Source organism: Prunus avium, chromosome 1, assembly GCF_965620075.1.
Source record: "Prunus avium chromosome 1, drPruAviu1.hap1.1, whole genome shotgun sequence".
Classification (NCBI taxonomy): Eukaryota; Viridiplantae; Streptophyta; class Magnoliopsida; order Rosales; family Rosaceae; genus Prunus; species Prunus avium.
Window position 1 is genome coordinate 15,711,898 of NC_142284.1, and position 69,373 is coordinate 15,781,270.

The 69,373-nt window shown below is 41.1% G+C and overlaps 9 protein-coding genes and 1 pseudogene across 10 annotated transcripts; 1 reads left to right on the plus strand and 9 right to left on the minus strand.

Moving 5' to 3' along the window:
- Positions 1 to 664: 664 nt before the first annotated feature.
- On the minus strand, positions 665 to 2,430 carry LOC110747078 (rho GDP-dissociation inhibitor 1-like). The gene is made up of 5 exons (XM_021947313.2): positions 1,734 to 2,430; positions 1,563 to 1,629; positions 1,269 to 1,487; positions 1,050 to 1,174; positions 665 to 976 (listed from the first exon to the last, which is right to left on the minus strand). The coding sequence occupies exons 1-5, from the start codon at positions 2,007 to 2,009 to the stop codon at positions 896 to 898; spliced, it is 768 nt and encodes a 255-aa protein (XP_021803005.1). The 5' UTR covers positions 2,010 to 2,430; the 3' UTR covers positions 665 to 895.
- Positions 2,431 to 3,410: 980 nt separating this feature from the next.
- LOC110749137 (rho GDP-dissociation inhibitor 1-like) lies at positions 3,411 to 5,107 on the minus strand. Its single transcript, XM_021949162.2, has 6 exons — positions 4,930 to 5,107; positions 4,472 to 4,741; positions 4,306 to 4,372; positions 4,012 to 4,230; positions 3,793 to 3,917; positions 3,411 to 3,687 (listed from the first exon to the last, which is right to left on the minus strand). The coding sequence occupies exons 1-6, from the start codon at positions 4,930 to 4,932 to the stop codon at positions 3,607 to 3,609; spliced, it is 765 nt and encodes a 254-aa protein (XP_021804854.2). The 5' UTR covers positions 4,933 to 5,107; the 3' UTR covers positions 3,411 to 3,606.
- A 2,244-nt stretch (positions 5,108 to 7,351) lies between these two features.
- On the minus strand, positions 7,352 to 20,412 carry LOC110749420 (chloroplastidic phosphoglucan, water dikinase (ATGWD3)). The gene is made up of 19 exons (XM_021949535.2): positions 19,976 to 20,412; positions 18,833 to 19,430; positions 17,979 to 18,065; positions 17,766 to 17,897; positions 16,556 to 16,681; positions 16,295 to 16,473; positions 15,206 to 15,290; positions 14,004 to 14,171; positions 13,825 to 13,877; positions 12,578 to 12,786; positions 12,340 to 12,458; positions 11,906 to 11,976; positions 11,669 to 11,786; positions 10,908 to 10,994; positions 10,723 to 10,809; positions 10,533 to 10,609; positions 10,214 to 10,376; positions 9,961 to 10,069; positions 7,352 to 8,688 (listed from the first exon to the last, which is right to left on the minus strand). The coding sequence occupies exons 1-19, from the start codon at positions 20,182 to 20,184 to the stop codon at positions 7,790 to 7,792; spliced, it is 3,576 nt and encodes a 1,191-aa protein (XP_021805227.2). The 5' UTR covers positions 20,185 to 20,412; the 3' UTR covers positions 7,352 to 7,789.
- Positions 20,413 to 25,804: 5,392 nt separating this feature from the next.
- Positions 25,805 to 26,935, plus strand: LOC110748862 (uncharacterized). Its single transcript, XM_088246922.1, has 2 exons — positions 25,805 to 25,912; positions 26,153 to 26,935. Exons 1-2 carry the CDS (start codon positions 25,805 to 25,807, stop codon positions 26,933 to 26,935), a joined length of 891 nt encoding a protein of 296 aa, XP_088103048.1.
- Positions 26,936 to 36,800: 9,865 nt separating this feature from the next.
- Positions 36,801 to 40,205, minus strand: LOC148297411 (IN2-2 protein-like; annotated as a pseudogene).
- Positions 40,055 to 43,035, minus strand: LOC110746313 (putative aldo-keto reductase 2). The gene is made up of 5 exons (XM_088244379.1): positions 42,605 to 43,035; positions 41,997 to 42,197; positions 41,361 to 41,533; positions 41,166 to 41,268; positions 40,055 to 40,581 (listed from the first exon to the last, which is right to left on the minus strand). The coding sequence occupies exons 1-5, from the start codon at positions 42,815 to 42,817 to the stop codon at positions 40,240 to 40,242; spliced, it is 1,032 nt and encodes a 343-aa protein (XP_088100505.1). The 5' UTR covers positions 42,818 to 43,035; the 3' UTR covers positions 40,055 to 40,239.
- A 605-nt stretch (positions 43,036 to 43,640) lies between these two features.
- LOC110748872 (inorganic pyrophosphatase 2-like) lies at positions 43,641 to 44,629 on the minus strand. Its single transcript, XM_088246925.1, is given in 5 exon segments — positions 43,641 to 43,925; positions 44,033 to 44,053; positions 44,055 to 44,236; positions 44,332 to 44,382; positions 44,536 to 44,629. Coding segments are annotated over 5 exon segments (633 nt in total).
- Positions 44,630 to 45,186: 557 nt separating this feature from the next.
- Positions 45,187 to 49,468, minus strand: LOC110745982 (putative aldo-keto reductase 2). The gene is made up of 5 exons (XM_021946203.2): positions 49,098 to 49,468; positions 48,473 to 48,673; positions 47,689 to 47,861; positions 47,494 to 47,596; positions 45,187 to 45,688 (listed from the first exon to the last, which is right to left on the minus strand). The coding sequence occupies exons 1-5, from the start codon at positions 49,311 to 49,313 to the stop codon at positions 45,347 to 45,349; spliced, it is 1,035 nt and encodes a 344-aa protein (XP_021801895.2). The 5' UTR covers positions 49,314 to 49,468; the 3' UTR covers positions 45,187 to 45,346.
- Positions 49,469 to 53,375: 3,907 nt separating this feature from the next.
- Positions 53,376 to 56,865, minus strand: LOC110746151 (putative aldo-keto reductase 2). 2 transcript variants are annotated; one of them, XM_021946397.2, is made up of 6 exons: positions 56,587 to 56,865; positions 55,912 to 56,169; positions 55,287 to 55,487; positions 54,714 to 54,886; positions 54,515 to 54,617; positions 53,376 to 53,920 (listed from the first exon to the last, which is right to left on the minus strand). In XM_021946397.2, exons 2-6 carry the CDS (start codon positions 56,125 to 56,127, stop codon positions 53,582 to 53,584), a joined length of 1,032 nt encoding a protein of 343 aa, XP_021802089.1. In that variant the 5' UTR covers positions 56,128 to 56,169; positions 56,587 to 56,865; the 3' UTR covers positions 53,376 to 53,581. The 2 variants fall into 2 exon arrangements, with proteins under 2 accessions (XP_021802089.1, XP_021802155.1); XM_021946463.2 differs by lacking the exon at positions 56,587 to 56,865 and adding an exon at positions 56,249 to 56,394.
- Positions 56,866 to 64,847: 7,982 nt separating this feature from the next.
- On the minus strand, positions 64,848 to 65,623 carry LOC148297412 (uncharacterized). Its single transcript, XM_088246512.1, has 2 exons — positions 65,438 to 65,623; positions 64,848 to 65,353 (listed from the first exon to the last, which is right to left on the minus strand). Coding segments are annotated over exons 1-2 (507 nt in total). The 5' UTR covers positions 65,439 to 65,623.
- Positions 65,624 to 69,373: the final 3,750 nt, after the last annotated feature.

The following is a 69,373-nucleotide window of genomic DNA, read 5'->3' on the forward strand; positions in this document are numbered from 1 at the left end:
ATGTATTCAAATAAAAAAAAAGTCTTTTAGCCCACCATTTTTATTTATTTTAGGAAAAGCACAATTTTAGCGAGGAAGAAAGAAGGAGACGAGAATATAGAGATTATAAGAAATTTGAACCTTTAATGTTCCATTATTAATTACTTTATTATCACACACCGGATTCGGGATTTTACTCTACTCCGGGTCAAGGGTGTGTGTGCGACAGAGCTAGTGTTGTAGCACCTGATCTCTGTTCTTCTTGTCCCTCCTGTTGGCAGAGCATGCATTCATGTTATCATATCATGACATGACAAAAGAAGGGTCTGCACTCTGGACCACCAAAAAAATAAAATTGAGATAGCTTTTGAGCGCAGCTTGCTTTGTGAAAGCAGAAGTAGTAGTTAGTTAGAGGTTAGATCTATTTATAATCACATGGGGTTCACTACTTTAATGTCATTCTCATCCCTTCAGGAATTAAGTTATCAATTAGATTTTGAGAGGCATCTTTGGTGGGGAATCATGCTCACTACCAGAACTTAATTATAATATCAAACAAATAAAGGAAAATCAGAAAGTTAGAGAAGAAATTAAAGGAAGTTTGCTTTTTTCGGCTATACAATTATAAAAATGAAAAAGGAGAAGAAATTAATGATAAAAAAAAAAAGAAAAAAAGAAAAGCATAAGCATATTCATGCCTTGAAATATGGCAGTGCTTTCTCATTGAATAAAAATATGGATTGCATTGTGCCAAGTATGATTACAAGATACAAACATTATTCACTGAAAGTGCTCATTTGAAGCATTTAGTACCAAACCCAAAGCTGACAAGAAAGTACAAATGGAGAGATACACTAATTAAACATGACCATTTGATTTTGATGACCAAGCCAATGCTCATAACAGATGGAAAGTTTCAGGAGGATTTTGGCCAGTTCTTCTGGATTTCAAAGTAGTAACTCATGTCCAAGTAGCATTTTCCATCATCATCCACAAACTGAAACAAGAAAATTAAGAAAATTATAAAAAAATTATATAAAAAAAACCAATGTTGATGAATTAAGCCTTACTTTTGTTCTCACACAGTACCAGCCCCTGGCAAACATGCTTGAAGGGACAGTTTCTTCTTCAGTCTCATATGTATAAGGATCTTGCTTAGGGCTGAAAGTTCCAAGCATTCTTTTTGAGTTGTCCACTGTCAAAAAATTTTGAACAATTAATCTCAGTAATTTTTGTGATTATATTATACAATTTTGATTTTAATTATGAATGTAAATTTATTTATTTACCTCTGACACCAGTCTTCCACACTGTATTGGTGTACTTGAGGCCTGAGACTATGTTTTTGGAGACAGTAAATGTAAACCTGATGCGGTAATGGCATCCGTCTTTGAGTGTGAAGAGGCTGCTCTTGGGTTTGTTTGTGAATGGAATTGGGAGGACAAGATCCGGCCGGCCCCGGCACATGATTGTGAGGCTTAAGACCTTCACTTCTGGTTCTTTGCTCTCTGAAATTTAGGAATTTCAAACAATAATTAATGTAAACCCAATTGAGAAAAAAAAGAGAAGAGAAAATTAAATACCTCCAGCAGTAGAGAGATCAACACTCCCAAGAAGTTGTTCCTTCCATTTCCTCAAACTCTCATCATCCTTAGAAGAATTATTATATATGTGAATGTGATGAATTGGACAACATTAATGAAAGACTTCAAAAAAGAAAGAAAAAAAAAAACAGAAGAAAAGTGGACACATACTTTATCTTTCTCAAGCTGCTCCTTGAGAGAAAACTGAGGGCCAAGGACCAATTCCTTTTCAGATTTCAATGCAGCAACCTCATCATCCTCTTCGTCTAGGTCACCCTCCTCCGCATTATGATCATCACCTTCGGGAAGCTGGCTTAGGCTTGGTTGATCATCACCAAGTGCAGCCTTGTTTTTCATGTCATCATTCTTAACTAACTCCTCTTCCTCCCTTTGAGAACTGAAAGTAACATCTTTGGTTGCAGAGATAGCTCCCACCGCGGCCGACATTTTTATCAAAAGAAAGTAAGAAAAATACCCCAAAGACAAATGTTTATGCTTGAGCTAGCGTTGAAGAAAAAAAAACTAACAAAAAAAAAAGAGATGAAGAAGAAGAGTATATAGAAAAGACAAGGTTTTGGTCTGGTTATGTGTCCCTTCCAAATTACTTGTACCAAATTCAGAGGCTGTTAACCATATTGGGATGCTTTCACTCGTTTTCAAAGTGCGCTGGCAAGAGATGGAGGATGACTGGTTGAGCAGGGAATTATGGGGCTTCGTCGGATATGAAGAGGATTTGGAGCGAATTTTAGGCAGTTGAATATGAGTGTATATATAATGTTTGGAGGACAAAATGCTTAGTTTTGGGCTGGTTATAAATACTAGGTAAGTGAGTGTTGGAATTGACCTTTCTACCCCTTATGTTTTCGTTTATAATAACCTCCCTGAGTGTAAGTTCAACCATTTATGTAAGTGTACGTATACGCACACTCTGGTTGATTAAGAATTCTTCCGTAGTACAATTTGTTTCCCTTAAAAAGGAAAAAGAAAGTTCTTTGACGGTACAGAGCAGCATGCAGTCATGATGGCATGATCAAAAAGCAGCATGGAGTCATGATGACTTGATCAAAAAGCAAACATGGAGAGAATAACTTGAAAATAAAAGAGAAAAATACAATTACAATTTGGTCTAGTGACACTCAGTCTTCACTTGTTAGATAAAAGAATAAAGGTCAAAACACACATCGAATTATATGTTTTCATGATGTATTGGCGGTCTTTAGCCAGACTCGCTACTTGAAATGGGTACTGAAATGCTTTAAAAATATAATAAAAAATAAAAATTGGGTATTGAAATGATTTCAAATCTTGACTCTCATTGCATTCACTAACAACTTCCCCTTGCGTTACAATCTGTAACCAATACCAATAAATAAGGAATTAGATTAATTAAGGGGTAGTCGATCCCATACACATTCACGACTTCCTTGATTCATTGATTAGGAATTAGATTGATTAGGGGTAGTTGTTAATCAATGAAAGTATGATATAATTTACATAATATTCTTCACCTCTAATCCGGGGGTGCCCATTTCATAATTTTGGGATGATGTGAATTTTCATTCAGTTGAGGAACTATATCTGCCAACAACTAAACATGATTGCCAATCTACAGAAATGCTCATTCCATTCCAAGGATCATTGTGATAAAACCCAACACCAACTTAAAAAGAGGTTATTAGCTTGCCATCCACTTCTACATAAGAAAGTTGAATTGTTTATGGAGAGCTCTAAATAGTATCCTTCCATGTAAGTTGGACCTTTATCGCATGAAAATTGTGCAGTTTCCGTGGTTACAAAAATCAGGTTGAAAAGCGTATACATGCCTTGTCATATGGCAGTGCTTTCTCATTGAATACAAATATGGATTGCATTATTGTGCCAAGTATGATTACAAGACACAAACATTATTCACTGAAAGTGCTCATTTGAAGCATTTAGTAGCAAACCCAAAGCTGACAAGAAAGTACAAATGGAGAGATACACTAATTAAACATGACCATTTGATTTTGATGACCAAGCCAATGCTCATAACAGATGGAAAGTTTCAAGAGGATTTTGGCCAGTTCTTCTGGATTTCAGTGTAGTAACTCATGTCCAAGTAGCATTTTCCATCATCATCCACAAACTGAAACAAGAAAATTAAACAAAAAATAAGAACCAATGTTAATGAAAATTGAAAAGCCTTTGGTAATAGAAAAAAAACTGTCAAATTGGTTGAATTAAGCCTTACTTTTGTTCTCACACAATACCTGCCCCTGACAAACGTGCTTGAAGGGACAGTTTCTTCTTCAGTCTCATATGTATAAGGATCTTGCCTAGGGCTAAAAGTTCCAAGTATTCTTTTTGAGTTGTCCACTGTCAAAATTTTTTGAACAATTAATCTCAGTAATTTTTGTGATTATATTATACAAATTTGATTTTAATTATGAATGTAAATTTATTTATTTACCTCTGACACCAGTCTTCCACACTGTATTGGTGTACTTGAGGCCTGAGACTATGTTTTTGGAGACAGTAAATGTAAACCTGATGTGGTAATGGCATCCGTCTTTGAGTGTGAAGAGGCTGCTCTTGGATTTTTCTGTGAATGGAATTGGGAAGACAAGATCCGGCCGGCCCCGGCACATGATTGTGAGGCTTAAGACCTTCACTTCTGGTTCTTTGCTCTCTGTTATTTAGGAATTCCAAACAATAATTAATGTAAACCCAATTGAGAAAAAAAAGAGCGGAGAAAATTAAATACCTCCAGCAGTAGAGAGATCAACACTCCCAAGAAGTTGTTCCTTCCGTTTCCTCAAACTCTCATCATCCTTAGAAGAATTATTATATATGTGAATGTGATGAATTGGACAACATTAATGAAAGACTTAAAAAAAGAAAAAAAAAACAGAAGAAAAGTGGACACATACTTTATCTTTCTCAAGCTGCTCCTTGGGAGAAAACTGAGGGCCAAGGACCAATTCCTTTTCAGATTTCAATGCGGCAACCTCATCATCCTCTTCATCTAGGTCACCCTCCTCCGCATTATGATCATCACCTTCGGGAAGCTGGCTTAGGCTTGGTTGATCATCACCAAGTGCAGCCTTGTTTTTCATGTCATCATTCTTAACTAACTCCTCTTCCTCCCTTTGAGAACTGAAAGTAACATCTTTGGTTGCAGAGATAGCTCTCACCGCGGCCTACATTTTTATCAAAAGAAAGTAAGAAAAATACCCCAAAGGCAAATGTATGCTTGAGCTAGCGTTGAAGGAAGAAAAAAACTAACAAAAAAAAGAGATGAAGAAGAAGAGTATATAGACAAGAGAAGGTTTTGTTCTGGTTATGTGTCCCTTCCAAATTACTTATACCAAATTCAGAGGCTGTTTACCATATTGGGATGCTTTCACTCGTTTTCAAAGTGCGCTGGCAAGAGATGGAGGATGACTGGTTGAGCAGGGAATTATGGGGCTTCGTCGGATATGAAGAGGATTTGGAGCGAATTTTAGGCAGTTGAATATGAGTGTATATATAATGTTTGGAGGACAAAATGCTTAGTTTTGGGCTGGTTACTAATACTAGGTAAATGAGTGTTGGAATTGACCCTTCTACCAGGGACGGACTCAGGATTTTAAAGTAGGGTGGGCTAAATTTATGTACTAAGTAGATAGAAAACTCAGCAATGCCATGTGATTTCATTGATAACAAAAAAAATATATATATATATATAGCAAGAACAATAAAATCAATTACAAATCCTATTTGATAATTCATAACTCATAAACTGAAATTGATGCCCCAATTGCAAATTCTAATTGATACTTCATAAACTCCAAAAAAATCCTCAAATTAAAGCATCAAGAAATTAAGAGAAGCTTACATGACGAATATAGGAACTTGGTTCACTTGAATTAAGTCTTGAAGGTGACGCATCAGCAACAAGAGCGTTTTTTTTTCTCTACATGCGAGGGTAGGGTGGGCCTTCCTGTTTTTTTATTTTTTTATTTTCCCTACGTGCTATGCGTGAGTTATTTTATTTTTTCTCTTTTTTTCTTTTTCTGTGCTTTGTGTGAGTACCCCCCACCCCAACTAGATGAGGTTAAGTTATTTAAATTGGGTGAGCTAGGATTTTATTCTTTTGGCTGGAAAAAAGAAGCCACCTGGGCTATAGCCCAGGCCCTCTCCTCTCCTTTTTATTGACTAGGAGAACTAGATAAGGTTAGGTTACTTAAATTGGGTGAGCTACCCCATCGCCCCCCTCCCCCCCCTCCCCCCCTCCCCCCCTCTCTCCTCTAGATGAGGTTAGGTTATTTAAATTCCTCCTTCTTTTTGTTGACTAGGAGAACTAGATGAGGTTAGGTAAATTCCTCCTTTTTATTGACTAGGAGAACTAGATGAGATTAGGTTATTTAAATTGGGTGAGCTAGGATTTATTTATTTTGGCTGGAAAAAAGAAGCCACCTGGGTTATAGCCTAGGTTTGCCAAACTAAAGCTCCATCCCTGCTTTCTACCCTTTATGTTTCCTTTATAATAACCTCCCTAAGTGTAAGTTCAACCATTTATGTAAGTGTACGTATATGCACACTCTGGTTGATTAAGAATTCTTCCATAGTACAATTTGTTTCCTTTAAAGAGGAAAAAGAAAGTTCTTTGATGGTACAGAGCAGCATGCAGTCATGATGGCGTGATCAAAAAGCAGCGGAGTCATGATGACTTGATCAAAAAGCAAACATGGAGAATAACTTGAAAATAAAAGAGAAAAAAACAATGACAATTTGGTGTAGTGGCACTCAGTCTTCACTTGTTAGATAAATGAACAAAGGTCCAAACACACATCGAATTATATGTTTTCAAAATATATTGGCGGTCTTTAGCTAGACTACTGCTACTTGAAACGGGTACTGAAATGCTATAAAAATAAAAATAAAAAAAATAAATAATAGGTATTGAAATGATTTCAAATCTTGACTATCATTGCATTCATTAACAACTTCCCCTTGCGTTACAATCCGTAACCAATACCAATAAATAAGGAATTAGATTAATTAGGGCGTCGATCCCATACACATTCACGACTTCCTTGATTCATTGATTAGGAATTAGATTGATTAGGGGGTAGTTGTTAATCAATGAAAGTATGATATAATTTACATAATATTCTCCACCTCGGGGGTGCCCATTTCATAATTTTGGGATGATGTGAATTTTCATTCAGTTGAGGAACTATTTCTGCCAACAACTAAACATGATGGCGAATCTACAGAAATGCTCATTCCATACCAAGGATCATTGTGATAAAACCCAACACCAACTTAAAAAGCGGTTATTAGCTTGCCATCCACTTCTACATAAGGAAGTTGAATTGTTTATGGAGAGCTCTAAATAGTATCCTTCCATGTAAAGTTGGACCGTTATCGCTGGAAAATTGTGCATTTTCCGTGGTTACAAAAACAGGTTGAAAAGATATGATCTGAACACAAAGCTTTTACTCTTTTATAGATCTGTCTACGCAGTTGGTAGATAAAACCTGGGTTAATAGTTGGTTGGTGCCTCTGCCTCTGGGCTCAAGTATATACTTACCTACACCGAAGATGCCACTGTTACGGTATCCCAAGCCAATGCATTACCATGTGGAAAAGTTAAAACGCATCCCGGGTGTGTAGCTAAGTTTCTCTCCTCTATTATGGCCACTGTAACAGAACTTTACGTTGTCATTGAAGGGCTATCAGTACCCATTGGATATGGGAGTTTACAAAGAAAGAAAAATACCTGTCAGCATGTCTGCTTTAGTGAAGAATTGAAGATCGATATATTAGACATGACTGATCCAAATTATTATTTATATAAAGCACGGACCATTATTTTGCTTGGGTTTGATAATGATGTTATTATATGATTACAGAAACCCTATAAGTGATCAAACATACAACAATACAACAGAACTATGAATTATTCAGATTATATCCTTTCAACCTTCCTCAACCTACTGAAAGTTGTCTACTTATCATATCTATAAGCATACAGAAGCCATACACTGACGTACCGTTCAGCAAACAAGCATACGAATGCAATACTTTCTATATACTGGTACATTCAGCAACTGCAAGATGGTCGTTCCATTAAGTTTCCTGAAGATCATGCATACAGCAGCTGCCTACAATGAGTACCCAAACATGGCACAGTTTTTGGAACCACGGGTAATACTACCCAGATCAATGCTACCTGGCTCATAAGGTTACAAACAGAGATTTTATAGGGGCTGCGGTCGTGTCTGGACTATATAGATATCTTTGCCAACAACACATCCTTCTATGTCCTGTGGGCAGCCAAACTTCTGCTCAAGGAAAAATCCCACTGTACTGAGGCGCTGACCAAGCTGCTGACGGAAAATTGGATCAACAGTTAATGGTTTCTTGCTGTAGTCTACAGTCAAATGGATAACCTCCCCATCAGCAGGGCCTGTACCAAGTAGCTCCTCACTGAAATTCGCAAATGCCAGTGTTCGCACATTCCCATCAAATTTCCCAGATGACAGACGCCAAGGTGTGCCTCTAGTGCCTGAAGCCAAAGTTTCACCAAGGCCAGAAGCAATTTCAGCCTCAACAGAATTATGATCTTGGTCCGTTGGGCTGACGGTATGAAGCACAAATGATAAGTCTGGTGAAAGCATTTCTTGCACCAGAATTGCCATTGTAGCTTCCTTCTGAGGTACACCTGCAGATCGACGGCTCAAAACTGCCCTCCGAGTGTAAAGTGAAGCCCACACTCTGCTAATAGCATTTGCAAAAACTGTTGGATTTGAAACACTAACATTGGGTATCGAGTCATATAATCCAGCTGCCGACATTCCAGCTAAGTCCTCGACATTAGCACTTGAACGAACAATTAGGCGTGCATTGCCTGGAAATATTCTCCCAATGTCATTAATGATGTCTTTCGGGGGCTGTAGGGAAGAGACTAGTTCCTGGAGCTGACTGCAAAGTTGGTCAAGTTCCCCACCTTCCGGCTTCAGTGTTTCTATCTTATCTAGAAAGGACAAGAATAAATCGGTGGATTTGCTTTGCTCTAATGCCAATTCCATAGATCCAAATGGTATCACTGCCCCTACAGGGACATTAAATGAAGCTGGTACCCCTTGGTCACTATAAACTGCCAATGAAAAACCAGTCCTCAAGTCAATGTGATGGAATAACAATATATGCAGGAAAATGGCTGATATCTATTGCGCAATCCACAATCCCATGTTTATTGTATGCAACAATTGTCTACAGGACATCCTAATGCACGCCTAAGATAATTTTGTTTTTAGTGAAATTTAAATGGCTTCATTTTATCATAAATCACATGGATGGACAAATCCATCATTCATCATGAATCAATTGTTAAAAGTAGAAGCAAAATTCATATCACGGTTATCTTTAAGTTTTTTCTTTTCTCCTTTCAAATAAATATCACTATTTACTTGATGGATATGGACATTTGATAAATTCCCCGCAAGATGAATAAGTTCATTAAAATTCAAGGGATGTCAAAAGCTGCACAAGTAGACAAGGATAATAAGAAAACATTTATCTTATCAAATGCATTAAACTCATAACCCAGCAGTCCCATAAGGCAAAAGATACATTATTTCTGTAAAAATTTGAGAACATCCACTTTTCAATCAAGGGTCATTTACCTTTCCAGCCAAAATGGTAATTGTTCTTTGCTTTTAAAAACATTTCTTATAAATTTTAAAGAATAGATGCACACTTTATAAGTTCACAAGTTAATGTTTTCTCTGTGCCAAACTCAAATTGAAAGCAGAATTCAAAGTAAAGACGAATTGAGGCCCAAGAAGTGGTAAAGTGAACTTAAAGGCCTGTATGTTGTAACCGGAAAAGAAGGCCTGTATGTTCGTCCCATCAAATTTCAACAGCTCTATTCATCTGGAGGCAATATGTAATGTATAAAGAATAAAAATAGGGATTTGTGACTGAACATGTCTTGTCCATGTCTTTTCCTATGGTTCAGTACAAATGAATAGTAGGTATGTGGAGTGAGTGAGTTTGGATCCAGTTTGGTGCTAAGGGTGAGAGGATAATTCTATATAGGCTACACAAGAAGTTAGACTCATGGTGTGCTCTAATTTGATTTATTGCCATTTTTACTGTATGGAAGATGGCTTTGATTTGAAATTTTCAGGAGTCTATGGTCCTAATGGTGTCAGTATGAGGAGGTAGTTGTGGGAGCAGTGGGGAAAGGTGAGTGGGAGATCTGGAGAACCTTGGGTGGTGACGGGAGATTTTAATGTCATAAGGTTTGAATTACCATAGCAGATTTGAAACATAAACCATGACTTGTTACAGAGAAAAAGTCCAAAAGAGGATGAATAAGGTTTTGTTTGGAAGAAAATGCGGTCGTAACCACCATAAAAATTACCTTTGTCAGATACTGCTGCCAAAGAAGCTAAACGACCACAAGCTGCAGCCTTTGCGCCTGAAGTCTGTGCTTCTGCATCAGCAAGTAGTAAAATTCCACCAGAAACACCCTAGATGAGGAAACAACTATTAACATATTCACAGGCAACATAATTTCTGATGATGAAAATCAACATCAATGACCAAAAGAAAAAGTTGGTTAACATTTTGGGATTGAGGAAAAAGATTAAAAATAAAACAAAACTCTACATTACCTTCTGGAAGTATGGGGCTTTAGTAGGAGACTGGGAAGGATCATGGGTGCCAAGGGCTTCAATCTTGGGTGCAGCATCACCTGAAAGATTTTTCACTGCAAAACTGCCATTGCTGTTTTCTGATGAAGGATGTATATCAACACTTGTAGGGGATGCTTCTAACCTGAAAATTTCAAAAATTTGAGGCATAAAAGTAAATAACAAAAATACTGCTACAGATGCAAGTCTCGAAGCATCAATTACTTGATGCATGCCAATAATAGGAGATGAATTTTTTAAGCATGTTTCAAAGAGACTTCAAAAGTTCAGAAAAATTAACCTAACATATTTTCCCTTATGTTTTTGTATATCGGAAACTTTGTCATCATCTTCACATGTCACGAACACAACCTTCTCCTGCAGATCACCATCACAGTTTATTGATTAGAAATATATATCATATGTATATGTATACACATATTCATTTCAAAAGCATATAATGACTTGAAAATTGGACAGAAAAGACATACTTGTCGAGCTCTGACACCAAGATGAGATAAGTGGGGAAGCTCTTGCAGAAGTACGACTCCCACAATGTTACTCCCAGCAGCTGTAACCTGCCAGATATATGAACTGTCAGAAAAGAATGGTAATTTGATTGTGTTACATTGCTACTGTCAGGACTAAAAATATAAGAATAAGCGAAATGGAAAACCTCTTCATCTCCATCTGCTCTGTTGACCACGAGAACGATTGGTCCTTCCACAGTAGATGGTATTGACCCAGGGACAATCCTCTCAACCTGAAGTTATAGTAGTATATATGGGTAACTGCGAACTAAATAATTGTGACAATGCAATCATTACTAGGTACTTAATTCTTTTTCTGTATGCATAAACACATCATATGTACATTTTATTTAGTTCATATGACTTTAAAAGTTCTTTCACCTAATTTAATACCTAAGAATATTCTAAGTTTCCAAATAAATTTATTTATGTCTATCACTTTTATTATTCCTTTTTTTCTTTTTCAAAATATGTCGATATTTGATCTCTGTAAATCTGTACTTTTTGAACTTTGACATGGTGTTCAACTTCAACATTCCAATCCTTGTTTTGTACTAAGCCCTTATAAATAAGTTTAAATTCCATGAAGACATATAAGCTGAATCTTAAACCTTTTATTTTAGGGATGTATTCAGCTAGAAAGATATTTTTGGATAGAAAAACACAAACTTTAAATATTATATATATAACGAACGGGACATTCTCCAATAAGTATTTAAGGATTTGTTACATACTTCTAATCTCTACCAACACATTTAATGAATGCACTCCAATGGCCAAGATTAGAATTATGTAACCAATCCTTAACATTAAATACTTATTGGAGAATCTCCCTATAACTAACTTGAAAGATGATACTCGATGTTGATGCTATTTTGCACTTAAGGCGATCAATCATGGAGGTTACCTGAACTAATGTTCCCAGAGCAGCTCCCGGCACAATAACATCCCAACCTTGAGAACCAATGACAGTTCTAACAGCTTTTAAAAGAAGGGTGCAGAGTTTTGAAACCTGGAATATTACACTGGACATGGCATTTGCAGGTAGAAAGTCAGACAATAATAGTTCCCATATAGCACCACTATATACATGCCTAAAAAATTATGCTAAATGAACAAAGATATATTTAACAGATAAACATACCCAGCGCGAATCTCAGCTTCAGCATATGTCCTTACACTGTTCTCAGGGATTCCAAAAGCTTTTCCTAATATCTGCAAGAATTGTTGTAATTCCAGTTGAAATTTGTTCTAGATTTTAGCAATTTTCATATGCTGATGAATTAAGTCAACTGGTAGAAATAATATTGAACAGCTAAGAGAGAATGAAAAGGCTCAAAGAAGATTTATCAAAGAAATACACATCATTGGACCACAAAATAAATGTAGTATATACGCCCAGAACATTTGGCATGTATTTTCAAGAATTGCTTCAAATCAAAACATATTGTGGTTCAATTGTTTATAAACAAGGATTTGATGCGTTAATCATCATCCAAAGAGATTCCATACAAGCTTTGTTGTACAGGACGCCTTATTTGGCCTCATCAACCAAATTTTATTTTTCTCAAAAGATACCTGGACGTTTTGGGGAAATATTTGAAGAAATGCTTCAGAATATTCTTCAGTTAGCCTCCTGGCTCTATCAAGAGTAGCTTTATGCCTTAGTCCCCAGATTATTTTGCCATCTTCACTTCCTTCATGAACAGAACAAGAGGAAAATTGAAACAAAAGGTTGGGCTGTTTGAACACTATCAAAAGTATGCCAGCTATATGATGCAAGAGTTAATGCATGACAAAATGATAAGAAAGTTACCTTCCCTTTCAGAAAGACCTCTTGCTTTCCATGCAAGGAGTTCATTTTCAATAGCAGCACATTCTTCAGGCTTCCAACCAGATAATCTTAGCTGATGAATACCGACAATAAGTGCACCAAGTGGATCATTCCAAGGGCTTACATCCTTTGATTTCACGTTTTCTGCCAGCCAATGAGCCCCTCCCAAAGCATCAAGCTCATTAAGGAATCTAACCAAATCAATGATTGTCAATAATGTAATTAACACCCAGAACATTTTTCTGTAAACTAGACTAATTGACTAGAACATCTTTCACTTTTTATTGTGATCCTGAAACAGTTATGGTTTTCTGAAACAAAAGTTTATGATAGTACTATAGCTAAATGCTAACTCATACTGAACGGAGGTTGGATCAGTCTTCCATTGACAAGTGCCAAATATGCCAATGATTCATGAAAAGAAGAATGTTTAGGTTTGGGGGAAATTACATGAGAACTTTTGATTCGAGCAATGTTTCCCCTAAAGTAAGGTAAAATTTTGAATTTCTCAAATTGCCACAGGAACGTGACACCACTCAAAGCTAAAGTAACATACTAATGAATAAATTTTTAAAAAAATGAGACAATTAAGAAAACACAGGACATTCTTCTTTGCAATATTAACAGTGACTAACGCAAAGACAGGCATCCTTATCTCTGAGCAAACAACGTACCCACCATTACTCAATAACTTATGATAAGTTCCTGTGAGCACAAAGGTATTATAATAACCAAAGAAACCAAATTGTAACGAAAATTTTCCTGCACAGTTTCTGTGCGTATGATGAACTCAAGTTATGTGAGTCAGGTTCGACCAACAATAAGCAACTCTATGGCCACTTACTGGTGGTTCCACTGTAGAGAAGAACCAGTTCTGAAGGTACTGAGTCTTCAATTCTCAATGTGGTGAAATTTGTGGAGATAATGAATTAATATTTATTTTAAAATTATTAAATATTTTTCCTATATATCATTTCAGCCTTGAATATCACATGCAAGTCACACAGTTGGTAGCATTTGACAGGTTGTGATGAAGGGGCTACAAGGCATTTTCCATTTTCAAGGGGGTGGGGGGGCATTGCTCAAATAGAAACTTCGAACACTACTTAGACATAGGGGTGCAAGTTCAGGAGGGATTAAATTTCCCTAGTATTTATCATGTGAAATGAAAGAAACTTAAATAATACTAATCCAGAATCTGGTTTTAGAGCAAAGAATTATGTTCCTACCTGCTTAAAAGAATAAATGAATAGTCCTCAAGTCCAATCTCGCAAAGACGCCACTGTATTTGTTCACAGAGAGATGAAGAAAGAAATAGATAAACATTGGGAGCAAAATCATGAAATTCTGAACTAGTTAATTGTTTCAATCGAAGCTTTTGCTAAATAATTACGAAAAATGATCTCACCTTTTGACGCATAGCCACTGCTGTATCAGAAGCATCATTTCTAAGGCCACTTTCAAGACCCTTGGCAATTATTTCTCTCAGGTCACTCAAAGATTTCATGGTCTTGAATAACAGATCCGTGCCATTCTTTCCCAAGCCTTTGTTTGATACTTCTAAAGTATCCAAACTCTGAAATTTTTTTATTGAAAGTAAACAGTGTTCATAAGATTATGCCATCATAAATCAAACACCACTGACAAAATTAAACTCAAAAAGGAAATACCAATAGAAATTAAAAATCCCTAGTAAACAGCACCCATACTTATAAATCATGACTTTGTTGATTTGATGAAAAATAATTGTCATATCCTTCCTTTCAAGGGGTAAAGGGTGTAACTTTTTGCTTAAGCAGTTAGATTATGTTACACTTCAGGAGTGCAGTAAACAAGATAATACCTAATCCAACTACAAAATAACTCAAAAATATATAAATGACTTAGATGTATATGCTCCTTAAGGAGCTGAAATTCTTAACACAAAAAAGGCCTTGATCCAACTTCAAGTCTCAGAACTGATAAGGAGGGTGCCAAATTGACAACAGCCTCAGTTGTCACCATCTTAGATTTTATAGGGACACATTGTGAGAGGGCCCAACCCAAAGATGATGACGAACTGATGAGGATTAGTATGCCAGCTACCTAAATAGTCAAAGAATAGAATTTAAAAAAGAAAACCAATGGTAAGTTTATTTTGTTACAAGTTAAGACTTAAGAAAAAGTCAAGTATGAGAAGAGAAAGTGGGTATATAGGATGAAAATGGGTGGGTTGGATAATGTATATTAGTAACCTTAGATTGTAAAATAAATATTAGTTGGCCCACATGACAGATTGTAAAAACAACTCTAGGCGTCATGTAAATTGAACGCTATCTCTAGGTGTCATGTAAAATTGAACCACTGTCCAGTTTGTTTTATGAACCCCACACAACAACAATAACAAAATTTAGGTGTGCAAGTTTTATGCCTAATAATTGTAGGCATAAAATTTTAAATCAGCATGACCACATAACAAAAAATAAAATAAAACTAAACAAATAAGCAATAGAATATTGGCCAAAATTGAACTTCACATAATTTAGATCAGAAGGATCTTCATATGCCTGCTTCAAAACATAAAATCACTCCAATACATGAAATTGAAGCAAATTAAATATGAAGGTCTACCTTTTTGCACTCCAAAAACAATGCAAGAGCTGACTGGCCTTTATCATCGATAGAGTCTTTGATGGATTCAAGTTGTTCAGCGAGGCTAGCACATAGTCAAAACCAAATATCACATCAGCAGCACTCAAAATTCCAATTATAAATCAAGGCATATTAATAAACAAGCAAATTTAATAGAAGATCAATCACTCCAAGCCAACATTTCAAACATGAAGCTGAGAGTGGGCAGTAGCTTTGGTCACTCCGAGTTTAACACAATTATCCTCATATACAAGTTAATCAAGTTTATTTTGAACTTTAGGGAAATATTTTGGTTAGTACATAAGTAAAAATAATTTCTAAAAGCATTGTTAAACTACAAGATATATTAATAGTTTTTTGCACATTGTTTAAAATTGAACTCTTAAATCTGGTTGAAACAAGTTTTTGTTAAAGTTTTTTTCTGATATAAGCGGGTTGAAAAAAATATATGGAAGTGACAAAAGCACCCAAGTATGAATCATAGACAACAGAGTGGATAAGATATATAAATTTCCTAATCGACTCATCTTCAAACATCTATTAAGAGCCTAGTTACCTCCTTAATTTCTCCACATAAGGAAAAAAGAGGTTGGAATTCAAATTCTTACCAGGGTCCCTTAAACCATTATATTCCACATGTTCAAGAAAGGTCAAACATGCTTTCCCTCACAGATTTTCTACCTTTTATCCCTGTGGATAAAACAGATCTCCCAATATCATGCCTATGACTATCTCCTATAAATTCAGGGGTAAGGCTCTACACACTTCTCCTCTGCCTTACTTTTTGATAATTTAGTTGTAGTAGAGTAGGAATTCCGCATCCATAGTAGCATATACTTTTATGTGAATTTTGAAAATGGAAACAAGAACCCTATAAGTAAATAGAAGTTCAAGTTTTAAGAGGTTCAGCCACACTGCATGGATATTATTTTCTCAACATCTTGTAGAGAAGTTTATGTTGATGTAGAATATCATTTAAACTAAGTTCCATAATATTTTTCTGAAATATTATTTTATTCATCAGAAAAAGAGATGTTACTGGATGCAAAATTTATTTCATGTCAAAACCTTCCAGCATTGAAGAAGTCTTTGAGTTCATGATGGAATATCTTGAACTGCTCCACAAATGCTTCATTATACTCTCCAGGGTTCTTTGTTATTCTTGCAAGCATTGCTTCTGTAGCAACTAGATCTTCAGGGCCGGCATTGCGGTGAAGCTTGTTTTGTATAGTATGCTTAATTTCTTGCTGAAGTTTATAAAATTGTTCAATATCAAAACAACATTAATTGTAATAGAAATATATGCACCAATCGACAGAAAAGTGTAACCTTGAGGTCATGAGGGATATCATTCCGATGAGCAATGTCTCTTATTCGTGTTAGGGGAACAGATGCAGTAAACTCTGCCTTGAAAGATGGCAGACATGGATGAATTTTGCGGACAACCAGTGCTTCCTGGACATTAGAAGTTACAAAGCAAAATAAGAAGTTACAAAGCAAAAGGACAAGGTGCAGATATGAATAAGTATGCAAAGATATGTGAACTCCTAGTGATTCTGTCTCTGCATCATTATTTATCAAGAACATTGTGCTTTGAAGGAGAAAGGCCAAGTTTTGTTTGTATTATAGTGTGATGGAAATATCTGGTTTCTTTGGCTGGAAAGAGTCGGTAGGATTTGTTAGGGAAAAGGTCGGGAGGAAGTGAATTTCTAGTGGGATAGACTTTAGACTTTGGGAATTGCTGTGGGATTCAAATTTAAAAATACTCCATTGCCTTTTCTTGAGTGGATTTGGGGAGCAGCTGTATCTTAAGTCATTTCTGAAATCTTAATGGTCATCCCTGTTGGTTTTATAAGATTTGATTGTATCTTCTTGGTGGACTGCTGTTCACTGTTGTTCAGTTTACATCTATAAAATCCTTTTCACATGCTTAAAAGGAGAAAGAAATGTAAATTTCTATTGCACTTGATCATTTCTGCATCATATATTCTTCCAATTTCTAAATTTTAATGCTAGGTACAATTTTTCAATGGACATCTAAACGTTAATATTTTTTGTCCTAGAACCAATCAAGTCCTAGCACTAATGTATTCTACTCTCACTATTTACAAGTTTGAGTAATCAGAGAAACTATAGGACTATCTATTGCACTAGATGCGTTCTTTTCTCTCTACACAAAACTTAACTTGTTTTTCTGGTTCCCGGAATCAGACATATAAAACAAAGATTCACTAAGCTACCAAAGGAACTAACATGATAGAGTTAAATTATTTGGGAAATTTCCTATATCATAGATGGAAATTTCCTAGAAATCAAATTCTGGAAGTGAAGGCACGCAACGTCATGAATAAGAACTAATCTTATCCTCTATTCAAGTTAGGGTCCATTTGGCATAGCTCTGATGAGATTATCTTTTACATAGAAGTCTATTTCAATGAAAAACATAATTAACTCACAATTGTCATTACTAAAAAATTATAAAAAAACCACCAAAATCAATGGTTGGTCCAAATCCATGTCAAACAAGACGAAAGACCACCTGGGGTGAAGTATCTTTCCTACAGGAAATTCTTTCCAGTTCTCGAAATATAACCCTGGAAATCTCAGCATGCCGGTTTGGTCGATGATGACCTCCACCTTCAAAGCAAGGAATTTGGCCTGTGTTTATCCACTGCATTACCAAGAAAATCTAAGTATTGCCAGCAAAAGCCAAAATAAGAATGAAAGTCAAAAATAAAAGAACGAGAAAAACCTTCAAATAAATGGCAGAATTTATGAGAGCATCCAACCGGTCCTCGCTTTGTGAACTTCCAACAAGTAGATCGCGTACAACTTCAAGCTTCAACATTAAAAGGTGTACAATTAAAGCAATGAAAAAAAGGATTTTGAAATTAAGAAAACTGACAAAATAAAACATTTCAACCATATAAAATGAAATTTGGATTTAATTAATCTATGAACTGGAGCAACAACTTGTAATAAAACCACCTTTTTATCTTTGTTGACAAGGTCTCCTACATATAAGGACTTCAAATTACATAATTAGAAGCTGACTACTAGCTTTAGTATACCTAAATCGTTAAAGTATTATCATATTATTGTAATTTGATATCAATTGTAACAGTCAATGGCCACAATCAATTAGATGAACACGGAAAAGTTCTGGTGGCTTATGATCGGAAGAAATTTCAACAAATTAACAATTAAAGAAAGAAAAAAATTCACCAAAACTTGAGCCACATAACATGAAGAACAATATATGAGCACTAACCATGTTTGAAATCTAAAGGTATCAAATAAGAAAACAAGTTTGGCAAGATCCCGTCAGCAGTCCAAAATTAATAAAATAATAATAAAGATACCGTCATGACAGATTTCATATAAAACAACCCAAAGGCATAACTCCCTGTTTGAATTCAAACATCAAAGCTTCTTGAACAATGTGTAAAACTTTAAAACACACAACAAGAGATAAATAAGTATTCAGAAAGCGATTGTTAATGTAAATGGTATCTCAGAAAAGCTGAGACAACATTCAATTCCATATTTACTGAATAAATCTCATAGATTTTGAAAATTCAGATAAAAGTCAATCAATCGAGGTACCTTTTGCCACCAATTCCTTGCATTTCGATCACCTTCAACTAACTTTAGAGCCAAACCTTCAAGACCTGAAGTATCCCATATTCTTCCTGCTTCACGGTTTCCATGCTCATTCGACCGCATAAATGAGGTAGCATTCCCCTTCCACTGACCAACAAAAGGACTAGTCCCCACCTCTGGAGTACGAACAGCATCAACAATTGTAGACCCATTATATTCCACATCCTCCTCTTTCTCCAAAGGCAGCAAATCCACAGCCTCCCCTGTTGCATTCCAATGACTAACAATCCCAAAACTTCCTCCTTTGGGAAGTTTCAAGACACGGTTATCACCAACTTCCCAAAGCACACTCTTGTCTGCCCTTACAGTCAAAAACTTATACTCAACAGACTCACCCCCTTTGAACTCCAAGCTGCATACCCATCCGCTCTCGGTCCAAATCATAGGCACCTTCTTCTTCCATGATCCCAATTCCTTTATCGATCCCAAAATCGCAACACTCTCACCAAACTCAACTTGGTGATCCAATCGAACATTAAGCCGAACCTTCTCATTCCCAGACTTGGACTTGGACTTCATCTTGCTTTCCTTCTCCTCTTCTCTGCCAACAGAAAAAATTAATAAGAATGACTTTATTATAACTTGTCCTATTCCAATCCCCAGAAAACTAGACTTCAATGCATGTTTGGTCATCTCTTTGGAGTAACATTGTTGCAATTTGCAAATGATCAAACATATTTTATGCAGCACATAAAGAACATGAGTTGAACCGCTTTCACTAATTGCACAACTTTGAAATTAATCCCTAAAGTTGAATTTGTAGTGACCAAAGTTATTCTCAGACAACTTAAAGTTCGTGCATTCAAGTTACTTCCGGGAAGTTGGTCAATGAATATCTTCCCTTAAATGCCATCTAAAACACAGCAGAACAAATCTATTGCACAAGACATTTAGCAAAATAAATAACTCCTCCAAAAAAGGTTAAGACTTTAGTGTGCCTAAGAAAATAAATATCATATTCTCCTTGTGCAGTAAGATGGATACCCAATTTCCGTTTGGTAACTGAGAAAATGCCAAAAACAAAAAATGAGGAACTAGAGCGAAAAATACAGAGGGAATTAAGAAAATTAGACAAAAGCGTATTACATGGATTGAGCTGAGGAAACACCAGCACTACAGAGGATCAGACGAGCGTTGGATTGGTGGCAGAGAGGACGAAAATTCCTCTTATAGCCGAAGAAGGGCGGCACCGCAAGGCTTCCAAGGCATTGATGCTGATGGTGGAGGAATCGGAATTGCTTGTGGCGACGGAGTTGGGAGGAAGCGGAGGTGTGCAGCGAATGCACGCAATCCATTCGACCAAATGCCAAAGAATTCAGAAGCAAAGACTAGAGAGAGAGAGAGAGAGAGAGAGAGAGAGAGAGAGAGATGAGAGAGAGAGAGTGTGTGAGTGACAGAGAGAGTGAGTGAGGTTTGGGTTTGGAAGCAGAGATCAGTCCATGATGATGATGGTGATGATGATGATGAGGAAGATTTGGAGAAGTGAGAGGTACTTGTCTTTTTTTAATTTGATCAGGCCACGTGTCAGTAAGCGAATCGCAATCCCTAAAATAGATCCAATTTTGTCCGGGTCCTCTACGCAAAAAAGCTCACCAAAATTTAATGGTTGTGTTCCTTTCCGCTGAAAACCACGAAATAAATATTCAGAAAAGAAAAAATCTTCTTTTTTATATATTTGTTTGACTTTAACTCAATTTTCCTAGATATTTTTCGGAAAGGTTAAATAGTTGGTGTCTAAAACATCCACACAAATGAGATTTTGTCAAAAAAAAAAATAATAATTTGAGATTTGCGTTTGGTATCCTATTTAAGCAGGAAACTTAAAAAATTTTATTTTTTTAAAAAATAAGTAGTTTTAAAAATTAATTTTATAACATTCAAAACTCATTTTGTATCCTATTCAAATAGGGAACTAAAAAACCTTTGAATTTTCTTAAAAATAAGGAATTTTAAAATTCATGTTTTAAGATTCAAACACTTGTTTAGTATGCAACTTGAAACAGTTTCTAAAGAAAAGTCTCTTCTTTCTATTTTCAAGTATTTGAGTTCGAGTGTTTTGAGTTATTTTTTAGTTTTGGTTTTCAAAACTAGGACTACTAAACATATATTTCTTTTTTAGCTTTGGGCTCAAATTCTGTTTTTAAATTTAAAAAGTTGGATTCAAATAAAATACCAAAAATGTCCGCATATTTTTTGTAGAGCATCTTTCAAGGATAAGGTATAATTTGGAGTTGTGATTCGACTATTTTTGTGGCATTTTGCCTAATCATTTTAGCAAAAAAATTTCTTCCTCCAAGTCATGAGACAAGGTCATTTTAGTAACCATTGTAAAATTGTGTGAACCTTAATTTATTTATTTAAATGGTAGAAACTATAAACATGTAGAATTACTAAATGAATTTTTTTTATTACTAAAATTGTGTGAGGCCTAATTTAGTAATAATAATAAAAAATTGTGTGATGGCTAATTTACTTCATGTTTCTTGACAAAGTACAGTTCTCTAGTGTGATGTATGGGCAAGGTATAGGTGCCTAATGTGAGGAATGAGGCAAGTATAGTATGATGGGGCAATGCAAATAAGTATAGTTGTCACATCAATGTTGATGTGTCAATTCAAATAAGATTGGGACATACCTCTAAATGCCACCTTTTTTATAATTTTAACTGAAAATACCACATCTCCCTAAATTTTTTGGAACTATCACCTATAAATATATATTTATTGTCCACTTATTGCACACATATCACTTTTGCTGAGGTTCTCTCTCAGCTCTCTCTTGGCTCCGTCTCTCACTTTCTCTTCACTCTCTCATCGCTCAGCTCTCACTCTCTCTTCTCTCTTCTCTCTTCTCTCTTCTCTCTTCTCTCTTCCTCTCCCAGCGGAATCTGTTCATTGAAGCTCAACTCCATCGTTCCCCTCCAACAGGTACTGTTCATTGCCATTTTCTTACAACTTAGGGGTTTCTCTGAAGTTGGATTATGGTTTATGAGTTTCTATGAAATTGGTTTAGTGGTTTGTTCGAAATTGGTTTAGGGTTTAGGGGTTTCTCTAAAATGGGTTTGGGGTTTAGGGGTTTCTCTGAAATTGGTTTAGGGGTTTCACTGAAATTGGTTTCGGGGTTTCTCTAAAATTGTCTTATTCTGATGATTCCTTGTTTGAAACAGTGAATGAGTTTGTTCTTTGTGGATTGATGCTTGGACTGCTGTTGTTTTGTTGTTGCCATTAATGTCGTATTGTTGTGTTTTTGCTAGTGTATTGCTAATTTGGTGATGTTGTATTGGCATTTTAGTGTTCTTGTATTTCTAGTTTATTATGGGTCATTTGGTACGGCGGACTGTCATGGACTGGACTAAATCCTGGGACTGTCTTGGACTGGACTAAATCCTGGGACTGTCTTGGATTAGCTCGGATTGGCCTAAGCTGGATTAAGTACTGACCTACGTTTAGCTAGATTGTAAAAATAGTGAAGACCTATATTTGGTGCTGTGTCGGGCTAAAAATAATTCTTGTAATATTTAAATTTAATTAGGGATTTTAACTTAAAAATAAATAATTTCTACAAAGAAACCCAATTCAAAAATTTTAAACAATAATAAAAAGAAAATAAATCGAATTCTTATATATATTTTTTTTTTTATAGAAGCTGATTTTTAATATTCTTAAAGATAATATTTTAAAACCAAAACAAATATCCCAAACCCCACCCACCCCTTCCGTCCTCTCTCCCCCAAGTTCCTCCCCTTCTCCCACCCCTCCCCCCCTCCCCCCTCCCCCCTCTTCTTTTTTTCTCCCCTTCATTCGTCAACCAAGCCCCCCTCCCCTCCTCCTTCTCTCTCCCTATTTTTCTCTATTTCCCCTCTATTTCTTCAACAACCAAATCCATATCTGGGTTTTTTTAATAAACCAATAGATGTTGCTGGGGTTGGGGGCAGAGAAGTGAGAGGGAGCCATTGATGTTGCTGGGCTGGGAGCAGTGCAGTGGACGACGATGGGTCGGAGGAGATGGATTTCCAGAGTTGGGTCGAAAGAAATTCTAAAAATACGTTCTTTTGTTTTGTTGTTGGGTCTAATCAGATCTTGGAGCTTCAGTTTTTTCAATCAAGAAAATACACTTCTTGGAGCTTCAGTTTTTCAACCTCAATTTTGTTGAGGTAGAGAAGTTGCGGGAAGAGAAAGTGATGAATGGCGTCAGGGAAGAGAAGCCAGGCCAGTGTGTCGGACTCGCTTGTTCAGTTTAGCGATGGTGCTATTTTGTGAACCACATTTCAAGTTCACTATATTAGAAGAGCTAGTGAGCCATTTTTTTCACTGTTGGACTGTATAGTCTCATTTAAGTTAGTCCCCTGTCTTACCAAACATGGGTTTTAATTGCTATTTAGCCCAGTCTAGTTTAGTGAGGCCTACCACACATGCCCTTATGGTTTTATTATGGTTTTTGTAGCAGTTATTAATTGGTATTTGGTGGCTTACTATGGGTCTTTGTGACCATTGCATTTAACCTTCTTAGAAGTCTAATCGGTATCTATTTTCTTTCTTGAAGATGATATCAAAAGTCTAAGACAATTAACCTGTGTATATCATTTTTAACTTGTAAACTCCCAACCATATCATACTTTTTGTTTGAGAATAATGCTTTAATTTGACATATATTTTTTTATAACTCTGTTTACTAACTTTAAGGGATTGCATATTGGATATGGATAAGTTTTCTTTCTTTTTCATATTTTCTTGTGATTCTTTGGAATTTCAGTTTGGGGATGAATATTCAATGTCTAAATGAAGGGCAAAGAACCATATGTGGTGTAATATGAGTTCTTTCAAAGTTTGCTCTTTTGTGCTTGATCATTGTTTGCTTAAAAGAAAGCGGGAAATGAGTGAAGATGGGAACCTACCACCAGCAGGTGTGGTTTAGAGAAATGGGGACATGGATTTTGCTATAAGCTAACTCTTTAAGCTTTTGCTTTTCTTTTTTGTGTATGGATACTTAGAGAACTCTATTGTGGAAGCAAAGTATCTCACCCTAGGTCAAATAATTAGGCCAATCGATTTGGGAATTATTTGACCTAATTATGAGTTACCTAACGTAATTGGGAGTTACCTAAATTAATTGGGAGGTTATTTGATTTAAATGGGCTGTATCTGATTCTTACCTTAATTAGGGATTTGATTTAATCAAATCCCTAATTACACCTACCTCACCAAATCAGGGAATAATTCCTTTCCATATGTGGAATTATTCGTCTGAAACCCTAGCCTCCGAGGCTCTTATAAATACTTGGCTACGCACAAGGGTTGAGGTACGTCTAAATTCCTATTGAAACTTTGCAGAAATTATCCCTCACAAACCCTAGACACCATATTCTTTCTCTCTCTCTCACACAAGGCTCCGCCGACCACGTTTTCCTTGAAACACCCAACCTAACTTAGGCATCGGAGGGCTTTTGGCCAACACCCCCCGGGTGTGGTCCTTTTACTCCGATCTATTTTGCAGGGAGAAGGAGACGGCGACGAAGGAAGAGGAATCTTAGGCTAATATTCTTGTGGGACGAAAATTGCTCCCACATATTGGTGTTTTCATTGAGAGCACGAAATTATACCTAAAGCGTGCTCTAAATCCATTTTCCACACCTTTTTTCAAACAACCATGGTTGATACAAGACATACGAAGAGTAACACCGCCACTGCTGGCCCGTCTCATGGTTTCGTGGTGGAAACCTCAATGCAACCGCACGAAATCGTGGTTGCCAACACCTTGCAGCTGTCTCCTACTGCTTTGCAACCACCTTCAGCTGCTGGAATTGCAGAACAGCCATTACAGACAGCTGCTGGAATTGCAGAACAGCTGCCACATGACCCCGTGACCTCCACAGTTTTACAGCCGCAAGCGTCGATTGCCGAAGCTGCTTTGCCGCGCCATCCTGCAGGAGCTGCTCTGTCCCGCTATTCTACCGTCGAAGCACAGTAGCAGCTATACCACTCAGCTGCCGGAATTGCTGCACAGCCCCACGACTACTTTGACGCCGTCCCAATCTTGGAGAAGATCCATTCTCTCCCTCCTTTGCAACCACACTTGACGTATGCACATATGTATGCGTCTAATGGAGCCCTAGCCCACATGCCATTGGGCTCGATGCACACCACTCTACTCGACCCGCGTAGTCAAGTGGACCTTAACTCACGGGTTGATCAACTCACACAGAGGGTCGACGATCAAAACAACTTGATTGGCCAGCTATTCAGGTAGATCAACTTGAATCAAGGCCCTAACCTTGGATCCCGTGATGAGGAAAGGAGGACACATGAGCATGTCGGCGAGCAGTTCGAGAGGTCCCAGACTGGTTAGACAGGAGCAAATGGGCAGGGGAGAGAATGAGATCGTGCGAACGAGACGCAGACAGATGCAAGCCGTACTTTGAGCCGTTCAAGGCTAGGTCCAAGGACCAATGTGCACGAGAGGCTGGGCCCACAGTCCGATGTCCATGCTCACTTGGGCCCACGAAGAAGTATCCAATCTAGGCTAGAACCACAAGAAGCTCGAGTTCGTGAACAATCGCATGGCAAGAGCAACGATCAACGCCTACTAGCCCGCTCGAGGACCAACACGCGGCTGCAAGCTGTAGAGGAATCATCACAAGCTCAATCTCCTAATCTGCCTCACAGCTAGGGCAACCAAGGGGATCGACCCTTAGAACCTGAGGAAGAAGTTAGCCAGCCGCGCTCGAGGCACCGTGGACGTCAACCCGAGCCACCAGCCCTGCGGGCAGAAGATGTCGAGAAGCTAGTAAGTGACCGACTTCAAGGTCTCCAACTTAAAGGAAGCACGGAGGAGGCCCTATGTAAGGAAGTTGATCGAGTCGACTGCTCGCCCTTTACTGACGAGGTGGAACAAGTTCCACCGCCGAAGCGATTCACGATGCCATCCATCACTCCGTTCAAGGGGGACTCTGACCCTGAAAGCCATTTGAGGCACTTCAAGAGCCCCATGATCTTGTACAAGGCAGACGACGCCTTGATGTGCAAAGTGTTCGCGATGACTCTGTGAGGAGCAAGTCAAGACTGGTTCCACACTCTACCATCCGCGTTGATAGGCAACTTCAAGGAGTTCGCCCTCATCTTCACAAAGGAGTACACCTCCTATAAGACGGTCAGAAAGCATGCAGACCACTTGTTCAACTTGCGCAAGAAACCAGACAAGTCTCTTCGAGACTACCTCAGACGGTTTAAGGCTTAGAAGGCGAACATCATAGGATGCAATGACCAGGTTGCATCCTTAGCTTTCAAGAAGGGCTTGCCAACCGAACACGAGCTATACCGTGAGCTAGCCATAACTCCAAGCCAAAACTTGGCAGAGGTCTTCGCGACGGCAGAGTGCTACGTACTTTCGGATGATGACCGTATTGCGACGAAGAAAGCCAGCAAGCAAGCTGATCACCCGACAAGGCAGGAGGGCCAAAAGAGCAACAAGTTCAAGCACAGACCATGGCCCCAAGAAAGAGGCTCAGAAACAGGAACCTTCACTGAGTTCACTATCCCGATCCACCAGATCCTGGCACAAGTGAAGGATAAGTCGTGGGTGAGAACACCGTCATCCATGAGGACAGACCCCTTTAGGAGGGACACCAGTAAACACTGTGCATTCCATGGGGAGCGCAGTCATTACACAAACAACTGCAACGCCTGGAAAAGGCACCTTGAGGAGCTGGTCAGAGATGGCCATTGCACAGAATTCGTAGCAAAGAAGGCCATCCAGCAGATCGAGGATTGTGATGTGGCTGCCAAGGAACCTCCCCAAAAGGTTATACGGATCAACACCATTCTAGCTGACTCCCAGGAGTCCCGGCTGACCACCAAGGAGCGCAAGAGAAAGATCGTACAGGTGACTTATGTCTCCCAAGTCACAACAGGCGTACCAGTCATTGCGGATACACCCATCATCAACTTTCAGAAAAAGGACTTGATCGGGCTTGATCTACCGCATAATGACGCCCTAATAATCTGCATCCAAATTGAACAAGCTGTGATCGAGCGAGTTCACGTGGACTAGGGCAGCACAACCAATATCCTGCAATTACCAATTATCTAACATATGGGATTGGAGCCCAAGATCAGCAAACTTGCCAGATCGCTCACAGGCTTCAATGGGGCCATGTCAATCACTGGTGGAACAATTGACCTTAACGTCCACTCACCCTCGGTGGTCTGCTCGCAAACCTTCAAGGCCATCAACAAGGTCTCTCCCTACAACCGAATCTTGGGCCGACCGTGGATCAGTAAGATCGAAGCCATCACATCTACTCTACACTAGAAGATCCGCTACCCCATCCCTGGTGGCGAGATCGGGCAGATCAACAGTGACCAAGCCATGGCAAGGAGATGCACAGCCCAAAGGCTCAAGAAGAGTAAGCAGTTGCAGTTCACACCAATAATGCAAGCTGCCAATGAGGCAGGAAGCGTTCCTAGCAGACAAGCAAGCCCGAACGGGAAGGGAGTTGTTACCTCACAATAGCAATTAAGGAGCCAGGATCAAGGCGAGGGAATCCGCCCGGAAGACTTCCATGAAAAGGGTTGGAAGCCTGAGGATCACGTTGAGTTAATACCCCCTGATCCTGGCCCGCCAGACAAAGAAGCGTAGATCGACTCGTGCTAGAATCCAGACGAGAAGGATCGAGACGAGGGAATTCGCCCGGAAGGCTCCCTTGAAGAAGGTTGCAAGCTTGAGGAAGACGTTGAGTTAGTACTCCTCGATCCTGACCAGCCAGATAAGAAAGTGCGGATCGGCTCGCGCCTAAGCTTAGATGAGAAGGTGGAGCTGACCACCTTCCCCTAGAACAACAAAGACATGTTCGCGTGGTCGCCATCTAACATGCCTGGCATTAACCCGAACATCATCTGCCACTGGCTCTATGTTAACCCCGCCAACAAGCCAGTAGCGCAGAAGAGATGCAACTTAGCTCCCGAGCGGGTCGCAATCATAGAAGCAGAGATCAAGTTGCCGGCTTCATTGAAGAGGTCTCCTATTCAGAATGGCTAGCCAACATTGTTCTAGTGATGAAACAAGAAAAGGGCAAGTGGAGAGTTTGCGTCGATTACACCGACCTCAAAGCCTGCCCTAAAGACAACTTCTCACTGCCGAGAATTGACCAGCTCGTGGATTCAACTTCCGGCAATCAGCTGCTCAGCTTCATGGACGCATATTCAGGCTATAACCAAATCTGATGCACGAGGATGACAAGGCGAAGACCTCTTTCATCATCGAGAGAGGGACCTACTACTACAAGGTCATGCCCTTTATGCTGAAGAATGCAGGAGCAACCTACCAAAGGCTCGTGAATAAAATTTTCAAGGAGCAAATCGGCAAAACCATGGAAGTGTACGTGGACGACATGCTGGTCAAAGCCCCTAAGTGAGCAGGCCACATCAAGAACCTCACTAAGGCATTCAGCCTGCTCCGCCAGTATCGCATGAAGTTGAATCCAAGTAAATGCATGTTCGGTGTATCGTCCGGCCGATTCCTGGGATACCTAGTCACTCAACGAGGTATCGAGGCGCACCCACGCCAAATCAAGGCAATTCTCGAGATGAAGTCACCTTCAACGGTAAAGGAGATTTAAAGTATAACGGGCAGAGCAGCGGCCCTCAACCAATTCCTCTTGAGATCTACCGACAAGTACAGACCATTCTTCAACGCTTTGAAGAAGGTACAAAAAGACAAATGGGACGAGGAGTGCGAAGAAGCTTTCTAGAATCTAAAGACTTACCTCACTTCACCTCCCCTGCTCTCAAAGCCAGTTCCTGGTGAAGACTTGTTCATGTACCTGGCAGTGTTCAACTCGGCCGTCAGCTCAGCTCTCATCCGAGAAGAACTGGGGGCCAAACATTCGGTATTCTACACGTCAAAAGCCCTTCTCGATGCAGAGACTCACTACCCGAAATTGGAGAATCATTTTGGCCTTTGTAGTTTCCGCGAGAAAGCTCAACCCTACTACCAAGCTCACTGAGTCATCGTCATGACCGACTTTTATTTGAGGTCAATCCTCTACAGTCCTAACACATCTCAACGACTCATGAAGTGGGCTATAGGGCTAAGCCAATACGACTTCCTCTTGGCCGAAAACTGCAATAAAAGCCCAGGCTTTAGCAGACTTTGTCTCAAAATTCATGCCATCGGCCGAAGAAGAAAAGCTGGTCAGTAAAAAGAAGGAAAATTCGAGAGCATACAAGACCTTCGCTGAACCTGACCAACCTAGAGACATGTGGCAGTTGCGTGTAGACGGAGCGTCGAACCAAAAAGGAGCTGGAGCAGGCGTCGTCATCATCACCCCGAATGGAACCCTGTTGGAGCTGTTGGAGCAAGCTATCACGCTTGGCTTCCCAGCCTCAAACAACGAGGCAGAATACGAGGCATTGCTCACTGTTTGCACTTGGCGAAGGAGTTGTCAATCAAGAAGCTAGCCATCTACTCAGATTCCCAGCTGGTCACAAATCAAGCCTCAGGAGAATACATGGCGAAACACCTTAGGATGATCTTGTACCTTGACAAAGTCCAAGAGCTGTTGAAGTTGTTTCCTACCTTCACTATCCAACAAGATCGTGCTGGACTACCTGAAGAAAAGACTAGAAGGCGCAGAAGGAAAATGGATCGACGAGCTGCCAGGAGTCTTATGGGCTTATCGCACAACCAAAAGGAGATTAACTGGCGAGACACCATTTTCTTTGGCCTATGGGATATAAGCAATCATCCCCCCACACATCACAGTCCAAAACAGCAAGCAGAGGAAAATCAACCTTGATCTACTCGAAGAAGAATGAGAAAAGGCAATTGTTTGAGTTGTAGCTTACTAGCAGCAGCTCACATCTTACTACAATAAGAAGGCCATTGTTCTAGTTGCAGCTTACCAGCAGCAGCTCACATCTTACTACAATAAAAAGGCCATTGTTCGAGTTGTAGCATACCAACATCAACTGGCATCTTAAAACCGACGTTCTATTATATTTGAAACGACATTAAATAGAGACCGTTGTGGTGTTTAAGTTGTAACGACGGTTATTTAAACATGCGACATCTATACGAAAATAAAACACTCTGTTTTTCAAATTTAGAATAGAGTTAGTGAGACTTACGATTAATTTTGCCTTCTCTGCAACCTTTGGATCAGGGAAGTTTCCCTTTTCATCTTCTCTTGCCTTCTTCCATAGCAGAGATCGATCGATTTCTTCACTGGGCATGGTTTCTTCCAATTGATCCTCCAAACCAACATACCTTTTTCTAGACAACCTATGGTTGTACTCGCATTTTTCCCTTCTCTGTTTCTGCCCAGAATGCATAGCCTCAAAATCTGGGGATAACCTCGAAGCTACAAAGGCATCCCATTGCGATTCTCTATGAACTTATAAAGCTCAGGGGGTTCTTTTAACTTCTCCTTGTCATTTGCGAATGGAAGGATATACTGCCTAGTTAAGGTATACTTGAAATCCTTCCATTTTTTGGCGGCAGACGACAGGACCATCTTCTTGCACCCTTCCCCAACAACAAAGGCCATTTGAATAGCTTCCCAAATCTGCTCCTTCAGGTCCTTGGGCAATTGAGTCCATTTCTTGTCCACAAGAGGGACTCTGGTGCGTGCCAAAACACCAATGTAAGACTGCATCTCAACATTAGCCTTGCCATGTGGTCTGCCCCTTTTATTGAACTCAACCACAGGCTTAATATTTCCTCTTCACAACACGACTCATTGTGTTGATACCGTGAGTCGATTTTGGCTCCTCAACAAATGTGGCTGAGCTCTGGTCTTTATCAGAGGTTGAAGAAAATCTCATCCTCTTCGCGGGTTTGCTTTGAACTGATTTGGTTTCATCCATTGAAGCCTTTGAAACTGCATCAAGGTCCTTGCTAGGACCTTTTGACACTTGAGCCTCCTTGCTTTGAGATTTCGAAACCATTTTTAATTAACCTACAAGAGAAACAACGACATTTAATTAAATAGATCGACGCAAAATTAAATAAAAGACGCCGAAAAAAGACAACCGTGATATTGAATTTAGGACAACGGTTGTAAAACAACACCTACGTCGTACAAACAATACCACGATGTTATCAAGAAAACATCGACGTCTTATTAAAATCTCTCACCAAACATGGTACAACAATAGGACGATGGTTTTATGTCGTTCATGTCGTATTAATTGTTACACCATGTCGGTTATTAAGTCTAAAAACCGACGTGGATTACACATTAACACGTCCAAAACAAAATACAATTGTTGTCTTACTGAGAGGTGATACAGGAAAAAGGTAGAGTTCTTTCTCCCAAGAGATGACGGTTTTATCTTGTTTCCAACGTATTAATTGTCACACCATGACGGTTATTAACCACCGTCGTGCAGTTTGCATTAGGTCGAATTTAACTATCGTTGTGGTGTGTCGATTCTAACGTCGCAAACAAGACAGAACTGTCGTCTTCAAGCGTCGTGAGGGTAATGGACCAATGAATTTAATCAAACCAGTGAAAGATTTCATCATTTTGACGGAGTCTTGTTTCCAGACTCGTTCTGTTTGTGCCTAATAAATCACGGTCGTAAAAATGACCGAAGGAGTTTCCGCTCGGCCCTAGCACCTATTCATGAACTGGGACGTGGCATTTTTGTGTTCCCAGAGACAAAGGAAAAGCTGCAAAGGCATAATCATCTCAGCCTCGACCGCGGCATTATGGGCCGAGGCCGAAGGATCGCAAGAAACACGGCCAAAGATATTGGAGTCAAATCGCCACGTGGCAGCAGGGTCCCACGCTTCATTTAATGAAGTAACGCCTCTGACTAGCAAACCCACTAGCTGCAAGAAGGCATTTAATGCACGAGGGAAGAAGGGAAGTGACTAAAGTCAGGATTTGGTGATAAAAATCAGAGTGGTTAGGCGCAAACATTCTTACAAATATTCTTACAACTTGAGGTCAGATCAACCAACCACCAGACCAGGGCATTAAATGCGTCCCCACGGCCAGAGGTGCAGAACCCACAATCAGGGCGACGGTCGAGATTTACCAGGATTTATGGAGTCACACCACCATGCTTCACGATCCCAAATGTCGATTGGACTACTCACTTGCTCTGATCAGGCTCCATCATGCAGATTTTCAGCCTCGATTACTCCTCCAGAGCTCTTCCTATAAATACCAAGCTCAAGCTACATTCAAAGGGTTCAAACACCAAACCAAAAGCCTCCCACAGAGCAAATTATATTTTCCTGTAATGCACTTTCAATACCTTTACTTGCTTTCCTAGGAGTAGTGATAGATTGTAAGGAAAATCCATTCATTAATATATCATACGACCCTTGATTTTCAAGGCGCCGGAGCACCATTTCTGTTACGCTCTCATTCACCCCATATATCATACGACCGTCGCTCTCTGAGCAACGCGCCGGAGCACCGCCCAAAACCCACCATCAACACCACCACTAAACGGCCTTGTAGCTCAGGCCGTGAACCTGACGGCCGAGATCAGTTCCTCTCTCGGCCACAATCGTTTGATTAGAAGTCAGACTCAAAACAGGCGCACCACTTAAACCATTCTATCCAAACCCCATCACCATCTTGACGCACGGTAGACCGTGCTGGCACGCCCGCGCACAACCGCACCGCATCCAAAAGAAGGACGTAACGTGTTAACACATATCCCCTCGGCCCGGAGCACCAGGCCGTGAGATTTGCGCCGCCCACACATTCTTTCAAAACCCTCTTAAAATGAAATTGAAAAAAATGAAAAGAGATTGAGAAAAAACCTTTGGCGTGCAAAGACAGTTCCTTTTCGACATTAACTTTGGTGATTTACAGACGAAGACAATGATGATGACGAGATTCAGACAATGATGATTACGAAGCTGCTTTTGGGAACTGAGAGGGAAATTGAGATATTTTATCGGTGAGAGAGAACGTAGAACTTTAGGTCAGGTGACGAAAAAGTTTATATATTTTCCCAGAGTTCAATAACATGACGGTTTTAGTAAAAACCGCCCTAGTATGTAGTTATAACGATGCAAAAATAGTAGGAACCGACGTGGTTATTAATAAAGCCAAATGACTTTTGGAATTCCGAAACCGACGTGGTTATTTAAGTTTTACACAACAAAAGTTTACTTTTAATGACCTGATATTATTTGTTATGACGGCGCTTGTCTATCTAAACCGTCGTTGTATTTGTACAGTCAACGACCATTAGTAAAAGGAAACCGACGTGGTTATTCAAATTCAACGTTACCTTGTTTTAGTAGATCGTCGTGGTTAATTAAAAGTCAATGACTTCTTTGGTATTCCGAAAATGACGTGGTTCTCTGGGCAGTACACGAAAAAAGTTTACTTTGGAAGAAGTGGTATTTCATGTTTTCACATCGTCATTTTATGCATAACTGACGTTGTTGGTTTTAAAGGTCGTTGCCTTAATTTACGAAAATATCGTGGTTGTTTATATTTATACGACCCCAATTATTTGATGTCGCTAAGTTTAATAGAACCGACGTGGATATTGAAGATAATTTGTATAAATATGATTTTTTTAGGTTTTCTTCAACTTTCAATTTTCAATTAGGGTTCCAACTTCTTCTTGCCCTTGGCTCTATCTCATCAACTTCTAAAAAATTGTCTTTCTGAAAGCAAATGTGGACACTTTAGCTTCTTATCCATTTGAAATCTGAAGAGTCACTTTAGCTTTTTATACATTTCAGATTTGAAATGGATAAGAAGCTAAAGTGTCCACTAGAAACCATTTCAGCGACTCCTTCCGACGTCGGGATCCAAAGATCTCACTGGTAAGATTTCATACCTCTTGGGATCTCATTTTAATTTTCATGTGATGATGGTTTTCTATATAAACCGTCGTGATTTTTCTTGGAAGCAATAAAAATTAATTGTCTTGGAAGTGGGTTTTGCTGCTGCTTTCTCGAAAGGGGTATTTGAGCTTGTGATTCAAATTACTTCTGTAAGTGGGCAAAGTTGGAGTTTTGTTTTTCTGGGCAGCCAACAGAAAAGGTTTTTGTTCCCCCTTTGACAAAGGAATAAAAGAGAAGTGTTCAAGTCAAGAAAAGCTGAGTGCAAGAAAGGAGAACGCAAGAAAGAAAAGGGAGAAGGTAGCAAAGAGATTCTGGTTCGCATACATGTTTTTGTTTGATGATCTTGTGTGGTTTTCTTATTGTTTATTTTTGGCTGCTGAGAAAATGTTAGAAAAATAAGAGATAAGTGGTAGTGTTCTCAGTCCTGTATGTTTTATGATTTTCCTTCTGCAAAACCAAGCCCATGTAGTCTATGCAGAAATGCAAGAGGGCCCTTAATCTCAGTTTCCTTTATTTGTATTTCTTTTTGGGGTCCTTATTTCCTCGTGTAGTTGTTTAATTTTGATCTAATTGATTTTTCTTTTCTCTTTACTGAAGGTTTGAAATGTCTTACAGTACTTCAGAAGATATTAAGAAAGATATTAGCAAAGTGTTGGAGTGTAGGCTACCAAATTTTTTTTAAAAAAATTAATCTTAAAAAATAATAAAAATAAGACGACGGTTTACAGAGAAGGTAGATGTATAAATCGAAAAAATACGACGGTAATTTGAACTTAAGGACGTGGTAAATAAGTATTATACGTCGCTAATTTAACAAATTACGACGTGTGAATCATATTGTAACGTCCTCATAACTAAAAAAACCGACGTGGTTATTGAATAAATAACTGACGTTGTTTTGTACAATTAGACGGCGGTATTTATATAAGGACCGCCATTTACCAAAATATATATATAAAAAATTATTCTTAAAAAGCAATAAAAATTAAAACCGTGGTTTACAGAGAAGGCATACGTATAAATCGAATAAATACGACGGTAATTTGAACTTCAAAACGTGGTAAATAAATATTATAAGTCGCTAATTTAACAAATAACATGGTAATCTTATTTTAACGTCCCTATAACTAAAAAACCGACATGGTTATTAAAAAATAACCAACGTGGTTTTGTACAATTAGACGGCAGTATGTATATAAGGACCGCCGTGGGTTTTAAAGATTTATTGTATAAATTTGACGCTTTCTTTCAGTTTCAGTTTTCATTTAGGGTTCCAAGTTCTTCTGACCTCTCTGGAGGCTCGTCTTCCTCTCTCACATACACACATACATCATCACTCTCTCTCACATCTCAAAGACAATAATTTGGATGTTAATGATGTATGCGTTTTGGTGTATCTCAAAGACACCAAAAAGCACACATCATTAACTTTCAAAACATTGTCTTTCTCAAAGTTTGCCGTCGTCAGTTCAGTTCTAGTTTCGTTTTGGATTTTGTGTATTTAAAATATTGTCTTTCTCACTTTGGTGGTTCGATTATGATCAGGATCCAAAGATCTCAATGGTAAGATTTTATACATCTTGGGATCTCATTTTAATTTTCATATGACAACTGTCGTGATTTTTCTCAGTTCTTGTCATTTTGTTGATCTACCGTTGTAGGCTATCAAAATAAACAAATAAGTAAATCACAAAAAGAAATACAAATTAAGACGATGGTTCACAGAGAAGGCAGACGTATAAATTGAATAAATACGACGGTAATTTTAACGTCAGGACATGGTAAATAAATATTAGACGTCGCTAATTGAACAAACCGACATGGTTATTAAATCTTGATATATAGTAAATATGACGTGGATATTCTTATTTAGACGTCGTTATCTACTCTTCTGCTATCATGGTTCTCTACTACTTTATACGACAGTAGTGTTGTAGGTACCGTCGTAGTACACTCCAAAATAATAAGTCGATAAATTTATCTTTCACGTCATGGTACATTGATTTAACACAGCGTTGTTTTGTAATATACCGACGTGGATTCCATTATATTATACGATGCGGACTAAGAACAGTTGGTCGTGTTTAGTTAGGAGTTAACACGGCGACTTTTTTGTTGAACCGTCGTCTTTACTTTCCATGTCGGTGGCTTCATACCTGCTGTCGTTGTTTTTTGATCAGATTTTAACTCTGAACAAAACCTTTTTAATAAGACGACACTTTTTTATTTGGGTGCGTCGTTTAAAAAAAATATTCAAGCGGACCTCCCTTTTTTAGGTGTTTAAGTCACTTATCCACGACGGTTTTCTATTACCGTCGTCTTTCTAAACACAACGACGGTATTTTGTTCTACCGTCGTCTTTTTCTGGTCGTCTTATTCACTTTTTGCAGTAGTCTTTTTCATTATATGGGTTTTAGCAAGGAAGATCGAATTCGACTTCTTTTCCAAAAGAAGATTCTTCAGGTCGCGGAACATTCGTTGGTCGCCAAGCCAACAAATGTTCCAATTGAAGACTAACATTGAGAACGGGGAGACCTCTCAAAGCTAGTCTACTATGTCTGTTTAGAAGTATCAATAAGGCAAGGACGTCTTTTACTTGGAACTGTAGAATCGGTCGACACTTCTTCTTCTCGATGCACAACTACCTTTCTAGCTTGCGTTTCCCATCACTTATGACATGTCGGTGCATTATCGTGTTGTCAGTGTGGAGATCGTCTTTTTATAGCCTACCTCGACCCTTTTTTTGCCCTTTACCCTCCGTCAGCTTAATCAGGGGCATAAAATTGAAAGCGTCAGACGTAGAGTCCTCAATTTGTTCATGAGCTACATACCCAACATTAGGTTATAATTCAGTCATTGTATTCTTGTGAAGATTATGGGCGTTACCCCCAGACAAGACCAAAGACTGCAATTGATAGGCAGCCATCGGATCAACCTGTTGGGCTTTTTCTGTCACAACTAGTGTTGTCGCAGCTTTTTTCATAGCAGCCTCCATAACCATATGCGAAAACTCCACACCCAAACTGTTGTGGCACACCTCTCCACCCAAAAATTCTTCAACCAGCAAATTAGACGTGACATGCCCGACCTAACCTCTGCGAGCATCTACCCTTATGTCGGCTAATGAGGGTTGCTCCCCTACCATGATAGCCAAACGCCCAACTGTCTCTGCCCCCTGTTGTTGCCTTGTGTTGCTCGGGGATAATACCATGGTAGCCCTATCACCTCTATCCATACTAACTGATCGGGGAGACGACGTCGCAACTTTATCTTTTGAAAGATCTTTTCGCCATGAGCTTTCACCTGGGGAAGACTTGTCACTAGACCGAGTCACAAAATTAAACCCAAGAGCACGCCTAGCTTGCTTAACCAATTGGTTTGCCAACATATTTTTGTCCCCTTCCAAACCTGCATAGATAACCATGAGTTGACTAATCTCCCAAGGATTGAGCCTACCATGCATCTCTTCATGTTTCTTTACGTACTCTCAAGTTGTGTGATCCATTATACCACACACAAAACAAAATTCAAGTAGATACTCATATTGAAACTTACTTGTATACGAATAAATCGCCCCACACAGTCATCCCCATCGCAGTTATCCACCCATCAAACATCACCAAGTGTCACTCCAATTGCCTTAGCAACTACAACCGTCATACAAAACGCAGGCACCCTATGCAGTTGAACCCAAAGGGTACCATGGGTCAACGACATGGAACGTACGCTTGTATACCCAACGAACACTTAAAACCAACAATCGCTTGTATACCCAAGGTTCCATGTCCAAGACCCTTTTTTGATCTTGTGCTTTTATGAAACCTCATCTATACCTCTGCAAAGTCCAGAGAAGGTCTACACAAAGTGGTCGACCTTCACTTCATGGATCAAGAGAACCTCCACCATCAAACTGTGAGTAAACCATAGGAATCGATCTTAAATCGGAGAGTCCCGAATCACAACACCTGCTCGCTCCCGTTTTGTTGACATCAATTGCCTCCCGAAAGATTTTTCTGTATCATCAACTTCCATCCCTTCAGACTTGAGACAGAGAAAACATGAACAACACCCCCAAACTCTAAGGACATACTCGAGGTAAAAGGGAAACTCAAGTCTGTCAAGAGAGCACGCAAAGGAGAAGAGAACAAAGAGAGACCAACACGAAATTATCAGAAATTGTGTGAAAGTTCAGGCAAACCCTAGAAAAACCCTAGCTGCCACAAAACTCTCCTCGCAAGAAACGAGATAGCGACGCCTTACCAAGAAGAATAGCCCTAAAAAAACAAATATAGTTTTTAAGTTGTTTGGTATGTATTATAAGTTAAATGCTAACTTTAGTGTAGTTTAATTTTTTACTTTAATAAGAAAATATTCATTGTTGTGTGACATTCAATAAAAGTTAAACTATAAATAAAATAGAAATCCAAGACAGATAAAAAGTGTGGCCTAGCTTGGTCGGTCAAGTGATAATTTGTACATAGTGGAGGTTGTGAGTTCAAATCCTACAAATGGCATGGTGGTGATGGTCGAGGGTGGTCCAGTAACAGTTCGAGCGGCGGTTGGCGGGGATCAGGTTTTCGGCGACCCCTTTTGGTCATAGCCAATTATGATCGGCAGGAGTCAGGGTGTCGACAGCCAGTAGGTAACGGCGGGGTCAGGGTGTCGACGGCCAGCAGGTAACGTCGGGGTCAAAGTGGCGGCAGCCGGCGGTGGTCCATGTGGTGGTGGTGCCCTATAAACCTAAAAGGGGCAAAATAATCTTCTCCCCTATAAATTTAAATGGGCCCATTCAATTTGGGCCTGCTTATTGACCTATTACAAAAGAAAATTCAAAACCCATTTACCAAAATACTTGATTTGTAATATCTTAATTATTAAATCTTTTGATGACTCTACACTAATTTTTCTGTTGAATAATGCCTCACCGGCAAGTAGGAATTATTTCTGCCTATACATCTCTTGACCACAAGGACCACTGCAACTGTGCGCTTCATATTGTGGAAGCTGAGGCCTTAGACAGACCCGTGTACTTTACCGTACCCTCTTCTTCAACTAGTTTCTTCAATTCCCCGACCTTTTAAAAGAAAATAATTAACATAAACTTCTACATTTAATTCACATATATATATATCCTAAAATATAAATACATCGCATACCTATGTTATAACACATGTAGATAAAAATTTATGAGAAGAAACAAACTGTGACTTCGATAGGGACACATGCATCGATCCGGTGTTGATAATAGAGATCAATGGAATTAAGCTCCCTCACAAGCAGCTCTCACATGTTGAGGGTCACCTCTCAACTCATGTACGTTGTCCAAACAGTAACCAAACTTGGTCGCCAATTCAACCTTCTCTCTTACCCCACCCCATCATAGCCTGCTCACCCAAACCCAAAATAGCTCATCTTCCGAAACTAGTTAGCAATGAGTGAAGAGGCTCAAGATTGTTTACATTAAACTTTCATTTTCCAATGTGAGATAATACTTGTTAATGGGCCATAGATGTCCGCGGTGTCAAGGAGGGTGACGCCTGCTTTGATCGCGTGGTGGATGAGATTGATCATGTTAGGTTCGGGCTTTGAAGCGCCATACAAGGCGGATCGGAAATGCTATAATGATGGGGTTGTGGGGAGAAACACTTGTGTGCAACGGGTGATAACTTTTCCACTTGGCGTAGCGTGGCTGCGTGGTTGGACGGGGATAGCAAAACAATGCTATATTCGTTTCTTATAAGTTTTTCCTAGGCTGTGGGAGGGGTTGAATCCCACTATCTGAACAGAGAGAAATTATTGGACTTCAACTTTTTTAATAATTGAATGGTTAGATTGAACCCTCATTGTAGAAGCTCCAAAGCGGACATGCCCATGCAGCCCACAACTTGAGCTGCGACCTCAAAGCCTTGTGACCCCAGTTTGATCCTTTTCTCCAAAATGATGTGTCATTTTTTTTTGGTCTGAACCACGAGGTGGTCCTAGATGGGCCCCAACTATGGGTGGCACCTTTAAGCCTTAATCACAACCCAGACTAATTCCCGCTCACACCGGATCGGCCCGTAAGGGGTAAAGTGCTGGTCAAAGTGGTGACTCCGTACAAGAGCAGGGATCGAACCCCTGACCTCTCTTAAGAAATGAGAGTGCCGAACCACTAATGATGTGTCATTTGGTAACAATATTTGCACCCCTTTTTTCTGATATATCTATGTTCGCTTGAGGTGAAAAATAGGACCAAAACAACGCATAGTTTTTCGTTTTTTGGCAGGTAATGTCATATTTTCTTATTCTCTCGAATATTACAAGTCAAAACATTTGAAGCTAAAGGCCGAGTCATGTCCTAAATAAATTGAAAACAAATCAAACTATCTTTTCGCTTGATCCCAGGTGATTCCTTACTTTAAAATACTCAATACAACATGATGCAATTTACGTACAAAATGTTTGACGTCTGAAAGTCAAGCAATCACAAAGTTGAGGAGGTACAAAGCGGCATTTATTCTAAGTATGACATGATGAACGACATATACTTATGTGGCTTTCCATGAAGACAGTGGTGGGGTTTCAGAGTTGGTCCAAGTAGTACTGAAGGCACTCGGATATCTGTCACCTTTAACAGCATCAGCTGAAGCAAAAGATTCAAGCTCAGCCAATTCTTCTGGTGTCAGTTTCACAGACAGAGCTCCAATATTCTGGTTAAAATTCTCAATCTTTGTGGTTCCGGGTATCGGACACACATCATTTCCTTGGTGATGAACCCAGGCCAGTGCTAGTTGAGATGGGGTGCACCCTTTCCTTGCAGCAAGATCACTAACCTGCTCGAATAGTGTTTTATTATGCTCTACGTTTTCGGGTTGGAACCTCGGGTGATGCTGCAACCATTGAACTAAACAATTCAGAATCAAGACTAAGTTTGCTTGATCAAAATGACATGATAAAGATGTACAACAATCCAATGGACAGAAATAAGCATGACCAGAAAACTACAGTTAACTTTCTAGGATCAGGAGAATCTCATGGGCAACCTTTCTTGCCAATTTATTTCTTCAAATTATAGTGAAGCATCAGAGAAACCGACAGACCTAAATGAAAAATGGGAGTGTGGAACTCTGAGAAATTTTCCTTGCCACCACAAAACATTATAAAATAAAGAATATTAAAGCAAATTAGAACGTTAGTGGGCTCTGACTGTCTGGATGAATGACAGCTACTTAGGTACTAACGTTATAGAAAGAAATTTTGTGCTCTAGCCAAGTTTTTGATGGAGAGAAGACTGCTGAAAAAACTCAGTAAGAGAGACTACTAAGCTTTGCGAGATGAATTATCAAATTGAGATCTTGCAGGGGAGATGCAAGTTCAGGAAATACACAATAGTAGCATCATGATGATACCAAGAAAATTTTATATGGCAGTTTGGTAATTTAAAATCGAAAAAATTTGTGAAATACCAACAAACCTTTCGAGAATCATCATGGGAGAGGTTTTCGACGAACTTAGCGCCTGATGAAAAGAATCCTCTCCCTAGAGGACTGTATGCAACAATACCAATGCCAAGTTCCCTGAGAAATTTAGGCGAGATAAATTATAATGAATTTGATACCTATTTGTTATTTACAAATAAAATAGTTATATCAGTTCAATAAAGCCTCACCGGCAAGTAGGAATTATTTCTGCCTCGACATCTCTCGACCACAAGGACCACTCCAACTGCACAGCTGTTATTGGATGAACAGCATGTGCTCTTCTTATTGTAGAAGCTGAGGCCTCAGATAGGCCAATGTACTTCACCTTACCCTCTTCAACTAATTTCTTCAATTCCCCTACCTTGCAAAAGACATAATAAAGGAATTTAAAGAATCAAAAGAAAACGCTCAAAAAAAGTTAATCATGATGCAAGTCAGTACCAAATGAAAAAAAAAACTCAGTCTAGTAAGAAAAGAGAACTAGCTTCAAGATAATCAATACTACATTTTATGATACTCTAGAGCAAGTCCCAAAAAAAGGATGCAATCACATTGAGATATGAACTAAACTTTCAAAAATTACAACTAATTTGCCATCACAAACAAGGGGTTCCTGTTATATGAGAAATGAGGTCAAACCATGACTTCTGCAAGGTAAACCACAAATTAAATCAAATTGAGGAATTGATAAAACATGTGACTAAAAGTTATACAAGATGTTGTAAAATCTTTGAATAAACATGACTTTACTAGGCCTGCAGATGCATATTGCTCTGTAATTGCTACTAAAGGAGACCAAATCTCAAATAGGGAAGAAGACAAACCGTGACTTCTATGGGGACAGTGGTGTCAATCCGATGCTGATAATAGAGATCAACAGAATCAACATCAAGGCGCTTCAAGCTACCCTCGACAGCAGCCCTCACATAGGCAGGGTCACCTCGCACCTCCATCTTCTTGTCTGCGAAGTAGATGCCAAACTTGGTGGCCAATTCAACCTTCTCTCTTACCCCTCCCTTCAGAGCCTGTTCTTCATCAATCCAACAAAATCTAGTTCACTTCATCATCATCAATCACAATTAATTGAAAAATCTAAACAAACCCCAAAAAAGCAATTACATTTATCATTGTCTCTCTCAATACTTGTGCTGGCTGGCTTAGTATCTTAAATACAGGAACCAGAGTGAACACAACCCAATTCACTTCATCACTAATTCATCCCATTCAACAATGCAAACAAAACCCACAAAACAATTGTACGAATTATTGTCTCTCAGTGCTTGTGCTTGATTTAGTAACTTAAATACAGGAACAAGACTGAACCAAAACAAACCCAATTCATTTTATCATCAACTCACCAAACAAACCCAAAAAGCAATTGATACAAATTATGAGCAAATATTAAGAAGCAAAGTCAAGGTTAGTGGCGTACATTGCCAAGCAGAATTTCGTTGGTGAAGGGGCCGTACATGTCAGAGGTGTCGAGGAAGGTGACGCCGGAGTCAATGGCATGGTGGATGAGACTGAACATGTCTGCGTCTGGCTTCGGAGCGCCATAGAAGGCAGACATGCCCATACATCCCAGGCCTTGAGCAGAGACCTCAAGGCCTTGTGAACCCAACTTGATCCTCCTCACTCCTGCCATTTGCTATCTGTGGTTTTTTTTTTTTTTTGGTCAACTATCTGTGGTTGTTTCAGTTTGGTTCGTATATTTATATTAGCAGAAAGTGAAAACTTCAAACGAGCTTGCCAATCAGCAACAATTCAACTTGATCCTCTCTCCCATCAACTTTTCTTATGTCTCTTCCTCTTTTGAAATATCTGTCTGGTGAGACTGCGCTTGCCTATGAATATTCGAGAATTCTACAGTGCGCCATGCATATGGATGCGCCACTATTATAGACCATTGGATAAGTTGTTGTGGGATGTGAGGTAATCTACACCGTTGATAGTCAGTGACTGGTTAAATGGGTTGCTCCAGGTAAAAGAAAACCAAAACAAAAGAAAGAAATCTGAAACAAAAACAAAACAAAATAAAGAACGCTCAGAGACTCCTACGACTCCCCTCTCTCTTCTTCTTCTTGGCACTGTCAGTCTTTGTTCCATTGTTGCTCTCTCTTCTTCAGTTGGGCTTCTTGGTTCGAACAACGGTAATTGTTAGATATCAATTTGTCGATCTTGAAGTCAGTCTCTCGCTCTCGCTCCCTCTTGCTCTCACTCTCCGTCTCTGTCTGTTCGCTTCATCATTCTCTGTGCTCTGGAAATCGATCTGTCATCAGGTGAGTCTTTTCCTTCCTCTTTCTCTCTAGTTATGCTTCTATGGGTCAATTTAGGGTTCTTAAGTTTCGGACCTAACTTTTAATCAATTGATTTGGGGTTAGGGTTAGTGGGCTTATGATCAACCTCACTTTAAAATCCTCAAATTAGGATTGAGTACTTGAATGAAAGCAAGAGAACCCCATCTGAGTTTAGCAAGACAGCCCCATTTCAGTGAATAATGTATTAACTGTGTTGAGCAAGACAGCCCCAAGCTCATCACGCTCATTCCATTCGTAAATTTTTGCCTTGGTAAACAATGGATTGGCAGAAATTAAGTCCCAGATAGGAAAATCCCTCCTTGGGATCAGAAAATTTCCTTTGTCAAGCTTCAAACCTGCACAAAAATCAGGAGCTCCATCCCCAACATAGATGAACTATTTATGTTTCTTCCTATCTGTTGCAACAGAAGCTTGGATCTTTTCCATTATTAGACCCTGTAACAAAAGAAACCCCACAAACATACTAAACCAATGTAATTAAACTTGTGATTTTGATTTGGGGTACTTAAATATATGCAATTAGTTTAGTTTAGTTTAATCACCTTGCACATGCTGGGAGGGCAAAATGGTACAGCCATGAGAAGATGAGTGGAAATCATGGTAGGGTAAGATTCTAAGCCTGCCCTGTTCATCAATAATGCATGGGTTGGTGTTGATTTCTGAGAAACAATCCATTAGCCCATGATTCTTCAATATTGTGTCTATGAAAAATTCATTTGTAGCACTTAACACCCTCAGATCACACCTGCATGTGTTATAATTAGAATTTTTCATAACAATTATAGCATAATTTGTTCTGTTTTGTCATATCATAGTATGTTAATAAGGAAAGGAAATTATCCAAAAGCATGGGCTGATTTTTGACCTTCTCTCTTACCCCTCCCATCATAGCCTGCTCACCCAACCCAAAATAGCTCATCATCCGAAACTAGTTAGCAATGAGTGAAGAGGCTCACTAGTTAGCAATGATTGTTTAAATTAAACTTTCATTTTCCAATGTGAGATTATACTCACTACACTAGGTACCGTACGTGACGTACCTTGCCAAGAAGAATTTCATTTGTTAATGGGCCATAGATGTCCGCGGTGTCAAGGAGGGTGACGCCTGCTTTGATCGCGTGGTGGATGAGATTGATCATGTTAGGTTCGGGCTTTGAAGCGCCATACAAGGCGGATCGGAAATGCTATAATGATGGGGTTGTGGGGAGAAACACTTGTGTGCAACGGGTGATAACTTTTCCACTTGGCATAGCGTGATTGGATAGGGATAGCAAAACAGTGTTATCCTCGTTTCATATAAGTTTTTCCTAGGTTGTGGGAGGGGTTCAATCCCACTATCCGAGCAGAGAGAAAATATTGGACTTCAACTTTTTTAATGATTGAATGGTTGGATTGAACCCCTCATTGAACCCCCTCACCAAAATCCCCCTCATTATAGAAGCTCCAATGGGGACATGCCCATGCAGCCCAGACCTTGAGTCGAGACCTAAAGGCCTTGTGACCCCAGTTTGATCCTTTTCTTCCTTACCAAAATGATGTGTCATTTGGTAACAATATATGCCCCCCTTTTTTCTGAATTTATTTATTTATTATTTTATATAAATCAAAGATCCATGTTCGCTTGAGGTGAAAAATAGGACCAAAACAACGCATAGTTTTTTGTTTCCTAAATAAATTGAAAAGAAATCAAACTATCTTTTCTCTTGATCCCAGGTGATTCCTTACTTTAAAATACTCAATACAACATGATGCAATTTACATACAAAATGTTTGATGTCTGAAAGTCAAGCAATCACAAAGTTGAGGAGGTACAAAGCAGCATTTATTCGAAGTATGACATGATGAACGACATATACTTATGTGGCTTTCCATGAAGACAGTGGTGGAGTTTCAGAGTTGGTCCAAGTAGTTCTGCAGTCACTCGGATATCTGTCACCTTTAACAGCATCAGCTGAAGCAAAAGATTCAAGCTCAGCCAATTCTTCTGGTGTCAGTTTCACAGACAGAGCTCCAATATTCTGGTTAAAATTCTCAATCTTTGTGGTTCCGGGTATCGGACACACATCATTTCCTTGGTGATGAACCCAGGCCAGTGCTAGTTGAGATGGGGTGCACCCTTTCCTTGCAGCAAGATCACTAACCTGCTCGAATAGTGTTTTATTATGCTCTACGTTTTCGGGTTGGAACCTGGGTAGATGCTGCAACCATTGAACTAAACAATTCAGAATCAAGACTAAATTTGCTTGATCAAAATGACATGATAAAGATGTACAACAATCCAATGGACAGAAATAAGCATGGCCAGAAAACTACAGTTAACTTTCTAGGAAATCAGGAGAAGCTCATGGGCAGCCTTTCTTGCCAATTTATTTCTTCAAATTATGGTGCAGCATTAGAGAAACCGAAAGGCCTAAATGAAAAATGTGAGTGTGGAACCCTGAGAAATTTTTCTTGCCACCACAAAACATTATAAAATAAAGAATATTGAAGCAAATTAGTGGGCTCTGACTGTCTGGATGAATGACAGCTACTTAGGTACTAACGTTACAGAAAGAAATTTTGTGCACTAGCCAAGTTTTTGATGGAGAGAAGACTACTGAGAAAACTCAGTAAGAGGGTACTAGGAGAGACTACTAAGCTCTGCGAGATGAATTATCAACTTGAGATCTTGCAGGGGAGATGGAAGTTCAGGAAATACACAATAATAGCATCATGATGATACCAAGAAAATTTTAACTGGCAGTTTGGTAACTTAAAATTGAAAAAAGGCTTTTTATCACAAAACGTCCCTGACGTTTGCGAAACTATCAGATTGCATCCTTAAAGTTTTTTTGTATTACTCATGGTCCCTAACGTTAATATGGGTGCTCTTAAATAGTCCTTCTGTTAAAAAAACTGTTAAATCCGGGGATATAATCGTCAAATCAATCTAAAATTATAAAATATATATATAATTTTCATTTCTTCTCAAGTCTCCTTCGTCCCTCTCTTCCTCCATTCTCATTTCTTCTCCCCATCTGTGTTGCTGAATTTTCCTTTTTTTTATTTTTTTATTTTTTCCTTCCATCTCCCTCCCTTCTCTCGCACTCTTCGTCTCCTTCCTCCCTTTCTTCTTCCATTCTCATTTCTTCTCCCATCTGCGTGGCTGAAGTTTTCTTTTTTTCCTTCCATCTCCCACCCTATGTCATGTTGATAATTTCCCACATCTTTGGTGTTTGCAAGCTTCTGTTGTTCCAAAATACAATTGCCCACTTCACTGTTTGAGCTAGTTTCTGTGAAAGTTTATCTCTTTGGTGGGTTTGGGCATCATTTGGATCTTAAAGACAGAGATGTCTTTGGCTGTTTTCAGGTGTTGTTGTTTGGTGGGTAGGAAATGAATGTGCTTGAGGAGGAACAAACTGCTTTTGAGATTGGGGTTGTGGTTCCAAAGAGAGATGTGAAGGAAGAAGATAAAGCTTCTGACTGTGTGGAGATGTTGGTAGATGAGTTTAGAAATTTGGGTTTGGTAGTTGAGAGAGTGCATGGCGTTGTTGATGAGTTTATGAAGGTTTGTGTTTCTACTTTTGCTCTTATTTTCCTGCCGTGATTTTTCGTTTGGTTTTTCAGTAATTGATTTATATTACGAAGGAGACGAAGAGTGCGAGAGAAGGGAGGGAGATGGAAGGAAAAAATAAAAATAAAAATAAAAATAAAAATAAAAGGAAGGAAAATTCAGCAACACAGATGGGGAGAAGAAATGAGAATGGAGGAAGAGAGGGACGAAGGAGAGTTGAGAAGAAATGAAAATTATATATATATTTTATAATTTTGGATTGATTTGACGATTATATCCCCGGATTTAACAGTTTTTTTAACAGAAGGACTATTTAAGAGCACCCATATTAACGTTAGGGACCATGAGTGATAAAAAAAAACTTTAAGGATGCAATCTGATAGTTTCGCAAACGTCAGGGACGTTTTTTGATAAAAAGCCTTGAAAAAAATTTGTGAAATACCAACAAACCTTTCGAGAATCATCATGGGAGAGGTTTTCGACGAACTTCGCCCCTGATGAAAAGAATCCTCTCCCAAGAGGACTGTATGCAACAATACCAATGCCAAGTTCCCTGAGAAATTTAGGCGAGATAAATTAGAATGAATTTGATACCTATTTGTTATTTACAAATAAAATAGTTATATCAGTTCAATAAAGCCTCACCGGCAAGTAGGAACTATTTCTGCCTCGACATCTCTCGACCACAAGGACCACTCCAACTGCACAGCTGTTATTGGATGAACAGCATGTGCTCTTCTTATTGTAGAAGCTGAGGCCTCAGATAGGCCAATGTACTTCACCTTACCCTCTTCAACTAGTTTCTTCAATTCCCCTACCTTGCAAAAGACATAACGAAGGAATTTAAGGAATGAAAAGAAAATTCTCAAAATAAGTTAAGGGGTCTGTTGGGTGGATGTGGCTAGGGAAGGGGGTAGAGATGGGGTGGCTGAGGTTGAGGCTGGGGGAGTTGGGGATGGGGTGAGGTGGACTGTGTTATCAATTTTTAAATTTTTTAGTTTTTAATGTTTTTATTTTTATTTTTAATTATTAAAATATTTAATTATTTTGTATCTATGTAGAAGTGGGCTTTACTTGCCACGTCATCAAAGTTAACAGACTTTTGGATGAAGTTGACGGCATCAAAGTTAACAGACTTTTGGATGGAGTTGACGGTAGGGGACAAAGTGGGTTACCAAATCTCGGTTAAGGGATGAAAGTGAGCAATTTGAGTTTGAGGGGGCAAAGTAAGATTTGACCAAAATTTCAGGAGGCATTGGTGTAATTAAGCCTTAAATCAAATTGAGGAATTGATAAAACATGTGACTAAAAATGATACAATATGTTGTAAAATCTTCGAATAAACATGACTTTACTAGGCCTGCGGATGCACATTGTTCTATAATTGCTATTAAAGGAGATCAAATCCCGAAGAGGGAAGAAGACAAACCGTGACTTCTATGGGGACAGTGGTGTCAGTCCGAATCTGATAATAGAGACCAACAGAATCAACATCAAGGCGCTTCAAGCTATCCTCGGCAGCAGCCCTCACATAGGCAGGGTCACCTCGCACCACCATCTTGTTGTCTGCGAAGTAGATGCCAAACTTGGTGGCCAATTCAACCTTCTCTCTTACCCCTCCCTTCAGAGCCTGTTCCTCATCAATCCAACAAAATCTAGTTCACTTCATCATCATCAATCACAATTAATTGAAAAATCTAAACAAAACCCAAAAAAGCAATTACATTTATCATTGTCTCTCTCAGTGCTTGTTCTTGGCTGGCTTAGTAACTTAAATACAGGAACCAGAGTGAACACAACCCAATTCACTTCATCACTAATTCATCCCATTCAGCAATACAAACAAAACCCACAAAGCAATTGTACAAATTATTGTCTCTCTCAGTGCTTGTGCTTGATTTAGTGACTTAAATATAGGAACAAGACTGAAGCGAACCAAACCCAATTCAGTTCATCATCAACTCCTCCAATTTAACAGCCCAAACAAACCCAAAAAGCAATTGATACAAATTAAGAGCAAATATTAAGAAGCAAAGTCAAGGTTAGTGGCGTACCTTGCCAAGCAGAATTTCGTTGGTGAAGGGGCCGTACATGTCAGCGGTGTCGAGGAAGGTGACGCCTGAGTCAATGGCATGGTGGATGAGACTGATCATGTCTGCGTCGGGCTTCGGAGCGCCATAGAAGGCAGACATGCCCATACATCCCAGGCCTTGAGCAGAGACCTCAAGGCCTTGTGAACCCAACTTGATCCTCCTCACTCCTCCTGCCATTTGCTATCTGTGGTTGTTTCAGTTTGGTTCGTATATTTATATACGCAGAAAGTGAAAACTTCAAACGGGCTGGGCAATCAGCAAGAATTCAAACGTGCCGGCGCCAGATCCTCTCTCCCATCGACTTTTCTTGTTTTTTTTTGTCTCTACCTCTTTTGAAATTTCTATCATGGAACTGTGCACAAATACCACCTGGACTATTAGAATGTGTGGTGAGCCTGCCTATGAATATTTGGACAAATCATGCATCCACAGAGGTGCAGCAAGCGTCATGTCTGATGCGGAAGCCATTGCAACTGTTGGTAGCCATTCAGAAAATAACATGTCAAAGAAATAAAATGAAAAACTTCGGTTGACCTATTTCATACTTTTCGGTACTCATACAACATGATGAAATCTGTGTACAAAATGACCAACGTCTCAAAGTCAGTCATAACATAACTCCTAACGGTAAGAAAATTCACAAAGCTCATGTGGTACAAAGCAGCATTATGACATGACAAAAGGCACATGCTCATGTGGCTTTCCATGAAGACACTGGAGGAGTTTCAGAGTTCTTCCAAGTACTAACGTCATTCTGATATCCGTCACCTTTAACGGCATCAGCAGAAGCAAAAGATTCAAGCTCAGCCAGTTCTTCTGGTGTCAGTTTCACAGACAGAGCACCAATGTTCTGGTTAAAATTCTCAATCTTGGTGGTTCCGGGTATCAGACACACATCGTTTCCTTGCAGCAAGATCACTAACCCGCTTGGAACCTGGGGTGAAGCTGCAACCATTGAACTAAACAATTCAGAATCAAGACTAAGTTTGCTTCATCAAAATGACATGATAAAGATGTACAACAATCCAATGGACAGAAATAGGCATGACCAGAAAACTACAGTTAACTTTCTAGGAAATCAGGAGAAGCTCATGGGCAACCTTTCTTGCCAATTTATTTCTTCAAATTATAGTGAAGCATTAGAGAAACCGAAAGGCCTAACTGAAAAATGGGAGTGTGGAATTCTGAGAAATTTTTCTTGCCACCACAAAACGTTATAAAATAAAGAATATTGAAGCAAATTAGAACGTTAGTGGGCTCTGACTGTCTGGATGAATGACAGCTACTTGGGTACTAACGTTACAGAAACAAATTTTGTGCACTAGCCAAGTTTTTGATGGAGAGAAGACTATTGAGAAAACTCAGTAAGAGGGTACTAGGAGAGACTACTAAGCTTTGTTAGATGAATTATCAACTTGAGATCTTGCAGGGGAGATGGAAGTTCAGGAAATACACAATAATAACATCATGATGATACCAATAAAATTTTATCTGGCAGTTTGGTAATTTAAAATCGACAAAATTTGTGAAATACCTGTTCACCCGTTTTGATTTGTTTCCTGTGATGGTAGGGTAAAGTTCCCCATTGTCTTGAAAACAATTGACTGGTCAACAAGTCAACTTTCTTTAGTATGCGAGCGTGCCACTGCTAGAATGAAAATCCTAACAGACTTCTTTAAAAATAAATAACTTGCGCCCCAAGTTACTAGTTTTTGAACAAGCGATTATGAATTTGGGTGAGAAATATCTCCCAAGTAAGTTCTTTTCCTGCCTCAGACTGGTGAGGACTTCACAATTTTTCACAATACAAAACTGGTAGTTCTGGCCAGAATAAATGATAACAGGGTGAGCCGCTTTTAGGCAGAACCCCCTTTTACAAAGCTTAAAAGGGAAAAGTTGACTATAAAAAGACAAAAAGAGGGCTGTGCTTCCATTTCTGTCTGGGTAGATGCCTCTGTTCTGGGCTGGACTAGACTTTCAACAGCTTCAATTGCTAGGCTTCAGCTGCAAATCGATACCAAAGCTTGAGTTTGGCAGAGCTTTAATCTATTTGAAGCCCTGAAAGGCTTTTGGATGGGCAGAATTGGGACTTCTCTAGTCTGAAAGGGGCAGAAGTGGCTAGACTTAAGCTGGAGCTGTATTGTGGTACCTGTGCTGCTTAGTCAGGGCTCTCCATAAATTTGTTGAGGTTTTCGTATTTGTGAAAACTCAAACTCTGTTTGCCTTGGCTTTGCTGAACCAAATTTGTAACGAGAGAAATCTCGTTTTGCTGGTTTGTGAACTGGGATTTGAATCAGAAGCTGTGTTCTAACTGTCTTTGCTGGGACAAAACAGTATGATTCTGCAAGCTTGTCGTGAAACTTTTGAGATTGAAATGTTTCACACTCTGGGTCTGTTTGAATCTGTTTGAAGGTTCTCTGAGATCAAGTGATCATTTTGAGTGTTTGTCTTATGACTGATTTTTTTTGGTTGTGTTGATTGTGTTTTTGTTTGCTCACTCTTTCTTGTATTTATAAGATATACTTTTTAGAATGGGAGCTCTAATTCTTTTAATAAAGGGCGGCAAAAAGATCTTTCAATTTTTTTTTTTTAAAAAAAAAAAAGGGGTTTCATCAATCCTGGCAAGTAAGCACTCAACAATCAGTTCCTGAAGTGATCATTTCCCTGTATTTTGATGGGGTGCCATACCCTTCTTCCAATTCAACTGCTTTTGCAAGAGTCTGAAGCTTGTGATGGTAAGTTCTCAGTTTTTTAACAACTCCCTGTTTCCCGCTTATTCCCTTTTCATAGAAACAGAGTCTGCTTATCCCTTGAAAATGGTGCCTTCTTTGGAGCAGAAGAATATCCTTGAATAAACAAAATGGAATTTGATCTCCTGGTAGCAGAGTTTTTTCAGAGACGTTCTTCTTTATACATGCCCCTGTTCATCCTTTATTAATTTCAGTTGAAATTGTTGACTTCTCTTAGAACAGAGGGTCACGTGGGTCTGTCTCTTTTTGGTCTTCTTTTAATTAAAAAACCAGTCGAGTCCAATTTTTTTTCAAGCCCAATTTGGATTCCTTGGTTTAGGGTTTAGGTAAAAGAATCATAATATTTTAGGTAAAAGAATCATACTGGGTTGTATTAGGTAAAAGAATCATAATATTAGGACCCAACTTTCTTTACTTGGGTTTAGGTAATTAATTATTAACGAGTGTGAATAATGGGTTGTATTAGGTAAAAGAATCATAATATTTTCAACAGCAAAAAATTCATAATCTTAGGACCCATTTGATAACTATTTCAATTTTAGTTTTTAGTTTTCACTTTTTGTGCTAGAGTATAGAGGAAAATGAGAGTGAAGATGAGACTAAGAGAGAAGATGAGAGCGAGGAGTAACAAAAGTGAAAACAATTTCAAATAGATTTCAGTTTTTAATTTTTGTTTCTACTTTTGTTACTCCTCCCTCCCATCATCTCCTCTCATCTTCCCTCTCAATCCCATCTCCACTCTCATTCTTACTTCCATTCTCCATTTTTTTCCTCTATACTCTAGCACAAAAAATGAAAACAAAAAACTAAAATTGAAATGGTTATCAAAACGCCCTCAAATTTTAACTTCAGTACAACATCCAAAGGAAAATTGCTAAACCCAAAAAAGGACTCAATTTTTTTTTTGCTGATCGACCCAAAAAAAGGATAATTGCTAAACCCAATACAAGTATTTCGAGAGATATATCCTTTTTTTGCCTAAGTATCAGCTATCATATTAACTTCTTGAAAGTATGTCAGAAACTAGGAAAAAAGTACGTAATAAATATGAAATGTCTTTAAATATAGTGCTTGGCACTAAATTGGGTGATGATAAGGCGATCGCAAAGAGTTTACTTTGCTTTCCAATTTTTTCGGTTTCGTTTCTCTTTTTAGATGTATGACATATGAAAATTTGATTCGTTTCTCTTTTTAGATGTATGACATATGACAATTTGATTAACAAAATAAGGCTCATTTTTCACCATGTAATACATAATGGATGTATTCTCTTAAAAGCTTGCTAACTGATTGAAATGTTTGACTAGAAAACATTATATTCCCCAATTATTCGTAAAAGAACTATACAATATAGACACTAAATGCATGTTTCAACCCACATGAAAATTAGAAAACAAAACCCTAGTTTTGGTTTCTTGGAAAGCAATGTCATTCTTTGTTGTGATCTCTTAAAAAAATGCTAGTGACGAAGAAAATTAAGTCAAAGAAATAAAATGAAAAACTTCGCTTGACCCCAGATTTTTTCATACTTTTGGACTCATACAACATGATGAAATCTGCGTACAAAATGACGAACGTCTCAAAGTCAGTCATTACATACCACTTCACATGCACTACTTATTCTCATAACGGTAAGGAAATTCACAAAGCTCATGAGGTACAAAGAAGCATTATGACATGACAAAAGTCACATGCTCATGTGGCTTTCCATGAAGACACTGGAGGAGTTTCAGAATTCTTCCAAGTACTAACGTCATTCTGATATCTGTCACCTTTAACGGCATCAGCAGAAGCAAAAGATTCAAGCTCAGACAGTTCTTCTGGTGTCAGTTTCACAGAGAGAGCACCAATGTTCTGGTTAAAATTCTCAATCTTTGTGGTTCCGGGTATCGGACATACATCGTTTCCTTGATGATGAACCCAGGCCAGTGCTAGCTGAGATGGGGTGCACCCTTTCCTTGCAGCAAGATCACTAACCTGCTTGAATAGTGTTTTATTATGCTCTACGTTTTCGGGTTGGAACCTGGGTAGATGCTGCAACCATTGAACTAAACAATTCAGAATCAAGACTAAGTTTGCTTGATCAAAATGACATGATAAAGATGTACAACAATCCAATGGACAGAAATAAGCATAACCAGAAAACTACAGTTAACTTTCCAGGATCAGGAGAATCTCATGGGCAACCTTTCTTGCCAATTTATTTCTTCAAATTATAGTGAAGCATTAGAGAAAACGACAGGCCTAAATGAAAAATGGGAGTGTGGAACTCTGAGAAATTTTCCTTGCCACCACAAAACATTATAAAATAAAGAATATTGAAGCAAATTAGAACGTTAGTGGGCTCTGACTGTCTGGAAGAATGACAGCTACTTAGGTACTAATGTTATAGAAAGAAATTTTGTGCTCTAGCCAAGTTTTTGATGGAGAGAAGACTACTGAAAAACTCAGTAAGAGGACACTAGGAGAGACTACTAAGCTCTGCGAGATGAATTATCAACTTGAGATCTTGCAGGGGAGATGGAAGTTCAGGAAATACACAATAATAGCATCATGATGATACCAAGAAAATTTTATACGGCAGTTTGGAAATTTAAAATCGACAATATTTGTCAAATACCAACAAACCTTTCGAGAATCATCATGGGAGAGGTTTTCGACGAACTTAGCGCCTGATGAAAAGAATCCTCTCCCTAGAGGACTGTATGCAACAATACCAATGCCAAGTTCCCTGAGAAATTTAGGCAAGTGAGATAAATTATAACGAATTTGGTACCTATTTGTTATTTACAAATAAAATAGTTATATCAGTTCAATAAAGCCTCACCGGCAAGTAGGAACTATTTCTGCCTCGACATCTCTCGACCACAAGGACCACTCCAACTGCACAGCTGTTATTGGATGAACAGCATGTGCTCTTCTTATTGTAGAAGCTGAGGCCTCAGATAGGCCAATGTACTTCACCTTACCCTCTTCAACTAGTTTCTTCAATTCCCCTACCTTGCAAAAGACATAATGAAGGGAATTTAAGGAATCAAAAGAAAACGCTAAAAATAAGTTAATCAAGATAATCAATACTGCATTTTATGATACTCTAGAGCAAGTCCCAAAAAAAGGATGCAATCACATTGAGATATGAACTAAACTTTCAAAAATTACAACTAATTTGCCATCACAAACAAGGGGTTCCTGTTATATGAGAAATGAGGTCAAACCATGACTTCTACAAGGTAAACCACAAATTAAATCAAATTGAGGAATTGATAAAACATGTGACTAAAAATGATACAAGATGTTGTAAAATCTTTGAATAAATATGACTTTACTAGGCCTGCAGATGCATATTGCTCTGTAATTGCTATTAAAGGAGATCAAATCTCAAAGAGGGAAGAAGACAAACCGTGACTTCTATGGGGACAGTGGTGTCAATCCGATGCTGATAATAGAGATCAACAGAGTCAACACCAAGGCGCTTCAAGCTGTCCTCGGCAGCAGCCCTCACATAGGCAGGGTCACCTCGCACCTCAATCTTCTTGTCTGCGAAGTAGATGCCAAACTTGGTGGCCAATTCAACCTTCTCTCTTACCCCTCCCTTCAGAGCCTGTTCCTCATCAATCCAACAAAATCTAGTTCACTTCATCATCATCAATCACAATTAATTGAAAAATCTAAACAAAACCCAAAAAAGCAATTACATTTATCATTGTCTCTCTCAATGCTTGTGCTTGGCTGGCTTAGTAACTTAAATACAGGAACCAGAGTGAACACAACCCAATTCACTTCATCACTAATTCATCCCATTCAACAATACAAACAAAACCCACAAAGCAATTGTACAAATTATTGTCTCTCTCAGTGCTTGTGCTTGATTTAGCAACTTAAATACTGGAACAAGACTGAACCAAACCAAACCCAATTCAGTTCATCATCAACTCATCCCATTTGACATCCCAAACAAACCCAAAAAGCAATTGATACAAATTAAGAGCAAATATTAAGAAGCAAAGTCAAGGTTAGTGGCGTACCTTGCCAAGCAGAATTTCGTTGGTGAAGGGGCCGTAGATGTCAGAGGTGTCGAGGAAGGTGACGCCGGAGTCAATGGCATGGTGGATGAGACTGATCATGTCTGCGTCGGGTTTCGGAGCGCCATAGAAGGCAGACATGCCCATACATCCCAGGCCTTGAGCAGAAACCTCAAGGCCTTGTGAACCCAACTTGATCCTCCTCACTCCTCCTGCCATTTGCTATCTGTGGTTGTTTCAGTTTGGTTCGTATATTTATATCTGCAGAAAGTGAAAACTTCAAATGAGCTGAAGTGAAAACTTCAAATGAGCTGGCCAATCATAAACAATTCAAACGTGCCGGCGCCAGATCATGCATCCACAGAGGTGCAGCATGCGTCATGGCCGATGCGGAAGCCATTGCAACTGTTGCTTGTCATTTGAACAAGCCACCGTTTGGTATTCGCTCTCCCCTTTCTATCCCGAAAAAAGACATATTTGTATTATTTAATTTTAAAACCCAGAGAAAAGTTCTTGTGTTTCTTTCTTTTACTCATCAAACTTAGTTTCTCCTTTTCAATTCATGAAACCCAGTCAAACACAAAATGATTAAACTAAACAAACCCAGCTGCTCAGAAAGAGGTTTAACAAATTAAAAATATGAACTTCAATTGCTGAGATAACCCAACAAATTCATACCTTCAGACTAATGTCTCATCTCAAAATGAAATCACCATATTTTAAGGGAAGATTCCCAAACCAGCACACCAGACCATACTATTAGAAAGAGGTTTAACAAATTTGGGTCAGGTTTGATTTTGCGCTTGAGGTGGTCGTGGGATTTTTTTTTGGGGGGGAGGTATGGGCGTGCTGCGAAATTTTTTTAGGGGGGTCTACGCAATGGTGCGGAGGATGGGTGGGGTGGAGCCAGTGGCGGAGCCAGAAAATTTTTCCAGAGGAGCACCTCATATATTGAAATATATTTTTCTTTAGGGTGACAATTAAACTAATTTTTTTACTTGATACAAAATCCCTAATTTTTGTACTCCATTATTTTACATATTATATTAACTATCTACTCAACATCGATCCTAGGAAAAAATCAAATAAAATGTAATTTATTAAAAATACACTCTAAGAAAATTTGAACGGTAATTTATCACTACAAATCGAAGTACGACAATAAGATATGTGAAAGGGTAGCAATGATAGTGAGAAAAGGAAAATTAGAAAAATACATGGGCAATTCAAAATTTGGTTAGAAAAGTATGATTATATTAATAATACAATAGCCTAAAATAAAATTTGAGAGGGGGCACATGCCCACCCTGGGCCTTACCTCCCTCCGCCACTGGGTGGGGCTATTGCAGGTCCAAAAAGGGGAAGGGGCTGAGGGAGATTTCGACATGGATGTTTGTACCATATCTGACCCTCCACTCGTACAACGACACGTGGATCTCATAAACTCGCCCAAGCACCCAAGGCCTCGGACAATCGGCATAGGCTACTGATGATATTGTCTCAAAGCAGCAAAAGATCATTACAGGGCCCAACACAGCCTACAATCGGTATCCCCTACCGATTCTGCAGAATCAACCTCGAAGCACCCGCCTGAAATATCTAAGGACTCGTGTCAACCTCATAGGGCCCTCCCACGAGTCCCACATCGAAAATGAGCGCTAGGAGCATACTAAATGCCCTCTATAAGTATGCCCCTCCCACTACAATACAGGGGTAAGACTTTTCAGCTTGACTTTTATACTACTATATAGTCAACAGCAAGAGCTCTTAAAAACAATCTTACTCGAGCATCGGAGGGTCTTAGGCTGGTTCCACACCGGTTCCATAGACTTTACGAGCTTCGCTTATCTTCTATTCAGGATCAGCATCCAAGGACAGGAAGAATCGGCATCCAACACCCAATCGATCTCTTGATCGTCCATCCCACTTGTAAGTTGCACTCATCTCTATCTATTCAAGATTTAGCATCAACAGATTGGCGCCGTCTGTGGGAATCGCTTATCGATCAACCCATATCTCAAAACAAAGAACTCTGAGACCAAAAAATGAATCCATCTTCGGCCCTCCCTACCGATGGCCCCATCCTCGGCCTCGTTGGCGAGCCGAATCCAACTCCCTTGCTTCAGACACCTGCTCGACCGACCACCCTGGAGGCTCGGATGGAGACCCTACAGCAGGATATGGCAAGAATGCAGGAGCACAACAATGTTCTCGCCTCCAAACTGGATGACACCCAGAGGCAACTGCATCAACAACAAACACTCTCCGCCTAGTTGCAGAACGATCGGGAACCAGCCACACAGCTTCGGCAGGAGAAATCGTTTAAAAGCGTACGAAAGCCCACTTTCCAGGATAGAGGGAAGCAGCAGGCCGCGAACGGACCAACTGTCTCCCGAAGACTGTTCGTGCCCACTCCGAAGGAACGCCATCCCGAATATCGCGTTTATTCTGATTGCCGCGAGAGGATCAACGATCGGCGCAGGGAACGGCAGTCATCGCCCATCCAGGTCCGGGCGAAGCTAGACGATCCACGCCTGGAGGTACTTGGACCAAAATCCCCCTTACGCCAGAGGTACGGCGCGATCGGCCTGGAAGAGACGGACGAATCAGATTATGTTCCAACATCCCCAGGAACCACAATCTCATCGGCAGGGCCCTCTGCACGACGCCACAGCCACCGATCAAACCAAGACAACGATCGGCGAAAAGGAAATTACGAGAGAAGCCCCAGCCGAACGGCAGACCAAGGAAGGCGAGATCACAATACTGACCAACGCACAGGGAACCGAGCGATCGAACCCTTTGGTGACGATCTTCCATCTACCGATCCGACTATTCGTCTCCTCCTACAGAAGATGACTCGCATCGAGAAGGAACAAGACCAGGCTCGGACACCAACATGGGGAACGGTACAGCCAGGGCCGTTCACCAATCGAATCCGGACATTCAGACACGAGAAGGAGGTCCAAGCACTCCGCATATCGTTTTATTCGGGGGTCGAAGATCCCGTTACCCACATTCATACCTTCCAATCAGCTCTGGGTTGCAAAGGACTGACGGACGAAGGCCAATGTTTGCTATTCCCCTCCACCCTGACCGGAGCCGCTCTGAATTGGTTCTATCGGATGGAGCCAGACACGGTCGACAATTTCAATCAGTTGAAGCAAACCTTCCTCAACCATTTTATGATTCAGACCGATCGCCTATATTCCGCCGATGATCTATATACCGTTCGGCAGCAAGACGATGAGCCGTTGAGGGAATATGCGGCTAGGTTCAGCCATGAGTACTCCAGATGTCCGGAAACTGACGACAGGGCGGCCTTCGGTGCCTTCAAAAGCGGCCTTCGGTCGTCTCAGTTTCGTTATTTGGTCCACAGCAGCAACTGGACCACCTACTCCGAATTAATGAAACAGGCGGCTATCCACGCCAAGGCTGAGCATTTCAACTCCAAGGGATCGGCTTCGACCCCAATAAACAAAACGGCGTTGACCGATCAGCCTCCAACGCAGAACTACGACCGATTCCCGGTCGACCGATCGGCAAACCAGGCCCCCTACCGAACGGCACCCCCTGTCCCTGCTTTTTCCACTCAGCGAAACAAGCGGAAGGACAACTTCCGGGAACGGCAGGACAACAACAAGAAGGGCAACCACAAGGGGAATCGGCCAGACGAAATCTTCACTTTGCTCAACACCACTTATGAGCAAGTTCTCCTGACCGAAGGGGATATGATACCGAAGCCGAACAATCGGAAACTCCCTCGCCAGAGCGAAAAAGACACCGGTGTCTTCTGCCGGTACCACCAATACAACGGCCATGATACGGAATCATGCATCGCGCTGCGCAAAATCGTTGAACGCCTCATCAATGACGGAAAGCTGGATCAGTATTTAAACACCAAGCCAGCAACGGATAACTCATTGAATCGGCAGATCAATATGATCAGTGGAGGGGCGCCTATTGCCGAAGCCAGCAACCGATCCGTTAAAAACTACGTTCGTGCCGTACGGCATCCACAAATCCTCAGCGTGGCGGGAGGACGCAATGACAAAATTCAACGCAACGGTTGGGAACCTATCACCTTTTCTGAAGAAGAAGAGCGAGGCATCATCTTCCCCCACTCTGATCCTATGATCATACGGGCTGATATATCGGATTTCGACGTAGGCCGAATCCTCATCGACACCGGCAGTTCGGTCAACGTGCTATTCGCCGACGCTTTCAACGCCCTCGGCGTGGACCCTCGGCATCTGAACAAGGATATCACCCCTCTCCTGAGCTTCTCTGGCGACGTGGTTGAACCAATCGGCAGTGTCCAGCTCCCGTTCGCTGTCGGTACCATCCCCAGACGAACGGTCCTCTACACCCATTTTCTAGTGGTCGACTGCCCAACGGCATACAACGCTATCATCGGCAGGACGGCGCTCACAAAAATGAAGGCCATGCTGTCACCACACATGCTCCTCCTCAAGTTCCCCACACACGCTGGCGTCGGCCAAGTGCGAGGGGACCAATTGAGTGCACGGACGTGTTACGTTTCGGCAACCAAGGAATCGGCAAGGGCTGCGCTTCGCGAAACATACTCGGTCGCCACCAGCTTGGGCGTACCGAACGGCAGGGGGACGGACAAACCAGATGACCCCCGAGATGAGACTGTAACCCCGCAAGCGCAACCCGCCGAAGATTTAGAACCAGTCACCCTCTCCGAAGCACAACCGGACAGACAAGTTCGAATCGGTACAACCTTGAGTCCGGCACTCAGGGCCGATTTTATCACCTTCCTGCAAACCAATGCAGAAGTCTTCGCCTGGTCATACGACGATATGCCCGGCATCGCCCCGAGTGTCATCAGCCACAAGCTCAGCATCTGCTCCACTTTCAAACCCATCAGGCAGAAACGGCGGGCCTACGATGCCGAGCGGTATGAGGCAATGAGGCTCGAAGTAGACAAACTGAAGACCATCGGCTTCATCCACGAAGTAACCTACCCAATTTGGCTGGCAAATTCGGTTTTAGTCAAAAAATCAAACGGCGCCTGGAGAATGTGTCAAGACTATACCGATTTAAACAAGGCTTGCCCAAAGGACAGCTTTCCTCTGCCACGGATCGATCAGATGGTGGATGCCACGGCAGGCCATGAACTTCTCAGCTTCATGGATGCATACTCAGGCTACAACCAAATATTCATGAGCCCTACCGATCGCGAACACACGGCATTCATCACCGACAAGGGACTTTACTGCTACAACGTCATGCCGTTCGGCCTGAAGAACGCTGGGGCGACATACCAGCGATTGGTCAACAAAATTTTTTCCGACCTCATTGGCACCTCGATGGAAGTCTATGTGGATGATATGCTGGTCAAGAGCAGAACGGCCGATTCTCATCTCCACAACCTTTCGCTCATGTTCGGCGTCTTAAAAAAGTACAACATGCGCCTCAACCCGAGCAAGTGTGCCTTCGGCGTTTCCTCGGGCAAATTTCTCGGCTTCATGATCAGCCAACGAGGAATCGAGGCCAACCCTGAAAAAATCAAGGCATTACTCGACATGCAGGTCCCGAAGACACAAAAGGACATTCAGAGTCTGACTGGGCGTGTCGCCGCTCTAGCCCGGTTCATCTCCAAGGCTACCGATCGGTGCGCTCCATTCTTCAAAGCCCTCAAAGGAAGCAAACGGCAGATTGTCTGGACTGCCGAATGCGATCGCGCCTTCCAAGATCTTAAGGCCTACATGAGCAGAGCACCCCTATTATCCACTCCTCTCCCCGGCGAAGAACTCATCCTCTACCTCTCGGTTTCGGCAACGGCACTTAGCTCTGTGCTCATTCGCAAGCCGAACGGCATCGAACTCCCCATTTTCTACATTAGCCATGCTTTGCAAGACGCTGAGATTCGGTACCCCGAGCTCGAAAAACTCGCCTACGCTCTCGTCCTTTCAGCACGCAAGCTTCGGCCATACTTTCAGGCTCACAGTGTTACCGTCCTCACCAATCAGCCTCTGCGCCAGATACTCCAGAGACCGGAGACATCCGGTCGGCTAGTCAAATGGGCCATCGAGCTCGGCGAATTCGACATCCGCTACCACCCTCGTCCTGCCGAGAAGGGACAGGCTGTAGCCGATTTCATCTCTGAGTTAACCGCGTCCGAGGGGCCAGTTTCGAAGGACGCCGCATCCGATTCATCTTCGACGGTACCAGTCGCCCACCCGACCGAAGGAATCTTTAATCCGTCAATTCCACTTTGGACTCTCTACGTGGACGGTTCGTCCAACCGACAGGGCAGCGGAGCCGGCTTGGTACTCAAGGCCCCTGACCAGACAACCATCGAATATGCCATCCGATTCCAATTCCGGACTTCCAACAACGAAGCCGAATATGAAGCTCTGTTGGCCGGCCTTCGGCTCGCTAAAGAAATGGGCGCTCAGCAACTCAGGATCTGTAGCGACTCACAACTTGTCGTGAACCAGATACTGACTGAATTTGAAGCCAAGGACACTTCGATGGTTGCCTACTTGACACACGCTCGCCGATTGCTGCACCACTTCACTGCGTACCAAGTTCAACAGATCCCCAGATCCGAGAACAGCCACGCCGATGCTCTATCACGCCTTGCATCAGCGATCGACGACAACATAGGGCGCCGTGTGCCGATCGAGGTCCTCACTCGGCGCAGTACCACCGACCTCGAAGTACATGCCGTTCGGCAGGATCCAAGTTGGATGGATCCTATCCACGCCTACCTCGCCAACGGCACGTTGCCTGGCCCCAAACCTGAAGCAACGACTATCCGCCGCCGATCGGCACGATACCTCCTTCTGAATCAGATTCTCTATCGGCGTGGTCACTCCTTACCATTGCTTCGGTGCATGACCCCGCAGCAGGGAAACTACGTCCTACGAGAGATTCACGAGGGGGCCTGTGGGGACCATTCTGGGGCTAGATCATTGGCTTTCAAGACCATTCGGCAAGGGTACTACTGGCCGACTCTCCATGCCGATGCCACCACCCTGGTCCAGAAGTGCGATCAATGCCAGCGTTTCGGCTCCGTTCCAAAGCTGCCTGCCGAACCACTCTCTCCGATTGTTAGCCCATGGCCCTTTGCCCAATGGGGTTTAGACCTCATCGGCCCTATGCCCCAGGGCAAGGGACAGGTCAAATTCGCCATCGTCGCCGTCGACTACTTTACCAAGTGGACCGAAGCCGAAGCTTTGGCAACAATCACTGCAGCCAGGGTTGAACATTTCGTATGGAAGAATATCATTTGTCGATTCGGCCTCCCGAACGCAATAATCACCGACAACGGAAAACAATTCGACTCCTCTCAGTTCCGGCACCTATGCCACCGATTTGGCATCAACCTGTTCTTCGCCTCCCCAGCACATCCGCAGTCGAACGGCCAAGTCGAAGCAATCAACAAGATCATCAAGAAGACGCTGAAGAAAAAGCTTGGGACAGCTAAAGGAGCTTGGCCCGATCTCCTTCCGGAAGCGCTATGGGCCATTAATACCTCATATCGACGGTCGACTGGCGAGACGCCATTTTCCCTTGCCTTCGGTTCCGAAGCCGTTGTTCCAGTCGAGATCAACGCACCATCGTGCCGAACGGCATCTTACGAGCCAGAGCAAAACGAAGCCCAGCTCACTCTCAACCTGGACCTCATTGAGGAACACCGTTCCCAGGCTCAGCTTCGGAATGCCGCCTACAAACAACGGACTTCCCGCTACTACGACTCGCGCGTCAGACGCCGATCGTTTAAAGTAGGGGACTGGGTACTACGCAAAATCTCCCTCGCCACCAAGGACTCCAACGACGGCACCCTTGGTCCATCTTGGGAAGGTCCTTACGAAGTTGTCACCATCTGCCGCCCAGGCACTTACCGTTTGCGTGGTACCGATGGTCAAACCCTCGGCCACCCTTGGAATATAGAACATCTCAAATATTACTACAAGTGAACGCCCCTTCGGTCATCACCTCTGTATCATACCTTCGGTCGTCACCTTCGGTCATCAACTTTTGTAATCGGTTTAATTTGGAACTCCCTATTCTATACATACGGCACTACCATTCAGCAATATTATGTCAAACATACTCTACATACGACATGCGCACATACAGAATTAAGGGACATGGCACATTAACCCGAAACAAACTGAACATTGATAAATAAGGGGCCACAGAAGGGCCATCTGTCTTTACAATACGCCGTTCGGCACGCTCAAAAATGTTAAAAACAAAAAGTCTACGAGGTGGGTGAATCGGCTTCGGTCGCTACAACATCGACATCAGCTGACGCAGGCACAGGATCAGTCGACGGCTCGGCAGTAGACGTAACGGCAGCCCTCGGCCCGGGATGACCTTCCTCCCCACTGCTTGAATCGGTGTCGTCGGTTTCCTCGGCCTCGGCATCCTCGCCCTTGTAGGCCTCCACCATCTCTTCGGTCACCCCTTCCGGCAGCGGTGGTGGATCCCGGAGGAAGTTCAGGTTCAGCTTCTTGTCAGCATTATACCGTTTGACTCGATAGAGAAAGTCGTCACATTGCTCCATGACCTCTCTATCCACCAAACGTGTAAACTCCTCCGACGATCGGTAGTCCGCAACGGCCTTCGCCTTCTCCTCTACTAGCTCCCTGGCATGCGACCGCTCGGCCGCATCCATCGCCACCTCTACCGCTGCCTTCGCCTCATGGGCAGCCATCACGTCCAGCTCGGTCGCCGCCAGCTTCGACGCCAGCTCAGCAATTTTCGCCGCATTCTCCTCGGCACGCTGGTCCGCCTCCTGCAGCATCTTTCCGGCATCAGCGATCTTCGAACGGCCCTATTCAAATCTCTTTTGGTACCGTTCGGCAGCATTCACAGCTCGCTTCGCGCAGAGCCACATGTCCATATTAGCCTGCCACACCAACGGACACATTAATACATGCCGAATCAAAGTATCCTTAAGCTACAAATCCTACACTTACCGCTGCTTGGAGACGGAAGGCCCGACCGGTTTGTTCACGCAACGTCTTCGTTGACAGTTGCTCCAGCTCAGCCAGCTCCATCTGAGCACCGTCAATCATACAGTTGATGAACGGCACAGCCTTCCGAGGACACGCGATGTTAACCGGTCCCTCCTCTCCCTCCACCTCATCATCAGGGATCAACACCGATGTCCCCTCGTTCGGGCCCCTTGGCCGTTTCGGCAACGGCGTCACATCGATGGGACCCTCGATCTGCCGTTTGCCCGTCATTTGGAGGTGGGCCTCCCGAACGACCTCTGCCTCCGCCGCCCTCTTCTCCCTCCGGCGGTCAGCCACCGTCTGCTCATCAGCCGACGTCCCTCCCGCTGGCCCTGCCGTCTTTCTCTTCTTCGGCCCGGGGGACTGAACCTTCTTCGTCTTTGGCGCCCCTTGCCCCTCCAGACGCCTCCTCGTCGCCTCGCTCATAGGCCTCCCTCCTGCCACTGCAAAACAGGAAAAGCACGAAGTCAAAAAGGAAACGGCAGCATAGAAAAAAAACACCGACCCTGCCGAACGGCATCTCTTACTTTGCCTTTTTTCTTCTTCCTCTTCCTCCTTCACCCTCCGATCGTGTTCGGCCCTACCGATCAGGCCTGCCTTGAACAGATTCCGGAAGTAGAGCAGCTCCTTACAAAACCGATCTTCTTCGGCAATCTTCGCTCTCACCCTCTCGATTGCTTCAATCTCTCTGATCGGTGCGGCCGGCCGTTTCAAGGACACTGAAACCAAAATACCAACGGTCAGTACCCAAAAAAAAAAAAAAAAAAAAAAAAAAACAACACTATTAACCCTGCCGAACGGCAGGTTCTACCCTACCGACTGTCTGGAAGGACGTAGGAATCCTCCTCTCAACGATAACTCCGGGTGCCGATTCCCAATCACCGGAGACAATCACTCGACGCTTGCGCCACGTCTTTTGAGAGCTCGGCACCCCCACCACAAAGTGCCCACGCTGCCCTGCCGAGAGACAGTTGGACTGAACCCACCCTCCATGATCGGCACTCTTCGCCCTCGTCACACTGTACAGCTGGGCGAACTGTTCGTAGCTTGGCTCCCCCTCACCGGCCAAGCTGAACGCCGTGATCGTCCCGAGCAGCGTAATCCAAAAATTTGGGTTATACTGCCCTGGCGCATAACCGATCGCCGCCAGGATCTTCTGCACCGAATGCTTTAACGGCAGCCGAAGGCCATGCTTAAACACATCTGTGAAGAAGACCACCCCCTTGTCATTGTCACTTAGCGACTCTAAGGGCTCCGGAATTCGCATCCCTACCGATTCCGGAATGTTGTACTCCGACCGAATCTTCGCCAACTCGGATTCGGTCAGTGTGTTCGGCTCTAAGTCATCTACTCCGAACACAGGTTCCGTGGGCTTCGCCATCGGGATCCGTTGCCTACCCCTGACGACCCTCAGCACCCCTTCCCCGGGAACGGCAACAGAGACACCACCCCCATCGGCCTCACGACCCGAGGTCGAAGGCTCATCACCCCCAGGCACCCTCGTTGAAGTACCCCCAGCCTCGGCACGCCCTCCTGCCCCCTCCACTATCTCACAGCTCGAAGAGCTCGCAGATTCAGAACTCCCACTCTCTTCGGCAGAACTCCCCGAGGACGACTCATCCTCGTATGCCCTCGGACTACGCCTACGCTCGGATTCGGTATCTGACATCTACAAACAACACACGAACGTACACTAAGGGCTGTGCTAGAATCCAAATCCTATTCTACCTCCTAAAAACACTACGTTCATACGTGTTCATGCGTGTTCATGCTTGTTCATACATTGTTCAAACATAAATTCTTGCAATTCAACACTTTGATCCATGGGAATACGAAAACACGGCAACATACCTTGTTTGCACGGTGGCTCAAGTTCGTCGGAAATCGCCTCCGCCTTGTTCAAACTTGCCGGAAATCGCCTGCTCAGCCTCAGCACGGTTGCCGGAAATCGCCTCTCACAAGCTCTCTTTGCTCTCAAAATTTCCAAGTATTTGTACTCTCGTCTTCTCCTCACATTTATAAGGCCGATTTAGCATCGGGAAGCGAAGCGACGCATCGGGATACGAAACGACGCGGCTCTTCACAGCCATGCCGACACGTGTCACGCATGCATGGGAGAGACCAAACGTCAGTTGCAACGCTTCCAATCCTCGGAGACGCTTCAACTTCCCGAACGTGGCAGATCTAGCCACCTTCGAGCACAACTCCACTAACCAACGGCAGGCGCACATTGATGAGTTCTCACTCACCTCTCGTGCCGAACGGCAGGCGCACATTGATGAGTTCTCACTCACCTCTCGTGCCGAACGGCAGGCGCACATTGATGAGTTCTCACTCACCTCTCGTGCCGAACGGCAGGCGCACATTGACGAGTTCTCACTCACCTCTCGTGCCGAACGGCAGGCGCACATTGATGAGTTCTCACTCACCTCTCGTGCCGAACGGCAGACGCACATTGATGAGTTCTCACTCACCTCTCGTGCCGAACGGCAGCCGCATATTCATGAGTTTTCACTCGCCCCTTTGCAACAACCGGCACATCATGCCGTCTCCTATCCAAGCTCACTCCCTTGGGCACTTGGGGGACTACATACCACCATCGGCAATTATGGGACCATTGTGTCCGGGTCAGAATGCCGAATACACATTCAAGTCCCCAACCGAGAAGCTTCTCAATCGGCAACTTGGGGGACTACTGTTTGTACCATATCTGACCCTCCACTCGTACAACGACACGTGGATCTCATAAACTCGCCCAAGCACCCAAGGCCTCGGACAATCGGCATAGGCTACTGATGATATTGTCTCAAAGCAGCAAAAGATCATTACAGGGCCCAACACAGCCTACAATCGGTATCCCCTACCGATTCTGCAGAATCAACCTCGAAGCACCCGCCTGAAATATCTAAGGACTCGTGTCAACCTCATAGGGCCCTCCCACGAGTCCCACATCGAAAATGAGCGCTAGGAGCATACTAAATGCCCTCTATAAGTATGCCCCTCCCACTACAATACAGGGGTAAGACTTTTCAGCTTGACTTTTATACTACTATATAGTCAACAGCAAAAGCTCTTAAAAACAATCTTACTCGAGCATCGGAGGGTCTTAGGCTGGTTCCACACCGGTTCCATAGACTTTACGAGCTTCGCTTATCTTCTATTCAGGATCAGCATCCAAGGACAGGAAGAATCGGCATCCAACACCCAATCGATCTCTTGATCGTCCATCCCACTTGTAAGTTACACTCATCTCTATCTATTCAAGATTTAGCATCAACAATGGAGATGGTGGATTGTGGCCTGTGGCTTGGGAGCAGGAAATTCCTAGTGCTGGAGAGAGAGAGAGAGAGTTTTTTGTTTCTTTTTTGTTTTTCCTTTCTTATTTTTTATTTTTCAATTCATGTGTGACCATTGATTGCCACGTCATCATATTTAACAGAGCATTTGACGGAATGACTGATGGATGTATGGAAATAATAGAAAAGTGAAACTTTTTGTATGAAGTTAATATGAAAAATGATGTAGTAAAGTCTGAATTTCGGGAAACTTTCGAATTGTAAAGTGAAATTTACCCTTAATTATGATAAGAAGTTGCCTCTGTTGGAAACAACTACGATGGTTTGTTTCAAGAATGATGTTTGGGTTTAATATAAACCCAACAGTTCCCTCCTTGAAGATAAGTTCTAACTCGTTGAAAAACAAAGAGTATTTCCCCAGTGCTCTAGTTTACTCATTTGATCAATTTCGAGTCTAGTCAAGAGAGTACAGATATATAATTGGTTCGCCAGAGTTTTAAATTGAAGTGCTTCAATTTAGGATTATCAAATGTTAAATCCTAAGAGATGGACGCCTGTTGAACTGCGAGCACAAGGGCAGGAGCGAAATATGTGTTTAGTGTTAGAAATGTGCCCTAAGAGCCAATATATTTGATGTAATCTCCTTAGAATACATTTCGTATATGATACATAAAGGGCAAACTTATTTGTTATCTTTTATATCGTCTAAAGAAACAAATGTCCAGGGTATGCTAAATAAGAGATAAAGTAATCTAAAGAAGATTAGATTCATGAGACCTTTAATCTCTAACTGTAGCATCCCAAAATGTTCCTAATCATAGGTTATCAAATGGGCATTGATAAACCGTCAAGATTAGCGCATATTATGTATGCTCAATTGGGAGGATGGTTAGTCTCAAACCATTTGTGTAGTTGACACTAATACAAGTATGTGGGTGCTCATTAGTGAATGAGTACACTGAACGCGATCAACTGTAGTTCTCATATGGAGTATTTGTCTACATGTCAAATGAGAACTCATAGTTGCAATAATGCAAATTAGTCCTTAGACCTGAGGCATCATGGTTGTCATGTGATGCGTTATTGATCTTTGATAGCTCTTAAAGGCAAGCCGTAAAAGATTTGTCTTAAGTGTTGTTGGGATCTCTTAATTCATCATAGGGGCAT

Coding starts and splice junctions, on each gene's coding strand:
- LOC110749420 (XM_021949535.2), bottom strand. CDS start 20,184: ATGGATTGCGTGCATTCGCTGCACACCTCCGCTTCCTCCCAACTCCGT. Junction 18,066..18,832: donor CAAGGAATTGGTGGCAAAAG/GTACCTCGATTG, acceptor TTAATGTTGAAG/CTTGAAGTTGTACGCGATCT. Junction 12,787..13,824: donor TCATTTATTCTTTTAAGCAG/GTAGGAACATAA, acceptor TGATTTGGTTAG/ATTCCTTAATGAGCTTGATG.
- LOC110747078 (XM_021947313.2), bottom strand. CDS start 2,009: ATGTCGGCCGCGGTGGGAGCTATCTCTGCAACCAAAGATGTTACTTTC. Junction 1,630..1,733: donor AGCAGCTTGAGAAAGATAAA/GTATGTGTCCAC, acceptor AATTCTTCTAAG/GATGATGAGAGTTTGAGGAA. Junction 977..1,049: donor GGTACTGTGTGAGAACAAAA/GTAAGGCTTAAT, acceptor TTCTTGTTTCAG/TTTGTGGATGATGATGGAAA.
- LOC110746313 (XM_088244379.1), bottom strand. CDS start 42,817: ATGGCAGGAGTGAGGAGGATCAAGTTGGGTTCACAAGGCCTTGAGGTC. Junction 42,198..42,604: donor ACGAAATTCTGCTTGGCAAT/GTACGCCACTAA, acceptor GATGAAGAACAG/GCTCTGAAGGGAGGGGTAAG. Junction 40,582..41,165: donor CCCATGATGATTCTCGAAAG/GTTTGTTGGTAT, acceptor CAATGGTTGCAG/CATCACCCGAGGTTCCAACC.
- LOC110745982 (XM_021946203.2), bottom strand. CDS start 49,313: ATGGCAGGAGGAGTGAGGAGGATCAAGTTGGGTTCACAAGGCCTTGAG. Junction 48,674..49,097: donor ACGAAATTCTGCTTGGCAAG/GTACGCCACTAA, acceptor GATGAGGAACAG/GCTCTGAAGGGAGGGGTAAG. Junction 45,689..47,493: donor CCCATGATGATTCTCGAAAG/GTTTGTTGGTAT, acceptor CAATGGTTGCAG/CATCTACCCAGGTTCCAACC.
- LOC110746151 (XM_021946397.2), bottom strand. CDS start 56,127: ATGGCAGGAGGAGTGAGGAGGATCAAGTTGGGTTCACAAGGCCTTGAG. Junction 54,618..54,713: donor GAAATAGTTCCTACTTGCCG/GTGAGGCTTTAT, acceptor TAAATTTCTCAG/GGAACTTGGCATTGGTATTG. Junction 53,921..54,514: donor CCCATGATGATTCTCGAAAG/GTTTGTTGGTAT, acceptor CAATGGTTGCAG/CATCTACCCAGGTTCCAACC.
- LOC110749137 (XM_021949162.2), bottom strand. Junction 4,373..4,471: donor AGCAGCTTGAGAAAGATAAA/GTATGTGTCCAC, acceptor AATTCTTCTAAG/GATGATGAGAGTTTGAGGAA. Junction 3,918..4,011: donor GTGGAAGACTGGTGTCAGAG/GTAAATAAATAA, acceptor AAATTTTGACAG/TGGACAACTCAAAAAGAATA.
- LOC110748862 (XM_088246922.1), top strand. CDS start 25,805: ATGCCATCCATCACTCCGTTCAAGGGGGACTCTGACCCTGAAAGCCAT. Junction 25,913..26,152: donor ACGACGCCTTGATGTGCAAA/GTGTTCGCGATG, acceptor TGCAATGACCAG/GTTGCATCCTTAGCTTTCAA.